Raw genomic sequence first — 55,316 nt, 5'->3', positions numbered from 1 at the left:
TCCTTATAACCTATATTTGAAAATATAATAGCACAATTAATATATTAACTCTATAGCCATTATTTTTAATATAATACAATTAATTCTTATACTCTTATATTAACTCTATAGCCGCTGTTTTCAATTTTTAATAAATGCATTTTCTCAAACGAGTGCTTCAAATTCATGGTGGGACGACGAAAGAAATACTAAAAAATTGAAACTCGCATAATAAAAATCCTAAAGAAACTGAAACATTAAACAGTTGTTTTTTTAAAATAAAAAATTAACATAGCTACAAATCTAACCATTTTAGAAGAAAATGGTTAAAATAATCTCACAACTCAATCTTAGATTATATTTTTGGTATTATTTTATCTCGGAAACCTCTCAATTGGAAGAAAAAAATCCCTAATTTAGACATACCATTTGTCATAATGAGGTGGTATGCCCAACAAATAATTATTGAATCTAATTATTGAATCTAATTGAAGAAATATATGCGTAAAATTATACATGCCTTTGTATTTTTATTTTCAAATTTCTTAAATTTGTTCATGCTGCAAAAAATTATATTAAAAATTGAAAATAATTAAAACAGTAATATGTTAATAAAATTTAATTAATATGTTAACAAAATTTAAAATTAATAGCCACACTTCATTATTATGTAGAATACACGTGATATTATATGCACAATCGTATATTCAACATAAACAATAAAGTTGGGCTATTAATATTAATTTTGTTGATATATTATTAACTATTTTAATTATTTTAAATACTTTTTTGATAGCATAAAAAAAATTAAGAAAAATTTAAAATAATAAAATAAAATAGCTAAGATATGTATAACTATACGAATATTTACTCCCATTAGATTGGAAGTATGTATATGACGTAACTTCAAAATATTTGCATTATTAGAAAAATAATTTAATTTAGAGTTGCATCCATTAATTTTCATGTATAAAAATAATTTTATTTAGAGTTGCCATTAATCTTCATGTATAGTTATGTATAATTGGAATATAACTTTTTAAGAGTTTCACTTGTCAAACAATTATGATAAATGGTACGTCTAGATTAAGGAATTTTTTCTCCCTCAATTGACGAATTTGCCGATGCGTTCAAAATCCGCATATTATTATTTATTTTATTTTATGATTTTTAGTGGATTGGATTTGATTTGATGTAGTATTCCGTTGTGCGGGATAGAATTATGTGTTTCCTTTCCTAAATCAATCTCAGATTTTTTTTAGAGGATTTGAATTGATGTACTCCTTTTGTAAGAATATACTATTAATCTGTATTAAATAGTAGTATGTCTTATAATAATAAATAAATTATTTCATCATATTAAGACGCCGTGGGATAGAAATCTAGAATTAGGTGTTACCTTTCCTTAATCAATCTCAGAATAAAATAAAATAAATTATATTTTTAGAGGATTTGTTTTGATGTGCTTGTTTGAGAATGGTGTGTAAGATATTTTGTATATTCATAATTATAAATATGTCAGATAATAATAAATTAATTATTTCATAATATTAAGACGCTGTGGGATAGAATTATGTGTTTCCTTTCCTAAATCAAACTCAGGAAAAAAATTAAATTAAATAAATTTTTAATGGATATGATTTGATTTGATGTATTTCTGGGAATATAAGAAATTCTGTATTTTCATAATTATAAATATGTCTGATAATAATAAATTAATTATTTCCTCATATGAAGACGACGTGAGATAGAATTATTAGAGCATCCGCAGTTTCATCTATAAATACCCCCACTTCCACACCAAAAAATTCACACCACACTACACTACACTACACAATTCTCATCTAAATTCTCTCATTTCCATTCTCAATTCTCAATCTTTCTTTCACTTTTACAACAAAACAATGTCCGGTCAAGGTGATCACCCCTCCGGCTCCCACGATAGGAACCCCGATTGGTTCGGTTCACAACCATTTTCTAGTCCGGAGACGGAATATTCGGCCCCTCCTCAAACCCAAGGTTTCGCAAGTTCCTAGAGTGGGAGGGAGCGGCCCCTCTCAAACTCCTCTTCCTACTCCCGGTGCCCGCACCCTGTACACTCCGAGGGAGATGGAGCAATTGTTCAAAGCGTTCTTGTCAATCTCCGAAGATCCGGAGGTTGGCACGAACCAATCCGGTGACCATTATTAGTGGTGCATCTGTTGCCGATACAATCAAAACCGGCCAGCTGGAACAATCGAGCGCAACGAGAGTATGGTGCGCAATGCCATATACAGAGCCAATGAATAAATCCAAAAGTTCCAGGGGTATTACCTCCAGGAAGAGCAGTCGGCGGAGAGCGGTCGGAGCGAGCTTGACACCATCAGTTCCGCCTTGGCGACCTACCAATCCATGAACTACAAGCCGTTCAAGTACCTCAACATTTGGCAGGAGATGCGGTCGCATCCGAAGTATAGGGGAGACGTAGCATCTTCCTCTAGCTCCTCCTCCAAACGGTCGAGTTCGGTATCTCTATCCTACGCCAGCTTTGAAGATGTGGCTAGCCAACTTGCCAGAGCTAACTTAGGTAGCCCCGACGCCGGCCCGAGCGGTTCCCAACGCCGGCCGCAAGGAAGGAAGAAGGCGGCGGCCAATCGCCGTCGCGCCGCGACTCCATCCGCCCCTGCTCCCTATGTGACACCTCAACCCCCACCAACTCGTTGTGGGGGATTTTGGCCCAACTCAATTTGGCCGATGGGTCAAATATGACCCCCGAGCAACTTCGATAGAATGTGGCCATGATACTGGGTCTCCAAAGAACATTGGGGGTAGAGCCGGATGAATAGTCATCCACGGGGGTAATTTTTATTTTTTAGGTGTTTAATTATGTAATTTTTAATTTTTAGGATTTTAATTATGTAATTTTTAATTTTTATTATTTTAATTATGTAATTTTTAATTTTTGTTGTAATTTGTAATATTATTCCGAATATTTTTAATGCATTTTAATTTTGTAGAAATGTTTTTATTTAAATTGAAATATAATTATGAGTCCTTGCCTAAGAGCAGAGAGTAAAAGTGGGATCGGTTCCATATCCGTGCTCGTTGGCAAGAGCAATCTCATAAAAAAAATAGAATAAATAGTACTCCGTATTAGAGTTTCTCAACGCAACCAAAAACCAAACACGTTGAAAACTTCAAACTCTGGTTGCTCGAGGCATTCCGCCTCAAGTCTACCTACTTTCAAATTCAGATCTCTTGTTTAACGGTGAGTTTCGCTGCATCAATTTCCACTTTCTCGCTTGTTGCGGGGCATCTGTAATTGGTCTTCAATTGATCTGTTTCGTTTTTGCACTTACCTCTTTTTGGTTTATCGGTACATTCTTTTTATAGGGTTTTTGAGTAGTGAGGTGAACTAATTGTTCCGGATTTTAGAGTTTTCGAACTTGAGATTAGTTGTTTATAGATCTAATCCGCGTGTGCCTGATTTATCGAAAGTCAAAAGGTATTCGCGATTATTAGGAACCTTATCGAGCAGAATTTTGTTGGTATTGGACAATTTTATTGTTTCGATTTTACTTGCTCATTATGCCAGTTTTGAATTACGTTTGTAGCTTGTGGTATAACGGTTTGGACTGAATTATATTGAAGAGGCACGGCTCATTTTTCCATGTTTGTAATGATGTCTCGCAGGCTTGCGAGTTTGTGTTCATCTCTGAAAGATGGGAGGAGGATTTAGGGTGTTGCATCTTGTGAAACCTTTCCTTTCGTTTCTGCCCGAAGTTCAAAGTGCGGACAGGAAGATCCCCTTCAGAGAGAAAGTTATATATACTGTGATTTCTCTTTTCATATTCTTGGTGTGCAGCCAACTTCCTCTGTATGGCATTCATTCCACTACTGGAGGTGACCCTTTCTACTGGATGCGTGCTATTCTGGCATCAAGCCGTGGAACTGTCATGGAGTTGGGTATCACTCCCATTGTCACATCTGGACTGGTGATGCAGCTCCTGGCTGGGTCTAAAATCATTGAAGTTGACAACAATGTCCGTGAGGACCGGGCACTATTGTAAGTTATTCATTTTGTGCTTTCTGCCAGTTATTCACACAGTGGTCATCCCTTCTTGTCCAATTGGTACATATATATTGGAGGCATCTGCTTTACTCAGTTTAATCTTGTTTTTGCCTCAGAAATGGTGCTCAGAAGCTTCTCGGTATCTTGATTGCTGTTGGCGAGGCTGTTGCTTATGTACTCTCTGGAATGTATGGAAGTGTTGGTCAGCTTGGAGTGGGGAATGCTATCTTGATTATTCTGCAACTGTGTTTTGCTGGTATAATTGTGATTTGCTTAGATGAGCTGCTTCAAAAGGGTTATGGTCTTGGTTCTGGGATTTCCTTGTTCATTGCTACCAATATCTGGTAAATAACTGAACTTTAATTACGTGTTTTACTTGGTTCAATTGATAGGAGTCTAGGAGTAATTGTCCAGCAATTTAGCTGTTGGTAACTAAATGCAATAAACTTTTATACTTTCAATTTGCAGTGAAAGTATTATCTGGAAAGCATTCAGCCCTACAACTATCAATAGTGGCCGAGGTGCTGAGTTTGAAGGGGCTGTCATTGCATTGTTCCATTTGCTTATAACTAGAACTGATAAAGTTCGTGCACTTCGAGAGGCATTTTACCGGCAGAACCTTCCAAATGTGACCAATCTTCTTGCTACCGTGCTGATCTTCCTCATCGTGATATATTTCCAAGGTTTTAGAGTGGTGTTGCCTGTGAGATCTAAAAATGCTCGTGGACAACAAGGCTCTTACCCAATTAAGCTTTTCTACACCTCCAACATGCCCATTATTCTTCAGTCTGCCCTTGTATCCAATCTTTACTTCATTTCTCAGGTAAGCCTGATTATAGTTACTGATTTTCTTAGTTTTATTATTGCCTCTCTTGAACTTCATTTCTTCACTTTATACTGCCATAATGCAGTTGTTATACAAGAAATATGGTGGAAATTTCTTGGTCAACTTATTGGGCACATGGAAGGAATCTGGATATTCTGGTCAATCGATTCCAGTTGGCGGCCTTGCTTACTATGTCACTGCTCCATCAAGGTAATCTTTTGAAGCTGTTGGTGGCTCAAACATGTCTCTTCAGTGTTATGTGTCAAGAATAACCTTTTCCAGTGTTCAAGTTTAGGGATCATTAGAAAGCCATAACCTCATGTAGTATGTGAGACCCATTTTACTGTTAAGTGCTTATTGATCTTTGTTTTCTCCACCATCTTTTTACAGCTTAGCAGATGTGGCAGCAAATCCTTTCCACGCACTTTTCTACATAGTATTCATGCTCTCTGCATGTGCCCTGTTCTCAAAGACCTGGATTGAAGTTTCTGGTTCCTCTGCCAGAGATGTCGCCAAGCAGCTCAAGGCAAGAATTTATAAACTATGAACTCATAAAAATACATACAACATATTGGGGGCCTACATAAAATGCCTATAATATGAATTTCAATTTGCTTAATGCTTTAATCCCACATTTCAATCAACTTTTTCTCTATGATCATGATTGTGCTTTATAAAATAAAATTCATTTTACTCATACCCTTTCCATTAATTCGACCTATTTTCTTAGCACCATGAATGCTGCTACGACATTCCGTAAATGCCTTACTGATATTATGCATTCCTGCTGATATTTGTGCAGGAGCAACAAATGGTTATGCCTGGCCACAGGGATTCAAATTTACAGAAGGAACTCAACCGCTATATCCCAACCGCTGCAGCTTTTGGAGGAATGTGCATTGGTGCATTGACTGTGTTGGCTGATTTCATGGGTGCCATCGGTTCAGGAACTGGAATTCTTCTTGCCGTGACAATCATCTATCAGTATTTCGAGACGTTTGAGAAGGAGAAAGCAAGCGAGCTTGGTTTCTTTGGCTTTTAAGCCATAGGCCACCACTTTCCGTATTCCTCAACCGCTATGGATAGGTTATACTGCACAAACTGGAGCTTCCAAAATTTTAAAGCAAAAAACCACTTTGTAATTGTAGTAGTAGTGGTAGTATTTATTTTTCCCTCAAGACAGATTTCAGAGCGAAGACGTCCCCAAGTTTTTCTATTTAGTCTTGTATTAGCTTGAAATTTTCGGATACTTTGGTATCTTTAATTTTAATACAGTATATTTTCTGGATTTTGGGTATCACTCCCATGGTTACATCTGGACTGGTGATGCAACTCCTGGCTGGGTCCAAACTCATTGAAGTTGATAACAATGTCCGAGAGGACCGTGCACTATTGTAAGTTACTTAATTTTGTGCTTTCTATTCAATTTCTTCACACAAATATCAAAACTATCTTGATTCAATTGGATTGTGTTTTTGGCCTCAGAAATTCAATTAGAAAATTCATTAGAAAATATAATTTCTGATAGTCGAAGGACTGATTTGCAATTTTTGAAACTCCTTAAAAAACTGTTAAATTCAGTTAAGAAATGGAAGAGACGCAATGCTTCGTGAAGAGACGCGATGTTTCGTTTCCGGCCGTATTTATAGAATTTTCGGAAAAAAAAGCAAATAATCGGGACGTCCGCGCGGACGTCCGTGGGGGTCAACGCAATGGCGGACGTCCCGGGAACGCCGCGGAACTCCGGTGTCCGCAGCGGACGTCTGTATCCGCGTCACCCTTGCACAATGGCGGACGTCCCGCGCAGAAGTCTGGCACGCCGGTCGAACGTCCGCCGGGACGGGTGTCATTGCGGATGATCTTATTGAAATTTGCGGCGTATCCTTTTGCAGTAACATATCTATATTTTTGAGTCAGAAGACGACAAATAATTGAATAAAATTTTGGCATTGTGTCGTTGTCGCGTAGTTGACAACAGACAACGCCACAACAACCTTTTTGCTTTTATTTTTTTACCTTCTTTGTTTATCTCTGAGTCTCTATTTAATTTATCTCTCCCTCTATTTTTGTTATAAATCAAAAATAAATTATACTAATACTTAAGTATTAGTAGGTTATAAAAATTAAATACTTATTAGATAATGAGACGTACTCCCTTCGTCCCACAATAAGAGTCACGCTTTGTCTTTTTGGTTCGTCTCACAATAAGAGTCACACTTCATTTTTATTATAAATGGTAAGTAGACCACATATTCCACTAAATCACTTCACTCACATTTTATTATAAAACCAATACAAAAACGTGGGTCTCATATTTTACTAACTTTTCCAACTTATTATTCTTTATATTTCTTAAAAACTGTGCCACAATCAGAATGATTCCTATTGTGAGATGACGGAGTAGATGACTAACGTTTGTAGGGTACATAATATGATTAAAAAAAAAAAATACTGTTAATCCTATGTTATCATATACTGCCATTTTGAAATTTGAGTTCTTACACTTTAATGTAGTTCGGCCCACAAAATTTTCGACTTTTCATTTAGAATCACATACCTTTAAATAAAACTCATTTATTATTCTTTTCCTTCGCTTATAATGCTAATTTAATACTTTTTTCATCTTTTAAAAATATAAACTTTTGAAATAAAATTTGTGCATCCTTGGATGCAATGGTGTGTCTATATTTTTTTAATTTGGAATACAATAAACAATTACTCCCTCCGTCCCCATTTAAGATGACACGTTTTCCTTTTAAGTTTGTCCCAAGTAAGATGATACATTTTTTTTGGAAACTTTCTCTCTTCAATTAATATACTCAACCACTTTTTCCCACTTCAATTAAAATATTCATCTCTCTTTCTTTCTCTATTTTAATAATTACACACACCTTTTCTCTCTTCAATTAAATACATTAGGGCATCCGCAATGGTGCGGATGTCCCGGCGCCCTTCCCCGCGGAATTCTCACTGCCACGTCATAAGGATTTCCCACTGCTCTGCCACATCATAAGGACTTCCCACTGCACAGTGTCGGAATTCCCCTGCGGAATTCCCGACGGAATTCCCACATTAAAAAAAATCACAAATTCACAAATTAACCAATTTCCGGAAGTAAACAAGTTACGGAATTAAAATTTCGACACAAATAGGGAAAAAATTCCATTAACAAAAGAAAAGAACATTTCACAAAATTAAAAAAAAATACATTTCAATAATTAAAAACTATATCAACGACGACCCCTACGCTGCCACACTTCTTCGATAATATCGTTCTGGAGTCGAACGTGAGCTTGTTTTTGGTGCATGTCGGCAAATGCACGAACTCGCTCGACGTCGTCATGAGGTATCCCCATGCGTACATTGCTCGTGGCCACGCCGTGGCTTGGACCCTCAGCGTCAACATCATCATTGGCCCAATCGGTCAGTGCTGGGCCTTCATCTTCGACGATCATGTTGTGCATGATAATACATGCGTATATGATGTCGGACCGTTCACTGCCGCCCATCGAGCTTGGAGCACACCAAATGCCCGCTCCACATCCTTGCGCGCTGCCTCCTGACGTTGCGCAAAGTATACCTTCTTCTCATCCGTTGGGCATCTGATTGTCTTCACAAAGACGGGCCACATCGGGTATATTCCATCCGCCAAATAATAGCCCATGTTGTGCTGGTTGCCGTTGGCGACGAAGTCGACGGCTGGACCGACACCCATGCATTGTTCGTTGAAAAGGGACGACGATTGGAGGACGTTGATGTCGTTGTTCGCCCCGGCTACTCCAAAATAGGCATGCCAAATCCACAACCGGTAGTCAGGTACCGCTTCAAGGATCATCGTAGGATTCTTAGCCTTGAAACCAGTAGTGTACAGCCCTTTCCAGGCAGCGGGGCAGTTCTTCCATTCCCAGTGCATACAATCTATGCTGCCCAGCATCCCCGGGAAGCCGTGCTGAGACCCGTGCATATCCAGCAGAGCCTGACAATCTTCGGGGGTAGGCTTCCGAAGATATCTATCCCCGAATATCTCCCTCACGCCCTGACAAAAATACTTCAAGCAATCGCGGGCTGTCGACTCGCCGATGTGGAGGTACTCGTCGAACATGTCCGCCGCACCTCCGTACGCCAACTGCCTGATTGCGGCAGTGCACTTCTGGATCGGCGTGTGGTCGGGTTTACCCGCTGCATCCTCCCGCACCTTGAAATACCCGTATCGACGCTGCAAAGCGCCAACGATACGCATAAACAGCGGTCGATGCATCCTAAACCGTCGTCGGAATAGGTTCTCCCCAAACCGTGGCTCCTGCGCAAAGTAGTCATCGTACAACCGACGGTTGGCCGCGAGATGGTCGCGGGATACTATAGTGTGACGATGGATGGGTTGAGGCACCACCGGCGCCAAGGCCGCTTGTTCCTCTCTCGCTGCGGCCTCCCGCACATGTGCCCAAATCCGAGCCATAGGGTCTTCGTGATGGCCACTACCACTACCAGCCATTACTATTATATAAAAGAAATTTAGAGAGAGAGAAACCTTGTTAAAACAAGTGGTGCGAATGAAGTGAAATTAAATGAGCAGTATATATAGACATTACAAAAATAAATAAATAAATAAATCGGAATTCCGCAAGAGTCGATGCAATGGTGGACGTCCCTGCGGAATTCCGTGCGGAATTCTGCGGAAGGCCGCGGACCTGCGACGTCCTCAGCTGAATTCTGTATCCGCGCCATTCGTGCCTAATGGCGGACGTCCGCCACAGAATTCCGGCAAATCCGTGGGAATTCCGCGGCCAAGTCCGCCATTGCGGATGCTCTTAGCCAACAACTCCTAAAATTCTGTGATGGCTAAGAAATATGTCATCTTAGCCGGGACGGAGGAAGTAAATAATATATTGACATCGTATTGTTATTGAATAAACACGAGATAATTAACAAATACATAATCTGATTAATAGTAGTATGTTATTAGTTTATGCTACTATTATGAAATTAGGATTATTGTTATTGAATAAACACGAGATAATTAACAAATACATAATCTGATTAATAGTAGTATGTTATTAGTATATGATAACCATTATGAAATTAGGATTTTCAATTCATGACATTCTTTTATTTTTAGTTCGACTAATAAGAATATGCACTTTTTATTTATAAATACTACCTATAAAATAAAACTCATTTATTACTTATTTCATTCACTCATAATATATTTTAATAGTATTAATTACTAATATTAGTACATTTTAAGGTAAGATTTATTCTCCAGTACCCATACCACTCCAATCATCTTTTATTAAAATTTGTGGCGCACACTTGAATGAAGTCGCATATCTATAATTTCGATTCAGAATACGACAAACAATTAAACAACACTTTGACATCGTGTTGTTGTCGAGTAATTGTCAGCAGACAGCTTCGCGACAAATTTTTACTTTTAATTTTACCTTCCCTCCATATCTCTCACTCTCTATTTAATTCCTATCCCCCTCTATTTTTGTTGTGGATTAAAAAAAATGGAATATACATAAATGTTAGTAGTAGATAATAAAATTTAGGGTACATGATATAATAAACAGTTAATAGAATTGTAAAATTAAAGATAATAATATGTAGAAAAAGTATAAAAATAAATAAATCTGAGTGTGTTAAAGTTTAAAAGAAGCGATTCCAAAAATGAAACCAGCAAAGAAATGAGAGAGTAGAGTAGAGATAAGTTCGACTGTTGTCGTCTTCTCCGAGCATCCGCATTACTTTCCCGCCATATACATCCCAATTCACCTACCCAAACTAATCCCCTTCTCTCTCCCCATTTACTACTCCCTATATCTATGTATTGTATCCCTCTTTTCCATTTCATCTTCCTCTCCTTTTCCATAAGCTTATTCCATCAATTCGATCCTGCAATGGAGCCACCATCCCGCCCCAAAAGCAGAATCGCCCAAACTCTCTCAAGACTCATCAGCTGCTCAAGAATCCGCTCCAAGAAGCCACAAGAAGACCTCCAACGCTGCGATTCCCATCACTCCGACGAGGAAGATGCCAACCAGGAGGAGGAGGAGTCCTGCGCCCGCGCCGCCATGGAGGCCTTCGTCGCGAAGCTATTCGCCTCCGTCTCCGCCGCCAAGGCGGCTTACGCCGAGCTCCAATTGGCTCAGATCCCGTACAACCGCGACGCGATTCGGTCCGCCGACCAAGCCGTCGTCGATCAGCTGAAGGCGCTCTCCGACCTCAAGCAGCGCTACGCGAATCAACAGATCGATTCGTCGCCGCCGCACGAGACGCTCATGCTGGGGAAGATTCAAGAGCATCAGTCGCTGGTGAAGACCTACGAGATCACCATGAAGCAAATGCAGGCCGAGATCGACGCCAAGGAGGCCCGAATCGCGTCTCTGCAGAACCACCTGCTGAAATCCGTCGAGATCGAGAGGAAGATGAATGCAAGCGGATCCATCTCGATTCTCGACGGAATCGGATTCTCCGACGTCAGCCATAACGATTTCGCACTTGTTTTGCACTACTTGTTGAAATCGGTGCGCGGATTCGTCAAGCTTCTGATTCGCGAAATGGAGTCGGCGAATTGGGATATCGACGCCGCCGCGGATGCGATCCACCACGACGTCGTTTTTAAAAAGAGCGATGATAGAGCCTTCGCGATTGAATCATTTGTCTGCAGAGAGATTTTCTCCGGTTTCACCTCTCCCGGATTCGGCGACGAGATACATGAACATGACCGCCGCCGTTTTTTCTTCGATCAATTTAGGGTTTTACGGTCGGTGAGTGCGATCAATTTCGCGAAACAAAGCCCTAATTCGTTGTTTGGGAAATTTTTGAAATCGAAATACCTTGAGGTGGTGCACCCGAAGATGGAGTCCTCGTTTTCCGGCAATCTGTACCAGAAAGAAATGGTGGATTCTGGCGAGTTTCCGGAAACGGATTTCTTCAAAGCGTTTGCTGAGATGGGGAGGAGGCTCTGGCTGCTGCATAGCTTGTCGTTGTCGTTTGAGTGCCATGTCAGCGTATTTCAAGTGAGGCGCAATTCAAAGTTCTCTCAAGTGTACATGGAAAGCGTGACGGATGAGCTGGTTTCTGGCGAGGTACTCAGGGTGGCGTTCACGGTGGTTCCTGGTTTTAAGGTCGGGCAGACGGTGGTGCAGAGCCAGGTGTATCTGAGCCGCCTGAATTGAGGAATACTACAATAAAGCGGCGCGGGCGAGAAGCGGTGGCGCGTCGATCAGAGGGGGGATGGCGGAGTCTAGTATTGGTGTTTGATGCACAAAAATTAGAGAATTGGGCCATTTGTATGGAATAATTAATGTGTTGCATATAATTTATTCAAAATATATACACAAGAACATTATTATATCTTTCCCTATTATTCTCTCTCTTTATTTGTGTGTATAACATTATTATCTTTTCCTATTATTCTTTCTTTTTATTTGTGTGTGCTGAGAGCATTTTAACAATTTATACTAAATTCAACTTATTTTAATGTAAATGTCTGATTATGATTTCACTCCAACCATTTACAATAAACTCAAACTTAAAAGTATTAAATTATATTATGCATTTTTTATTCACAAAATTTGAAAAAAAAATTATTTTAGTGAAAACCTAAAAATAGATATTTTTTACTCAAAAACCAAAAAATGAGATTGTTTTTGGAGTACCATTGGGCTAATTATCTATCCCATTTTAGGTTTTAGTGTGCCATTAGAGATAGTCTGAGATAGGTTCGATTATTTTTCCTTTTTGAAATATGCGCCTGTTCTTTGGAACGTACTCCTTAATTAATACTCCTACTTAATATGTAGTACTTCCTCCGTTCCTAATATTTTCTTGTTAGTTGATCCGACACAGATTTTAAGAAATGTAATAGAAAGTGCGTTGTAAAAGTTAGTGGAATTTGAGTCATACTTTTATATATTAGTTTTATGGTAAAATGTGAGTGGGAATGAATTAGTGGAATGCATCGTCCATTATAAAAGATGGTAGTAAAAGTGAAATGTGACAAATTTTTAGGACGGACGAAAATGAAAATAAGTAACAAATTTTCTGGGACGGAGAGAGTAGTAGTTAATATTCTAAATATTCTCGACTTTTTTTGGTAGTATTATTTATTTTATATTCTTTACAAAGGTAAGCATAGGATGGTTTTCTAGAAGAAAATTGAAATACACTTGGCCAGAGCTAATAGTGAATGGGGAAAGGAAAAAGACCGCAACGGAAAAGATTAATTTTAAAAACTGAGTAATAATAAAATCGATGCTTTTGCACATTTAAATAGTACTAGTACAAATCAAGAACCAACTTTCTAGCGTATAAAGATAAATATTCTCTTATTTAAGAAAAAACTCATAAAGCTGCAGTTGTGGATTGAATAATCTTTCTTGTACATCGGCAGTAATTTATAAGATTCGAATATATAACTCGCGATCTCGTATGACGACGATGACGTGCAATGTAATTGATAGTAGTAATATACTTATTTCATTGATAATGAATAGATCAACTTTGAATCTAAGGAGTGTGGCCGAGTGGCACGAGACTTGTTCATCCTTAACCAAAATATCAAATAGTCAACAAATTGATCTTTGCCTTTGCTTATAAAGTACTTCCTCCGTCCCGCACTACTTGCACTTATTTCCTTTCTGGGCGTCCCAAGTTATTTGCACTCTTTCCATTTTTAGTAACAATTTATACCTACAGCCGTAATTGTTGACTTTGTCTATCACTCATTCCTTAATCTTCGTGCCCAAAAGGAAAGGTGCGAGTAGTGCGGGACGGAGGGAGTAGCTTTAAATCCTTAAACCAGCTGTCCCACTCATTAAGGTGCAACAAATCAGTGCTAGAAATAGTCACTGATTCACGGTGTCTATTAATGAATATTCTTGGTAATTAAAATAAAAATCAAAATCAAAACTTAAATTTAAATTAGAAAGAAAGCATCCAACTAAAGGCCCAATTTCATCGCCCTTTTGAAAATAGGCCCAATTCTATCAGCACCTTTCTTACTCATTTTTACTTAACTGACAAAATATTACATTATTAATAATTTTAAGATTTTATAAATGTGCTGGTATTTACTCAATGAGAACTATTTCGCATATATTTTTATTATTATTATTTTTATGAGAAAAATTTAGTGTAATTCCTTTATTTTTTTCCCTTTTATTTTATTTGCCTCTGCTGATTTTGCGTGTATAATCATTAATTATTTCTAGTCATTCTTTGGTATATAATTAATTTCCCAAGTATGTTTGACTTTTTTTTTGGTTATTTTCACTTTTAAATTCATGTATTTATTTTCTCTTCTTTAAAACCAATAGCTAATAGTGAAAGTGGAAAAAAAGGGAACTATAAATAAATAACCGCATCCGTCCCATAAATAAATGGATTTTGGGGACGGCATAAGTTTTAGAATTCTTACCAAATTGTTAAAATATGAGAGAGATAGAAAGAAAAAGTGATTAGAGTATTGTTAATTGATGATGAAGCTCATCTCATAAAATATAAAAGTTTATCAAAGAAAAAAATTAACTATTTTTATGGACAAACCAAATTTAAAAAAAAAAACAAAAAACTATTTTCATAAAACAGAACTAACAATACACTCGATAGTTTTACACATTCAAATAGAAGAAGAACCAACTTCTAGCAAACAAAGATAAACATTCGTTTATGTATGTGAAACCGGCCCACAGGGCTTCAGTCTTTTATTGAATACTATTTCCCTGATTGATAAATTTTTAATATATATAATTTGGGTTTTGTGTGATGATGAAACACAATTTAATTAGTAAAATACTTTTTTTGGGATAATTACTAAGGATATCCATCGGTCGGGTCAATGACTATTCACCATACTGATTTGTAGACATTTCGATGGGTGGGACAGTTGACCCAAGGATTTAAGGTTGGTCCATATCCAAAGATAGAGATCGATACCCTAATCATTTGATTAAAGATAGACTAGTCTCATACCACTAGACCACACCCCTTAGATTTAATTTGTAAAATACTTCAATTCAACTAGTAATTTACTTCTATAATATTCTTAAGAAGTAGTGACCATGGACTTAAGAAAGAAAGCATCCAATTAGAGGCCCAAATTAACTTTTCCTGAAATATAGGCCCAATTTGTTAGTTTAGATACGGCAATGAAATGTTTTAAAAGTATTTTCACTATATCCATCTGTCGCTTCTTCACTTCTTATAATACCAAACGTTGATTTGAATTTTAAATAATTTATAAAATTAAAAACTTTAGTAATAATTTGTTTTAAAATAAAATATAGCACTAACATTGACTAAATAAAACTGGTTCTTTAATAACATTCACATAATCTATGATTTCATATCATGTCTATTGGCGTAGGACATTCACATATTTGTAGTTAGTTTACTGCAATTCCTTTTATCTAATTTAAAAAGTTTAATGAGTTTGTTTATTCCCTTTATTGAGTGGAAACAGGCGTGTCTTGTACTTTTAGAATGGAGTAGTAATTTTAAGCTAAACTGTTGCATTTTGCCATTTTTGTACGTTGCACAGAGTTATTTTGCTATTTTTGTAAGTTCTACAATAGTAGAGTCATTTGACTCATTTCTTTTTCTAGCAAAAGTCAACATATTTCTTTTCTCTTACTTTTTTTCTTATATTATTCTCTCTTCATCTATTACCTTTTTCGTTTCCTAATTTATTAACTTACTTAACATAATATTTTTTAAATCTTGTGCCCCATAAAAACATCTCCATTTGAAGAACGGAAAGAGTATAAAGATAAGAGTCAACGACAAAAATAATTTCTGAAAAATATGGTTTGCAGATATCAGAACAAGGAAAAATTACAAATTCGTACCTCGACAAACCATTTTGCTCCTGAAGCCATTAAGTGCTTATAAATTTTTTTTCTCATCTCACATGTTTTATCATTGTCTTTTTTTTTTTTTTTATGTTTTATCATTGTCTTTGTAGTCCACGTTTGGCAGATTTTTAAAGAGTAAATATTAGAACCGTTGATTATCGGCTCAAACCAAAAAAGCCTATTGGGCTGGTTCCAGTTTGATGTGAATCTAGATATTCAACTTCATAGATTACCATGACATCGCGGGTCATTGGTTGATTGGGGTCCGAGAAGAAGGTGGAGACATGGCAAGGAGCCAAGCCGGATTTGGAGGTCTGATTCAAACCAGATTTTGCCTATGAAGATAAAGTCCAAATGCTCTCCTCAGACCACCATTGTCTTCACTATCGAAAGAGCTTCACGTGAGTATCTTGCATGCCTCAATCGGATCCCGGATGATGAAGTTATGGTTGTTTTAAGAAAGCGCGTGGGCAGACGTTTTTCCTCAAGTAAAACGCCCGGTCGGGCATTTTAGTCGAGAGATTAGTTTTTGTCCAGAATCTACACGCGCGCGGGTGAAATAGCCGTGGAAAACACCAGGTCGGGTGTTTTTGTCCGAGATGTGACTTTTTGATCAAGAATTATTTCTTTTTTGCTCTTTTTTCACCCTTAGTATAAATAGACATGTTAGGATTTTTCCATGGCAGCTTTTGAATGATATGCTTGCTAGTTTTATCCAAATTTGAGGACCCCCTTCATCTTTGAAGGTTTATCCAAAATCATTTAATCTATTGCTGGGCTTAGATTATTTGTTAAGGTATGCTTGCTAGTTCTTGTGTTGCTAGTTGGTGGAGCCATTAGGTTTTTGTTTGTGAAAGAAGCCTTTGGGTTTTTCTTTCTTGAGCTTTAATCTAAATCATAACACATATCATCTTCTCCTTCTTTTCCATCTTTTTATTATCATATTTCTTGTTTGGGTTATTGGGTAGTTTTGCAAAAACAAATCCGGAAACATATATTTCTTGAATCAACAAGATTCATGTTACGGTTTCCCTTTCCGTTTTATCAAAATCATTGGTTTTCAACCTTGTTGGTTTCGGAACCACACAATAGTAGGCACTTGCATATATGAGACCACATGAAAATTCTAATAATCAAATCATTTGTAAACATAGCACTTCATGGGACTCTTGTATCAACGAAAGCCCAACGAAATATATATAGTCTTAAGTAATGACAAACTTAGTTTACTACTAGTACACCTACAAATCATAGTATGAATTTGACTAATTGTTTCACACTAATCAAATCCAAGATTTTGCTTATTCTTCGAGTAAATAAGGTTAGTTTGACTGCCAAGCAAATAACTTCAAAAAAGGCTACCTAACTTCTGACAATAACTTTGAATTCTGGTCGCGGATTGATCTTAGAAACTATTGTGATGCCCATGTTTCTAACAAAATCTCATTAAATGCATTTTATTCGTTTACAATAAATTGTCTTTTTCCTATTTTTCTATGAATTACAAAATTATTCTTGTTCTCATCACCATGTATGATGGCTATTAAGAGTCAAAGAAATCGGTGAAACCCGAATATTGTGTGACAAATGTGTAGATCAATTTTACTAGTTCATCCTAGATATTGAATTTTAGATATTAATTCCAATCCACGTTTCATGTAAATCAAATTCAACTATAATTAAGATACATTTGCACGTGATACAGATATCCATGTTTTCAACTTGTTGAAAAACTCTTTACACTTTCCCCATGTACATTATCATTCCTCTTTTTAATGCCTTTTTCATTTTTTAATCTTTGTCCTTTTACAATTAGTGACAAGTGAACTCGCAACTGATAAACAAAATTTAAATGTAAATTGTGATCTAGATTTTTATGTGAATTATTATAAACCCCAATGAAAAGACATATATTATTATTTAATTAAATTATTTAATTTGATGTCTCAAAAGTTAGTTTGGTGTGGAGCCTTAGTGTTGGTTTTATGAGGAGCAATAAAATGTTAGCTGCCTCAGCGAATTGCAAAATTTTATGTATTTTACGTTGATTAATTGGGCAATAATTGAATTTTGTTGATCATAATTGTGATTACTTTAACTTAACTTGACTCTTTTTTGGTCCAAAATCCAAATATGGAAAGCCGACATCCAGTGTCGTAAATTACAAGCATTACGAATTCAATTAATTCAACCATGTAGAATTTAGAAATGGGAGCCATCTGTGTCACCATATATATAGAAGCGTGGATTAGGAATTCCTCATTTAACCTGCACATAATTAATTCCGTGTGCATAAACTCAGTGTGATTAAGACAGCCTTGTGGACGGTCACGATTTGTTTATTTTACTTATATGATTCCAATATTATATTTTCTTGGTGAATTTTAATCGAGTTATCGTGAGCTAATATTAATATTAAAGAATGCATTTAACTTAATTTAATTTAGGATAACTGTAAAAAAAACTATAAATTTTGGCTAATTCTAGTATATTCTGCAAGGGTTGCGTTAGTGTGCTAACTAATTTACAGTAATAAGTAATAACTTTCAATTATGTGTATTAAAATTATCAACACAAAGATATAATTATATCAATACAAACATGTAAATTTAAATATCAATACAAAGACATAAGTTTATCAACACAAGAAGATTGATAAATTTATGTCTTTGTGTTGATATTTTTAACATACAAAATTGATATTTAGTTATTAGTTATTACTATAAAAAGTTAGTATTTGATCACACACTTATTCTTGCAAACTGTAAAAATCACTAGAACATGTGTATGAAGTTTAAAGTCATACATTTTCTAAAATGAAAACGTTATTCTGTCCATTTTATTTAAAAAAAACATTGCCTAAAATCTCGTATAGAAACTAATATACTTACATTATTATGAGGGCAAACAATTCCCATATTGGAGCATGAACAAGAGTTGCAAGCATATATAAGGGCTACCCCAACTCCATTAGTATGAGACCTTTTGAAGAGTACCCCGAGAGCAAAACCGTTAGGCTTTTCCCAAAGCGGACAATATCATACTATTATGAAGTTTGGGTATGCACCACCGATCTCCAACAATTATAGTATCATTTTAAATGGTTCTAAGAACTAGACAACTGAGCCCATTCCCAGTCGACCAAAAGCTTTCTATTTGAGTGGTCGGCGTATTTCTATTTAAGTGGTCGGCAGCTGCATAAGAATATGTAGGTTAAACGGATTCTGCGAAAAATATTGAATCCACCAAAAATGGAAGCAATCTTTGCCAAATAAGGCTTAATCTTGTGGTCATTTTTAATTATGTCAAAAAAATAAAGTGCAGACAGATCAAATTAATTAGTTAGTAAATCACTTTTTAGAACTCATTACTGTTTGATTGCTCTCTTTTTCTTTATCAAATACGCCTAAAGACTGTAATTAATCGTGCCGTAAAACCTAAAGACATTCACCAACTATATACGTGAAAAGTTAATATTAAGGTCACTAAACCGACATTATAACGACAGGAGGAAAAAAAGTCTTAAAAAACGCGTCGTCTTTTACCTTTTCATTTTTCATTTGTCATTCTTGCAATCTTCCTAGCTATATACATATGCTAATAAATAAATAAGGATGCATACCACACATACACGTTACATCTATGCATGTATATAGTATAAGGAAAACATTGAAACAAAATTAATTGCAACGAAATAGGATAGTAATTCAATAAATATTATTTGGCCATAATTGTTTCTGATTGCATACATAATTACTTGGCCCACCTATTCCGCAGCAAAATGCTTAAAAAGGGCTATCGACAGTTCTCCCTATAATGGGGAGTGCTGCAAATTAAATACTACTCCATATGACATGCGACAGACATATAACTAACAGTAAGAAAATTATGACTGAAATGTTCATTTAGATATTATATACAATTTCATTCCAATTAGCAAAATTGATAATATAACTCTTCGCGATATGAACAAAAGATCGTAGAGAAGAAACACGTCGATATAATTACAAGCATCGATAATTAATTAATTTGAATAAAACAGAAAAAAAAAAAACTGTATCGACCTAAATCAAATTCTATATATTGAATGTGTAATTATATTAGCGACGATGAGTGAGGCCTTTTGCCTCTCTACAAAAGAATTCAAAATTGTGAAAATAGATATATGTAAATAAAAAATTTAGTGGCCGACTCCGGGGCTGGGGACGGAGCGCAGAATCCTATCGAGGGCGGCGAGGTGGCGGGCGATGAGGTTATGGTCAAAGGTGGTGGCGTGACTTCTCTTGCTGGGGGTGGACGCCGGCACCTTCCCCTTTGGAAGCGACGCCAGATACAAGCTGCCATTATTGCTATTTTCCACCTTCATCAATAGCTTTCTTCCCTCAGCAGATGACACTACTAAGCTGCAAAATATCAGCATGCCAATAAAAAATACCACGCCTTTTGCACCCATTTTTTATCTGCCAATTATATATGGCAACAAACTTTTCTTTTCGAGAGAGAAAGAGAGAGAGAATTTTAGTGGAGTTTGTAGAGATTGGAGGATGTATGTATAGATTATTGAATGGCAGTGGAATATATATAGAAATTGGGAACAAAATGGAGTGTGGGGCACAAGGGGTTGGGCCAAGTCAAATTTGATCAAGTTTCCATATTTTATCAAAATTTATAGTGAGACTTTGAACTAGAGTACTACTAGTTTTCTTTTCATACTAGCTAGTACTAATTAAACAGGCACATAATAATTAAACAACGTACAAATATAATAGTATTATTTTGTACGTTTAATGCGTGTTGCGATAATATATGAGTAGATATTCTTTTTTAAAAATATGAGTTGGATAAAAATTGGAAGGGTACGTCATATAATAGGAAAATTCAAAGGTGTGAATGTTGGTAGAATTAAAAATGGAATTTGCGTGAGAATGACAAACTCATAGTTTAGGATTGTCTTAGGGGTGATTAATCCATGTTTTTGTTGAATTAAGGTGTTTATTATATATTTTCACTCATTTAGTTATCAATTAGATGAAATAATGAGTTTGTTGGAGTTTTGAAGTAAAAACAAGTTAAAACGGGAAAAACGGGGCGAACGGGGCTGATTCCAGAGAAGAAACCCTGCCGGGTGTTTTCCATTTCCCGAAAAACCCGGTCGGGTGTTTTGCAGCAGGTATCGGGCTCCAGAGAGAAGACCTGGCCGGGTGTTTCTCTATTTACAGATCACTCGGCCGGGTGTTTTGACTAATCACTCATTTAACCCTGATTTTCACTCCGGATATAAAAGGGGACTTCACACATTTGAGCTCTAACACACACACGGCGATTCTGAGTAAGAGAGCACAGTTTTAAAGATGATTTGAAGGCTTAGGAGCTTCTCCTCTCAAGAGATTGAAGGAGAAGACTCCCCACCATCATTTCTACCATAGGGAGTTCTAGTTTCCAATTTCTATCCATGTTTTCTTTCATTTGCTTTGTTTTTCCTTTTGTTTCATCTTTGAACATGAGTAGCTAGATTTCCTTAGGGATGTGGTGATGTTTGTATGGAATCCATGGGTTGATCCTTGATTTATGATATTTATCTCTTGTGTTGGTTTTTGTTGATTATTGAGCTCTTATTATCCAATTACCTAGCTAACAATTTGATATATCTTGTTCTAATTAATGACACTGAGAGATGCATGATTAGAATGGTTAGGGCACCCACAATGGGGCGCCCGATGGCGGCCATCGTCCTTGGGCGCGGACGATGCCTCCATTGTGGGTGCCCGCCATCGTCCGCGCCCGACGCCCACGCCCGATGCATCACCCGCAGAAGAAGCGCGGACTATGGCCTATTATCCGCTCCATCGGGTGCCCCATTGTGGGCTCGGCAGACGTGGGCGCGGACGATGACACGTGTTTTTGATTTTTTTTATAAATACCTCTACCCCACCTTCATTTGTAACATTTCATTTCACGATTCCACTCTCGAAACTCATATTTACTACGAAATGGATTCAAGTCCCAATAGTCCGATGTTTGGTGAGGCGAGTTGGCCGGGTACAGAACCCGACGAATATCGGTCGTTCGACGCCAACACGCAGTAGCCGAATATCTCCGGGGGTTGATCGATGAGCTACGCCGAAAGTTGAGAATTGTGTAGATTAGCCAACTTGAATCGTGTAACTTTTGTGTAATTAATGCAATCTTCGCCGGTTTTTAGTTACTCGTTCTGTTTTTTAATTAGTTTGCATTATATATTTGAAAACATTTAAATTAATTAACAAAACAATAGTAAAACATATAGGGCACGCCTTAGGGCGCCCCATTGAAGGTGGGGGGTAGGAGGATAAAACTGATGACGTGGTGCGCCATAGGGCGCGCCTTAGGGCACCCCATTGTGGATGGCCTTAGGTAATCAACAACTACGTGTGTACATATACTCGAGAGATGCATGAGCTAGAGAGAGGACTTAGGTCCGTTGTTCTAGGGAGTTAATCTTGAATTGCATGGAGGAGACTCCTACACTAGGGATTAATCCACGAGTTAGATGCACCCAAGAGGGGGTCTAACCAATTAACCCGACCTTCCTAGCCACACATGAGAACTAAGGGCATCCGCAATGGGGCGGACGATAGGCCGCCCAATGCCTCGGGCGCGCCATCGTCCGCCACTGTGGGTGTGCGGACGATGCCCGATGCATCGTCCGCGCCCTATAGATCGTCCGCGGACGATACGCGGACGATAGGGCATCGTCTGCCCACTGTGGGCGATGCGGACGATGCAACGCGTTTTCATTTTTTTTTTGAATTTTTATCTATTTAAACCTCGTTTCTCATTCTATTTTTCATACGAACATTTCTCTCATCTCTCACTTTCCATACGAATATTTCGATCATCTCTCACAAACAAAAATGAACCACGACGACTGGAGTACATCGCTCATGAACGACATGATTGAAGAAGTTTGGGACCGTAACCGCCGTCGTTGGGAATGCGTATTTTTTTAATTCGTAGTATAATGTATTAATTTTAAATGAAATGAAAGTTTTTTTTTTTCAATTTTTGTAGTTATTTAAATATTCAAATAAAGAAAATGCTTAGGGCGGCTTATAGGGTGCTCCACTGCAGGTGGAAGGGTAGGAGGATAAAATGATGATGTGGGGGTGCATAGGGCGCCCCATTGCTAATGCCCTAATAGATGAGCATGATCCCTAGGTGAAACCCTTGATCCATACTAACAGATCCATATTCCTATCTTTCCAAATTTGTATGAAAAACCATCATTTGTTTGTCTTGCTTAGTTATTTATCTTTACTTGATTAATTGTTGTTTGATCTTAGTTATAGAAACTAAAAACTCATTTTAGTAGTCTAAATAGTATTCAAAGTTGCATCGTAATACTCAACCGGCTTTAGGCTTCGAGGATCGATAATTTTAACTTGTCATATGCTACTTAGTCCGTATACTTGTGGGTGACCCTTTTTAATGCAAAATTAGCATGAGACTAAGAGGTCAAATAAAAGGTGGGATTTGTGTTGAATGAAGGACGCGTGGAAGCTTGAATTATGTGGGGTTTTGGGGATAAGCCGCCGGCCAATGTTTTCTTGGTGATTTCGTGCATTTATGATATCACCGTCAAACACAAACACTGCCTTCTCTGCTGCTTCCACTTCCAACACATGCCCTTCTTTCAATTTCACTGCAATTCTAATTTTGTGTAATTTGTTAGGCTAATTAAAAATTTAAATATAAACATTTTCCAATAATAAAATGAGATGGAGTACTATTTAATAGAAGACATGAATAGTACTCCCTTCATTCCATGTTAATAGAGACATTTCTTTTTGGCACATAGTTTAAGAATAGTGTGTTAAATAGATGGTGAAAAAAGTAAGAGAGATGAAGAGAGAATAAAGTAAAATAGAGAACTACTTTTAGCCAAAAATAGAAATAATTCAATTAACTTAAAACTTTCCAATATAGAAAAATGACTCTATTAACATGGAAAAGAAGGAGTATTACAAACATCAATATAATATTAGTAAATTAGCATTATTTCTTTTGGAGTAAGCATTTTCCATATAAATGGAAGTAGATCTTAAAATTTTGGGTATTAACTCAATTAGCCAAACACGGTCTTAATGTAAGCGTTTGTTTTTAGTAGGAGTACATTATACTCCCCCATCACATAATAGATTTATATTTGGATTTTGTGTATTAAATGAAAAAGAAAAATATCTTTTTATATATTAATATGAGAAAGAACTTTAAAAAAAAAGAAACTTTCACATCTTTTATCTCACAATTTTTATAAAAGTACCACAGATTATTAAGTAAATTACATTCATCAAAAAAATTAATTAATTGAACAAATAATTTGTGTTGGTGATCGTCGAAGTGGGATCCCCTACTGTGGGGTAATCCACAGCACACCATGCGGTGCTTTAAAACGCACGCATTTCTTCCTCAAACACATACAATTAGTTAAGTACAATTTCCTTTAATTCTTTTACTACACTCTTCTTATAATATTAATAATATTATACATTCAATTATTAAATGACTAAAGATGATTAACAAAACAGATACTGAAAATAAAACACATCGTACTTAATATTAATAATGACAGAATAAATCAATAGAAATATTAAATAATAATGTAAAATTATTACTAGTATAAAATATAACCAAAATAATGATAAAATTTTATTTTGTCATTATTAATACACCATCCGTTCCACAAAAATATTCACTTTCTAATTTTGAAAACTCTATTTTCTCATTAGGTGAGACCCATGCACCACTAACAATATTTTAATTACCTTTTCTCTCTGCCTCTTTATTGTTTTACCAATTTTGCATTAAAACCCGAGTCGAATCCAATATGCATATTCTTTTGTGACGGAGGGAGTATTAAGTAATACTCCATCCGTCGATGAATATATGTCTCATTTCTAACCGACTCGGATTTTAAGAAATTGTTTAACTTGTAAAAAAAGTGATAGAAAAAAGTTAATCAAATGTGAGTCATATTTTTTTATATTAGTAGAGTGAATTAGTAGAATGTGGAGTTTAATTACTGTAATAAAAATAAAATAGAATATTTATTGATGAACATACAAAAATTGAAAAATATGCCATTTAATGGTGGATCGTGGAAATACTATGTATTTTATTTTCGGTAGGAGTATCTGTTTTGTTAATCATCTTAAGTCATTTAATATATGTATTTTAGTTTCAGTAGGAGTATCTGTTTCGTTAATAATTTTACATTATTATTTAACATTTCTATTGATTTATTCTGTTATTATTAATATTAAGTACGATTTATTTTATTTTCCGTATCTATTTTGTTAATCATCTAGACTTTAATCATTTAATAATTGAATGTATAATATTATTAATATTATAAGAAGAGTGTAGTAAAGGAATTAAAGGAAATTGTACTTAACTAATTGTACGTCGTTTGAGGAAGAAATGCGTGCGTTTTAAAGCAAAAACGCACCGCATGGTGTGCTGTGGATTACCCCATAGCAGGGGATCCCACTCCGGTGATCGTCACACTCACACATACTCTGAATTACTCTAATTTGTTAACCATTTCCCCATTAATTGTAGATTAATAATTATAATTTCGAACTTTTCATCACGTATCAAAATTAATGACTTTTTCGTTTGAAAAATCGACCTCTAGCTGTTGACCATAATATATAGCCAGTGATAAATTGTAAAAAGAAAAGGGCTTTCTTTGTTAAGTGGGATATGTCCAAATGCTGCCGTCAACACTACCTTTTCGATCCATTCTTATCGCTATGAAACCAAAAAAAAAGATATCAATCTGCCAAATTTTTTTATTTTATGACTGCCAATCAACATATTCGATCGACACGCTTTGCTAGGCTAGAAACTTGTCTCCATTTGAAAGATATGTATATATTCTTCACACACAGTAATAGTGTGTTATATTGACGACTCCTTTTTAAATTGCTAACTACAATTAAATTATATATATTGGATTATTAAATCAAGGCACAATATCTTTCGTCTACGAATATCAATACGATGCACAAAAATATCAATGAAGGGTATTAATGTCAATTAACAAAAAATTAGTTATAACTCACTTTTAAAAAATATCTCAAAACTTTAAATGATTATAACTATCTCAATTTATATTATTTTTTACACAAAATATATCAAATTAAAGATAATTTTATAAGGATTCTAACGAAATCTCACTTGCATATATTCCGATGTCAAAATTTTATAATATTTTCATAAATTTTCATATATTTCATCAACAATATTATGTCAATATAACTAACAAAATATGTAAACTTAGTACATGTAAAATGTCAATATGAAACTGTGTTGACATATTCAAAGCATGGTGTTGATATGTTTAATTCACTGTGTTGATATTTTGATCTAAAATCCTAAATTTTTAGAATTTTTAGTATTAAAATATAAAAAACAAATTTACATATGACAATTTATAGACCATTAGATCTTTAAAATCTTATGGTGTTAAATTAGTTGTAGTTATCAATTAAGGGGTGAGTTAGCAATTGATCACACCCCACCCACACATATACTTATTATTTTTATTTCTTAGTAGCTATTTTTTGAAATTCTATTGATATATGTCTTTTACATTATTATTAATACAATAATCAATACTGTAGAAATTAATTTTAGCTGTAAAATTAAATTAATCTCCATACTGGTCTAAATCCACATCTTTTATGTCGCATTTAAATAAAAATTCCGTTGACTTGACAAAAAATTAATTAAGGAAGGCGCCATATGTATATTGCCGTATAAATGAATTTCCATGTGCATGCATATTTGTTTTAATTATTCTTCTTGTCAACCATCTTTGTTTTTAATTATTTATATCAGGTCATAATGTTCAGTATTATGTCTTGCTTTAGTATTTATAAAATGTCAACTCGGAAGAAGTCGTCTAATAAATCTTTGATTTTATTTTGATTATTTTGATCGCTTAATTCTTTTCTGCAGGCAAGATTTTGGTGAGTTGTTTACTAATCATAGGACCTTTAACTAACTACCTTGTTTAGCTTATGAATTATGGAGTACTAATTATGTGATGGATCATTTGTGCTACTATAATCGGGTCATCAACTAACACATTAGCTTTAATAAAATATTAAAGATATGACTTTTTTTAATTAAATACTGTTATGATGTGTTAGTTGATGCATTAGAAAATGTGTAGTTATGAATAAAAATGAAGCAAAGAAAAATACTCTAAATTATGCATGGCTCGTTTTGTTTTCTATTGGAGATGTAACTCGTGATCTGTCATTTATATTTTTAAGAATTCTAAATTCTTAGATTACGTTTTTATTAGAGATTAGCTAGTTATAAGATGATATAAATGAAGAAGATAATGATACAAATGATTTGTAAGGATTGCTTTTTATATTCATAAACTAATACTAGTACTAGTACTGTATATTGCGAATCATATAATTAATTGCGATGAAGGTGTATATAACATGCATGTATGTATGTGTAATTTATGTACGTATTAATAGTATGTATATAATATTAATATGAAGGTTAGTAGTGAAATTATGAAGAAACTAGTATTGAAAAATGTGTATAAATTGTCGGCAAAGAGTGTGAACAAAGAGTCCATGGCCCATCACTTCTTGTTGGCAGATAAGGTGTCTTCCTTGGACAAATTCCCCTTTTCATCGTTAATATTGTCTACGGCTTTATTGATATATTTGTGATATTTGAGGATTTATTTTATTACTTAATTAATTGATTAGGTTAATCTCGAATTTGATGAAAAGTACCCGAATGATCACTTTTCATACTTAATAATTAATAAAATGAATTTATCTAGGACCATGTAGTAACCAAGTAAAAGTAATTATCGTTTACAAATACTACTATTATTTAAACTAATTAATATATATATATGAAAAAGAAGACAAACGGTGAAAGTTGTTGATCCTGACTCCTGATTCCTGCACATATCACGATTAATGAGAGTTGGTTTACTACATACCACGTAACGTTGCTTTGAGAAATCGCCATTTGGATAAGATAATTAATAAACTGTCTTCACTTACCAAATTATAAGTTTTGGAGTCAAGTAATTAGTTTTTTAATTTATCAATTGGAACCTGTTCGTTGACTTCCGTGCTGCATGCATCATTTTGTAGTTTTCTTTTAGACCCCAACTGTAACAAGATGGAATAAATAAAATAACTTGCTTCCCATGCCAAAGGTTTTTAAATTGGGTCTTGGTTTTGGGTTGCTTGAAGTGGGGCCACATTAAGTTGGAACGCCACTGGCCCAAATTTTAGGCCCATTAACTACACAATATCTTAGTGATTTTAATGACAATCATCCATTCTGTCTTCTGATTAAAAAAATGATAAAAGTACTAATCGTATTAAATACGTATACACACATTAGTCTCTATATTCATCTATCTCTCTGTGTGTAAGGTTTATGGTGGCGAATATATAGTAATGCTAGTCTAATACATGCAGAATGGATAATATGGGGACTTCAATTGACTTCTTAAACCAATTAAGAATTACTCTCATCAATTATAAATCCCTATGGATGTAGAAAAAACATGAAAATCAACTACTATAAGTTGGTTTCCTATGAGTCCATTATCAATTTTTTTTCTTCACAAATCGAACCTAACAATTCATCACCTAAGTAAACCATCAAATAAACGAATCAATTGAACAATCTGTCTAATTTCATGCTAGGAGGAGCAACCTACAAGACCACAATCATAATGAAGTCAAAATTCAAGAACACCAAAAATACTAAGAACCAGGAAATTCATGGTGATTTTAGTGTTGAAGTGATGGCTCGTCTCTTGAGATTAGGGATATCAGTGTAGTCCGCAACCCATGGGCTAGCCCGAATAACCCGCTAAATTTACAGGGTTAGGGTCGGAAACTTCTAGCACGATAAAAGTAAAACCTGATAAGCCCGCACCCAATTAACCCGCAACCCGTTAGGGCCAAACCCGAAAACCCGATGGGTTGGCCTGAAAACCCGATAAAATTTCTATTATTCTATATTTTTACTCTTAATTTGACACTTCAATGACTAATTTTATGATATAGATAACTAAAAAAATAATTTTCAATTTTATATTAAATATACAAATTTTATATTGAATTTTTATTAATATTATAATTGTTAAATAAATTAAACTAACTAAAAAATATTTAAATTTCTATAACATGCATTAAAATTTCACGAAATATCTCAAATATTAGTATTTGATCATGTTTATGATTGAGTTTAAGCATATATCTCAAATTATCATAATTAGATATTTTATATTTTATAAATATAACTAATTTTCATCATGATTTATTGGATTGATCTCATCTTAATCTTATCGGTAGAAACCTGAGCTTTTAGGATTAGAGTTGAACTTTTATAACCCGAAAAAAATCACAACCTGGTTAGCCCGCACCCGATTGACCCGCAACACGAGTAGGGTTGACCCGAAACCCGATGGACCAGCCCGATTGACATCCCTACTTGAGATGTTATTCTCATGAAATTCTTCCTTCTTCCTTGCGTCTCTCATATTTCTCCCTCTTTTTCTGAGTGTCTTCTGGCAATTTTCGTAAGTGGAAGATTTCTAAAACAACTTCTCTTTCCCTCATTTAAATGACTTTAACGCAACTACGGTGTGTCATTCGCCTGGGCAATAATTTAGTTCTAATTAGTTCGGTTTTTAAAATTAGTTCGACATTGATCACAACTCTGTGTAATATTCTATATATTTATGAAAAATAGTCGCATTTACTATTTTGGTATATAATCTCAATTTTTTAAAATTAATCTTATTTTTACTTATGGAGACTTTAGGCCTACTTTTTCTACTATATTTATTTTTTCCATTTCTTGTTGTACCAATTACTAACATTCACTTTATGGAACCAGAAAAAAGAAAAAACGTTCGCGCGCTATTTTATAACATTACTCAACGAAATCGCTTCATCTGAATTGTGCGACTTGAGCTGTAATTGGAGATTATTGGATTTAAAGTACCGCAGAGGAATCTCCAAAGATTAAGGTGTCTTTTCATGCAAAGTATTCAATTATGTGGTGCGAAATGAATGCTCTAAACTCTTCTGTACCTGAAGCAATATTCATGGAGTGTCACTGCCTTTCTACAGTAGGTGTAGCTCACTGTTCAAGAATTCCGAGCTTTCAGGTAACTAAATCTAGCTCTGAACTCTCACAGTTTATGTTTTTCCGTATTGTTGAAGGATTGGAGGTTCTGCAATAATACAAAAAAACGGAAGGGGAAAATCTTAATCTTGTTCTAATTTCTTGAGCTATTATTCGTTTCAATGAATCCCTGAAATTAATCTCTTTCTTAGTGGGCAATTTTTATGAGATAAAATGTTTAGGAGATTAATTATCAGTGGAAGTGTTAGTTAATTGTATTATCCTCAATAAATTACTAATGATGAGAGACATTGAAGAAGTGTATATAGATTGCACTTAACTTTTGAGGACTATTTTTGGCAATGAAATTCTGAACCATTTTTATGTATTAAAATTTTCTGGTGTTAATTTTTGTTCTTGCAGTTTTCTTAGTGAAAAATGGATGTATCTTCAGCTGCTTGTTTTATGTCGCAGGGTGCCTCAACTGTTGGCTGCAATTTACCTTCATCGTCTCCATATTCCTTGCTGCTTCCATCTCCCCTTCCAAATTCTTTTCTCCAGCGTAGATTAGAACCAGTTGTTTACCAGAAAAAGTTATCATTCCAGCCCTTGAGAACCTTAAAAGGGAGTATTAGAGCTGAAAAGCAAGGCTGGGATGTAGGTCGGTTTTGGAAAACATTGTCTTTCTTTGACCAGCTTCCCTCTCCTGGAAAGGTTGAGCTTGTTTGCTTGATCACTTATCTATCTTTTGAAGCTGAAATTTTGGATTACTTGATCTGACAAGTTTCTTTTACACTTGAAGTTATTTGCATTTCTGATTGAGAAAATCACTGATCCGTCACCTAGCAAAGCAGTGAAACCGATGGATACTTCTGGGATAGTACTGGTGGCTGGAGCTACTGGTGGTGTTGGGAGAAGAGTGGTGGATATCTTACGGAAAAATGGGCAAACAGTTCGAGTTCTGGTACTCTACGTACATGAACCTCTTTTATGTATATTGATTAGTGATAATGAGGCCATAGGTGGAAGAATATTTGTAACTGAAAGATGTCTAAATAACATTTTCTTTGATTTTCTTTCATGATTTCATTGTGAGACCTAACAATCTTTTCAGGTCAGAAATGAAGAAAAAGCTAGGAAGATGCTTGGTGAAGATATAGACTTGGTAAGTTTTCTGTCTTCCATTTGTTTCCACAGTCTTTGGTGACAATATCTGACTTTTGTAATTATGTTTACTACGTATCCATGCTCACCAGCATCGCAGTGTTAGGATAGGTTTCTTGAATACCGACTATTACAGGCAACACTTTCTAGTGATCAGAATAGATACATTACTTTTTAAAACCTTGTTTATCTCTAATATGGAGAACATTTTGGGTTTTTAATAGAAATAAGTATAATAGTCCCCCAATATTAAAGGTTATTCCTCATTCCCGATATGGATATCAATGTTTGAGACTTTGAGTTAACACAACAATACTTGGTTATGTACACTTATGTTTTTCAAGGTAAAACATGATGGAAAGTCACACGTTATCCTAAGTGAGCTGATCCCCCCCATTTCCATAAGAAAGGATGTTCCTTGTAGACATTCAAATAGGAGCAACACTTGTAAACAGACTTCCACAGTGATATATCAGTTGAACATGCTGGATACGATAAACCAATTTCTTTTTTTGCTACTCTGATATCTTCAAAATATATAAATCAGATTGTTGGAGATATTACCAAAGCAAGCACATTGCTACCTGAGTACTTCAAAGGAGTAAAGTCGGTGATTAATGCTGTTTCCGTTATTGTTGGCCCAAAAGAAGGTGATACTCCAGATAGGGCCAAATATAGCCAGGTACTTACATTCAGGAGATTATTGTGTTTGTGCTTTCATTTATTGTTCTATTCTTCCTACAATGCTGACACCGTTTCTTTTGGCTTGAGTTCTGATCTTTATCCTTCTGTATATATGCAGGGAATCAAGTTCTTTGAACCAGAGGTTAGTAATTGTACCTGTTTTTCCCACATCAACGGCTCAAGCTCCATATTTTCCTTTTACCAGCTTTTCATGATGAGCAATGTCCCATATAGTTGACTGTGGCTGTTCATTGGATTGATGAATGCAGATTAAAGGTGATTCCCCGGAAACGGTTGAGTTCATTGGCATGAAAAATCTGATCAGTGCTGTTAAGGAATCAGTTGGACTTCGTAGTGGGAAACTAGTATTTGGATTTGAAGGTACGCCAGTAAGTTGAGCCTTGTCAGACGCCATAGCTCTGTGTGCTTTCAGTTTTTGCATTCTTTTTTTTGTTTTGCTTCCTTTTAGTTGACATGTATCCATTGCCTGCACAGATAATGTATCCAGAGAGCTTCCTTGGGGTGCACTGGATGATGTTGTCATGGGAGGAGTAAGTGCCAGCGGATTTGAGATAGATCCTTCTGGTGGTGAGAATGGTAGACCAGCTGGAGTTTTCCGAGGTTTGTTTCTCTCTCTCTTGCGAACAATATGAAAGACTTGAATATTTTAACTAGTTTCACAGCTAGTGATGTTTTTCACTCTTTTCTCTCAATTAAGCTACTTCCCTCTTCAGGATTCGTTTCTACTGCAAACAACGGAGGGTTTGCCAGTATCCGCACAAAGGTAATCTACGGTTTTATCCGTCTCTGTCCTCCCTTTCTCATTCCCCACAGATGCAAAATATGCTATATTTGTCCACAATGTTAGAGTGATGGGTTAGCACTCTTTATCTTTCTGCAGAATTTCTCCATACCAGAAGATCTCTCTGCGTATGATGGTCTTGAGTTGCGCATCAAAGGTGATGGTCGTAGATATAAATTCATGCTACGAACTAGCCGCGATTGGGACACCGTTGCATATACAATAGGTTTTGACACTGTTAAGGACCAATGGCAATCGGTGAGCTGTTACATGTGCTTTTCCATAATCTAAGACCAGTGGATCAGTAAGCATCTTTGAAACTCAATTACTCACTTTCAGGTTCGCTTGCCTTTCTCTTCTTTGAGACCTATATTTCGAGCGCGAACTGTGTCTGATGCCCAACCATTTAATCCTAGTGAAATCATATCATTTCAGGCATGTTTCCATGAATACTTTTCTGTGCTCATTCCATTTCATCCTGAAATAATAATATTTCAATAATGCTTGCAGCTCATGTTCAGCAAGTTTGAGTATGATGGGAAGTTGAACCCAACTTTTGTTGAAGGTCCATTCCAGCTTCCAATATCAACCATACGAGCTTACATAAAAGAGCCAATCACTCCCAGGTTTATTCACACATTAAATCCATTTCTTTTCCTCTCATTAATGAAATTACCCTTTCTTGTAATTTCGCTTCATTTTGTTATCTTCTAAAATCTCAGGTTTGTGCATGTGAGCTCGGCTGGAGTCACTAGACCCGATAGGCCAGGGCTTGATTTAACCAAACAGCCTCCAGCCGTCCGCATGAACAAGGAGTTGGGCTTTATTCTCACATACAAATTGAAGGTTCCCCCTCCATTTTGCTGTGGCAGTTTCAAGTATTCAAACATCGTTTATGAATCTCACCATTTTCCTCTGCATCTTATTGCTTAATATAGATACAATCAATTAGTTTATCTAGTTAACAGAGGCAATAGATATCAAGTTACAATAATACTTTCGTAATCAATATTGATGAGATCTAACATAGGCCGTGTATTTATTACTAGCAAATTCAACTTCTGCGTTCACATCAATCCCAACCATGTCATGTTTTCAGGGGGAAGATCTAATCAGGGAAAGTGGCATTCCATATACAATTGTCAGACCCTGTGCATTAACCGAGGAACCTGCCGGAGCTGATCTCATCTTTGATCAAGGAGACGATATAACAGTACGAACATGAATAACGAAGAAAAAAAACTGCTTTTGAATTTATAATGTCACAAGATACCTCAATGACCTTCAATTTGGTTTACAGGGGAAGATTTCCAGGGAGGAAGTTGCCAAGATATGTATTGCTGCACTGGGAAGCCCTTATGCATGTGACAAGACATTTGAGGTGATGACACTCTTTACTATGAAAACTTTTAATCTTGTTTTGAGAAATTATTTGTTCTTCAAGTATTATGTGTTTCTCCGTTGCTTTTTTTCAGGTCAAGAGCGTGATTCCATTCAGCGAACCGTATACCGTGGATCCAGAAAATCCTCCTCCAGAAAAGGACTACGATGTGTACTTCCAAACACTGAAAGATGGCATAACAGGGAAAGAAAGCTTAGAGCAAACACCTTTTTCCGTCTAAAATCTAAACTCGGTGAGTTGAATACCGGATATTATTTATGCTATTCTCTTGTAGTACATGTAGTGATCTCATATCATACATGTTCATGAAAGGGCTGAGTTAGCTGCCTTTGTAATTGGCTTGCTTGAGATACTTGTGATTGTAAAGCTTACAGTTGCTAAAGCAGAAAGAAAAAGTACAGGTACATGATTGTGATTTCTGATTATCTGATAGAGGTTGTTACTATCACTTTTACCACTGACAGTAGTAGAAATAACATTTGTTGTGGAAAAGCTCTGAGCTTTTTGCCATTGTGAAAAACTGCAGCATTACATCAGGCTAGGCCTGAGACCAGGAGGCCTAGAAAGGTCTATTTAATTACATACTCCATCTTGAATCTCTTATTATCAATCTTTCCCATCCATATTTTTCTTTCATTTTTGCAAAATTAATTTATCTTCCAAACCCAAAGGAATTACCTAGTATACTACATTTTCTAAAACATGTCCTAAACCCTAATACACCACTATACCACTCCTTTTCCCTCCTATTTTCTCTCATCCTCCTTTTCTCTACTTCTTATTTTAGTTTAAATAATTGTATTAACATAATTTGATGCAACTTCATTTAAATTTGACTTAAAATCATGGCTCAACATAAATAAATTTATTACTTATTTTTGGTCTAGAAATATACTAATTATAGTCACAATTTGTTTTTGAAGCATGTATTTTTCAATTTTAGTCATGGAAATAAATATTCTTGTTTAGTTCGATATACAAGGTAAAGACCATTATGGTCAAACTGTTATTATATAGATACGACAAAGATCCGACCGACATAATTAATAATTATTCGACCGACCACACAATTTGTCAAATTTAAAAAATAAAGAACCATTATTAATTATGTTGCCGGATCTTTATTGTATCGACACAATGACGATTTGACCATAATTGTCTTTATATTTTGTATCAAATTAAACACATTTTTTTTATGATTGAAAAATACATGCTCGCAAAAAATTAACATATGCCTTTAATTATATATTTTTAGATAAAAATAGTGAGTAATAAATATGTCGATGTTAAACCAGGATTTCAAGTTAAATTTAAGTAAAATTTCGCATAAATTATTACCAAGAATTCACTCAATTATTAAGACTGAAAAATATAGATTCGAGAAGATAGATGAGAGAAAATAGGAGATAGATCATAAAGGTGTTGGGAGTGGGTGTTCTTTTCCCAAAGAGGGATCCACTGGTCCACTTTATTTTGATGTATTAGGAAACATAGTAATTTTCTTTCCTTCTTTCTCCTGCATTTTTTATAAGAAAGTAAGTAATTTTACAGGTTGATTTTTGGAGAATAAATTCAGGTCTTATCCATATTTATTGCAAATATGAATTTCACCCTAGAATAAATTCAGGTCTTATCCATATTTATTGCAAATATGAGGGTTCGTTTGATACCCACGTCAAGGAAATAGCACAAGATAATTGACCAGAAATACATTGAAATTATTTTCTTGGTTGTATGTTTGTTACGCTAGTGATATTAACCCAGAAACATGATGTGTCAATAAGAATTACATTTTTACCCTTTTTGAAATTTTAATCTCATTACATGTAATGCCAAAAAAATGGTTAATTTCTTTGGAATGACCTTCCCACTGTCATCAATGGCAGCAAAAAAAATTTTATTCAGAAATCATCCTCAAATGAATCAATGGCCGCAAAAAAAACTTATCAACATATACTGTTACAACCAAAAGTTCTTCGCACTCCCATCAATAGCCCCTAAAGAATCAGAATCAAAATCCATGTGATTAAAAAAGAAATTTTTAGCTGCTTCACCTTCTTCAAATCTTAACAGCCGGGCTTTGCTATTCTACAAGAAGCTAATGAGTTTTTTGCCTGAAATAGTTGGCCGTATTTCCTTCTTCAAATCGCTATGGATTTTCACCAATTGCAGCTTCATCTTCAAGAATCTGCCTTAGATATTAAGTTATTTCCTTTTCTATGTCGATTTTCTCATTCACGAATCTGCCGGAAAATAATCACAATTCAGCTGACTACAACGCCGGTGACATTTTGGGTGTTTAGATTTGTCACGTGCAGACTCGACACCATGTTTTTTTGTCAAACAAATTCGAAATATTTCAATGTAACTTCATAGCCAAATAACCAGTGAAATCTCCCTACACAAAAACAATGGATTCATTGGAGAAAGCTGTGGTGATAAGAAATATGGAATGCAGAAGAAAATATTAGAGGGGCAAATGTTGGAAAGAATTTTTTTTCTTGACACAGCAGAAAAATATTGGAGGGGTAGGCTCCGAAAAGGTAACTGTGGTAAGTGGGAATAGATACATGGGCCTCGCTCATTTCACGTGCCCGACAGTAAATACTCATAGGTATCAAACATTTGAGTTTGACTAGAAACAAGCCGTTTTCTGGGCTATACATGGTATCAAACGAACCCTTAAATTAATTAATGCATTTCACTGCTTCTCACTGCAGATTCCGAATTAATTTATTTGAAGCCCTGTGATTGAATCTACATCTAAAAGCATGACCAATTGCATATTCGAAAATTCAAATCGTGACGTGAACACGAAAATAATATCAATATAGCTTAACATTCAAATAACCAGAATAACCAGAGCAATGGTTGTTGTCTCTCTACTGTTACATTAAGTATCACTACCATACTACTACTATATAAATATATGGATGTAGAGATTATGTTGAGTTGCAGAGTAGTTGTCTGATGTAGAAGAGAAGGCGCAATCTCCGAATCCGAGTAGTATTCAGCATCTCATGGGAGCACACAAGCATGTCTGCAAAAAAACATAGGATCTAACAATAAGGCATAATTTGTGTCTACATATAGTACTAACAATTAACATGAAAGATTGAAGGAACCGACGTTGAAAGAGAGGGCGGATGATCTTCTTCTAGCGTTGGCGTTTCTGAGGTCGTCTGGCGAGCTCAGAAACGCTCTTCGTTGGACCAGGGGAGACCAGAGGGCGCTCTGGGAGTAGTCGAAGTTGAATTCAGAGACATCGTAGTATTTGGAGAGCAGGCGGTCGGAGACAGAGCGAGACACCAACTGAATCCTGTGGGATTCGGGTGAGATTTCGGAGATGGACATTGTTTGGGAAATTAAAGATTGAAGAAGAAAGTAATAATTGGATGGGAGTGGATGCGATGCGATGCGATAGTGATTGGTTTTATGCTTTTATAAGGTGTCATGTCATGTGCTGTTGCTCATCTCACTTGAGTTCTTGTCTACCCAAATTCAGCTACCTGCATTTCGGTTTCAACGCTGCTCTTCTCCTATATTGCTTCTTCCTCCTCCAGGGAATACTATTTCCGACCCTTTTATTCACTTCACCGTCATTCAATCAAGATTAAAATTAGGCCAGAAAAATCGTGTCAGTTTTATTGTTATCGGGTCAATTTGATAACAACTTAATCCAAACTCGAACACGACCCCCCCTTACACGAGACAATAGCAAGATACATAATTTAGATTGACACGATAAGATAATGACACAAACTTGATTTACATGACTAAACTTAAATTCTTAAATCAGATTTATTCCATTTATTTATATGAGCATAAAAAATAAAAATAAAGTCTAACTTTTTTAAAGGAATAAATATAATTAAAATAATACTAAATTTTTTTTAATAGGTTAACAAAATCCAACCTGAAATTATGAGATTTCTTACAGATCGATATGATAAGGTCGTAAGCCCGATAGACTCTTAGACTCGACTCAAAACCCCATGATTCGTGGATAAAATCAAATGATTCAAAAAAGAATAAAGCTCAATTCATAATTGTGTAGTCAAACTAAAGTACAAAATATTGAAATTCGAGACACAATAGGACACCAAGGATGCCATATTTTGAACAACACGATGATATTGAGAAAGCATTGATTAATTTGTTGCCTACAAATTTATCTTCTCTTTTTAGGGAATTTCTACAATATGGGCCCCTACCGCTTCAGCCCATTTAATTCGTGGAGGACCAATAACATTGGCCCAATAAAATAATAGAATTTTTTTTAGGAAGGAAAAATACTTAAAAGAGAAGTTTTGAATGAAAAGGAGAAAAAAGGTGTTTGAGTGACTGTTGTAAAACAGGAAATCCGCACTATCTTACTGTTGTTATCTCCTCCATAATTAACTCTCCCAAATCCCACCCCATATTTTGCATACTTTACCTTTTTTGAAAAGAAGGTTGGTTTCCGTGAACTGGATCCGCCTACCCGGCCCTCCTACCATCCCAATCTGTCACAGCAATGGCGGGTTACCGGGCAGAAGACGACTATGATTACCTCTTTAAGGTTGTTTTGATTGGGGATTCCGGCGTCGGCAAATCCAACTTGCTTTCTAGGTTTACAAGGAATGAGTTCAGCCTCGAGTCCAAATCAACTATCGGCGTCGAGTTCGCCACCAGAAGTTTGACAGTCGACGGCAAAGTGATCAAGGCTCAGATTTGGGACACTGCGGGTCAGGAGAGGTGCGCATTTTTGTTCGTTGTTTGCTAATCTCTGATCTACTGTTCCTGCAATTTGTATTTCTAGTTATATTATTCGAGAATTGCTGAAATTGATCTGCTGTTCATTGTTTTGTAGATTTTCTAGTTATGTAGGGAGATGAAGGTTTGCTAGATAGATCTGTAGGCTGTGTGAAACCGTCATTAGGTTTGAGTTTGAGCTGAAAACGTTTACTGATCTAGGGTTAATAATGGGAGATAATGTTTGATTTTTAGAAGGCAGTTAGGCAGATTCTTCAAGTATATCATGTAGATCGAAGGAATATGCCATACTATACTATAGTATGCTTGTCTTAGTTTTTCCTATGCAATTACCGAATTGCGCCTGTTCCCCTACACATGGTCGGAACTGGGAAATGAGAATTGTGTAGCTGTTCGACTAGCAGTGCTGTGTGATCAAGGGATTTTATGAGTTGATTCAAATACATCCACAAGTGATACCTATGGAATCAGAAAATTTACAAGGATCTTTACTAGAAGTTACGTATTTGGTTTTATGCTCAAAGGCCTGCAAATGTGTTTGCAGGTTTTGTGCAATCTTATTCTAGATGATTTCTTGCTTGCAAGACCTTAAGAATCTCATAACCTAGTTGTACACTCCATTTGCAAAAATTCTTTGTTTCATAACAATTTATGCCTTATTTCAATATTGTAATAGTGGTGCGGACCGAGGAATGATTATTTTATCAATGATCATGGCATGGATGAAATTGCTGATCCATATAATATGCCTTAGGTTATTGACATGCCTGAACTCTAAAACTTGATGATTATCAAAGTTAAAATAATAAGCTTTTCTTATGCCCACAAATAATAGATGCTCATTCAAGTTAACTAGGAGTTATTGAAATCTAGACTGGCATAGTCTTGCCTATGTAAGTCCCACTTTTGGTACTTTTTAGATGTAGTTTAGACATCAGCATACATTGAGAAAATTTGTTTTTCTAAAGCTTTAGACTTCTTGCTTCCCTTTTTCTATTTTAATATTTTAAGCATTTTATTTCAATGAATTTTCTTCTGTCAGTTGGACAGTTTCCTTTCTTTGCAATTGTTGCTGAAATGATAGGAAAATGACATCTGTAGAGGTTATTTTCCATTCCTTGGGCAGTTAAGTTTCAGCTAAAAAGTTAATAATGATGGTGATATGGATCAGAATCAATTTTCTGTTACAAGTCAACTATAGTTTTAATCTTCAATGGGCTTAATGGTATATACCCTGTCTTGTCATGTTGGGCTGTTGCAAAATCCAATACTGTAAGATCAAATGTATAGTTGCTAGCTATCCTTGAGGTAACATATCCCAGTGTGAAGTAGCATCGTAATTTAGAGATTAAACTAACTAACAGACATACAGATGATAACAAGTCAAGGTTGATCAAGAGAATTACTATAGCCAAGTTACACTTCTGTAGTTAAATAGCTTGCCTTTTTATAGGACTAATCATTTCATTGTGCAGTCGCTTTCATCAGGAAAGATGAGACTTTCATGGTTTCCATCTCACATCACTTGCTTTCTTTTTATGCTCTGAGCATCATATGTTCTCCCTGTGGCCTCCAGGTACCGTGCAATCACCAGTGCATACTATCGCGGTGCTGTTGGTGCTTTGCTTGTGTATGATGTCACTAGGCACTCCACATTTGAAAGCGTCGAGAGGTGGTTAAGAGAGTTGAGGGATCACACTGATCCCAACATAGTCGTCATGCTTATTGGCAACAAATGTGACCTCCGGCATCTGGTGGCAGTCTCAACAGATGACGGGACCTCATTTGCTGAAAAGGAGTCACTTTACTTTATGGAAACTTCTGCCCTCGATGCTACCAATGTCGAGAATGCATTCACGGAAGTTCTCACGCAAATACACCGCATTGTGAGCAAGAAGAGCATAGAGGCAGGTGACGACGGGAATGCACAGAATGTCCCGTCGAAGGGCGAACAAATCGACGTGAGCAAAGGCGCATCAGGTGTGAAGCAAGGAGGTTGCTGCTCCTAGTAGATTTTGTTACCCTCGTGAGGTATGATGCCAGCTTCTTTGAGATTGTGGTGTAAACTTTTACCTCTGCAGATGTTCGATATGTTGTGATCGACATGCTATATTATTTATTGCTTTCATGGAATGCCAAATTCACATATGATATGTTTGAGAAACGAAATTCCAATTCAAATATCATACAAGTGTCATTTCAACAGAGAGGGAAAAAAATCAACTGTTTTTGTTGTTTTGGTTGTTTCTGTAATTTGTCAATGTTATTTTTCAATACTTTTCTCATAGTTTTCCTGGTTATAATTGAAACCGTAGTGTGGGCCTTGGGGTGTTTAAACTTTACAAAAAGTTCTGCTACTATTTATGAAAGGGAAAATAACATTCCTAACATATACCCCACGGTATATAATGAAGTATTTGAACAATCATTTTACTTCTGGACTTATACAATAGGACAAATCCGAAAATAAAATCAGCAACTAACCAAATATGTGAACACCAATTTTGTAAATTTGGATTTGTGCTGCCAATGTCGTTGGATAGGAGTGTATGTATTTTATTATTATTCGTGCGTTTGGTGAATTTTATTAAAAAATGTTATATGATGGGATTCAAAAGATATTTTCACTAAATTAATGTATTTAATCTCAATAATCACACCCATGCGTGAGCCATGACTTGTAACATTATACTCCATTAAGAACGGTTGACTTGCAATTAAGAAAATGCATTAAATCTCAATAACTATATTCATACCTGAGTCATGACTAGTAACATGTTATTAAGAATGGTTGACTTGCAATTAAGAAAAGACGAACACTTGTGTTCTAGCGGAGTGCATGTGCATCTTCTCTTGTACTATTCTCCCTCTTTCATCCTCCATCCCCTTCCACCACCGCGGCTCTCTCCTCCACCCTCTTGTACCGCCGTCGACGCCCCACCCTCCACTCGCCACCTCTCATGCACCATCGTCGTCTCCACCCACCGTCATTGCCCCGCCACCTCCCCCCCTTCACCATTATTGCTAGCTCTTAAAGTTTTTGCCAAAAATGAAAATGATGCAAGTAACTTCAGACTCCAAAATGGAATATAGTGCGAGTAGCTTGGGACAGAGGGAGTAATATTAAAATCTGTGAGAACACGCTTGCAAGAATGCATCACCAGCGGAAATATATTAAATCTCAAGGATTTATTATACTACTACTACCATTTTAGTACCAAGATTTGAAAAATGGTAGTATTGTAAACTAAAATGAGAATAAGTTATGGTATGATGTACTACAATATTTACCTCTTCCAAATTTGATATCCGGTGGTGATAAGTGATTTTCGAGATCTGCTGGGATTAATGAATACATCTTTATCGAGAAAAAAGTGGTCCCTTTGCATAATTAAAATGTGCCCAATGCTACAACGGATAAGAAAGAGGAGGATTAGAGTCGTTAATCAATAATTATGCATTGTCAATGACGTTATATAAAGGAATCGCACTCGACGTGATGATATGCACGTGTAACATGTGGGGACTCTTCTCTCACAGCCAATCACATACACAAACTAATCCAAATAAATATCTTATTTTTGGAGTTTAATTAATGATTGAAACACATCTGTGGTCCTTCAGTCCTCGAATAACTTGTCTTTTCCTATTATCTTTTTCCATAAAATATAACTCCAATTCTGTCCTTGAGTAAAAAGTTCATCATTAGACACAAAATCGATATTTATATAATTGCGATTTTGCTATTCACATATTTTACCGATTCTTACATTCATGTTCTGCACGTCACTACACAAATATCCAACTACTTTTATCCTTTAGAAATAATCACTATAGTAGGTGATCGGATATACTCGTAGATTTTATCTTTCAATTAATCATACCGATAAAAATTTAGGCGTGATCCTCTACAAAACATAACTATTACTACTATACATAATTCCATACTAATTCGAATGACAAATTAGTGTAGTAGTAATTTTTATCATATCATTGCATAATATCACATTAATAGAAAATAACTAGCTAGTTACTCCCTCCGTCCCTGATTAATTGTCACTATTTTCCATTTCGGTCTGTCCTTCAATAATTGTCACGCTTCATTTTTACCATAAATGGCAAGTAGGTCACACGTTCCACTAACTCACTTCACTCACATTTTATTATAGAACCAATATAAAAAAGTGGGTCATACGTTCCACTAACTTTTTCAACCAATTTTTCTTTACATTTCTTAATACTCGTGCCCGGTCAAAGAGTGACAATTAAACGGGGACGGGGAGTATTTCATTAGATCCAACCACCTACATTGAAAAGTCAATACTGTTTTGATGCTGACTTTTGAGTACATTTGCCGTATGCTATTAATTGAAGAAATAAAGTAAATGTCAAAATTGATTTTATATATATGGTCAAAATTTGAAGTTGGTAAAAAATATTTATTTTTTTTAAAATCGAGTCCTAAACAAATGAAATCAACGTCGGAGTGGTTCTTTTTTTTTACGGTTCCGGTAAAAACTAACTGTCAATGCCCGATTAGTGGACCGTTAGTTCCAAAATATATAATTCCAAAAAGGACCACTAATTCCAAAATATTTTATTTTATTTTTATATATTTTGGAATTAATTAAAATAAAATAATACTCCATATATATAATTCCAAAAATAAATAATTAAGAGATATGGGAGAGAAGAAAAAGAAAGTTTATTTTGAATTTTTTTAAAAAATTTCTTTAATTTAATTTTATTTTGACTAATTATGTATTAGTACACTAATTGGGTCAAAATATCACTAATTGGGCGTTGACAGTCAATTTTTAACGGAACAGTAAGAAAAAGACTGATCCGGCGATGGTTTCATTTGTTTAGGACTCAATTTTAAAAAAAAATGAATGTTTTAGACCTAACTTCATATTTTGCTCATATGTTTAAGATCAATTTTGAGCTTTACAAATATAATGTCAAAGATTTAAGTTTGATTGCTAATAATGATTGGCTATGCATGATTATTATAAACAACAATATATAACATCAATTCACCACACGTAAAATGCGCTTACAAGGGCTGATCTCAAGATTTATATTTTACATTTACTAATTCCTTGCAATTTGCTTTATATTTTTACTTTTACTTCATCAACTATATATCTAATGTGGTAAGTTTCAAAAGAACATTTGATATGCTTTCCTAGTATATTTCTTTGAACTCGATCCCCACTTGTATAATTTGTTGAAAGCGATAGCACTTAATAATTAGTGGTATCATGGTCTACCTGATTTAATTATTTGATTTATGCAATTATATAACAATCAAATTATGACAACCAACAGGAAATTTTTATTATATATACATATATATTAATAATAATAACAATAATCATTTAAAATAATTTTAAACTCTTTATGTGGACAATCATAATACTCCCTCTCTCTCAAGTTATTCCCAAGTTATTTGAGTGGTATTCCATTTTGAACTGTCCCAATCATTTTTCTTTATGGCTAAAAACAAAATATCTAATCTCACTTACTTGATTCACTCTTTTACTTTACTCTCACTTATTTTTCTTACTTTATTCTCTAATCTATTTTATTTAACTCACTAAACACAACTATCTTAAATCTTGTGTTAAAAAGTAATGTCTCAAGTAACATGGAACAAAGGAAGTACGATTGTTCATTGTTTAGTGTCACTCATTATAATGGATTAATATCCCTTTATTTTTTAAAACCCATAATAGTGCTGGTCGATCAATACATTATACACATGCGACAGATAGAGGCTCAATATTTCAATTAAATATGTATTAATATTTTCAATCATCAAGACCTAATATATAGTTGATCGATATTTTAAAAAGATAGTAGTGAGAGAAACAGACAAGCAATGGTGTTAATTACAAGGAGATTTAATTTATGACTTCAACCACCCAAACAAACAAATCATTTTCTAACCTCTACCCTGTTGACAAATAGTAGTAAAATAACATTAAAAAATTACAAAAGAACCTTCCCTCAACATTTCTTTTTTAATAATTAAAAATAAATAAAAATCTAAGTCACATCACCCGCCATCTCAGCCGGTGGTCGCCAATCCCGGCCGCCTCTGCTCCGCCTCTCTCTCCACCATCCCACGGCGGAACACGGTGGAGCACTCCGGCAACTCGCCGAGATCAGCGAAGAGCGACTCATCCTCCTCCCTCATCGTGAAAATCATCGCCATCTCGCTGTCGGCACTAATCCTGTCCTCCGCCAGCATCGGGCTCTCCAACATAGTGCAATTTGCCGATTCGAAATCAGCAAACCATCCGAATTCGCCGTTTTGGATGAACATCCCTTCGCCGCCGTTAATGCTACTGCTGAATTTGTTCTCCGCCGCCGTGAATTCGGATTCCTCGTGAGATTGATCGGAAAGATTAACCGTAGGCTTCTTCTCCACTTCTTCCTCCCCGCCTTCCTCTTCCTCTTCTTCATCCTCCTCCGAAATCGGAGTTTTGACGTTTCTGGCGGCGGTGGTTTTGTGGTGGCCGGCCTTGGAAACCGGCCAATTGTGGTTGTGGTCGCAATAATACGTCACCACCAACATTTTAGGGTCCAATCGACTCCTCTCCACTTGTTTTCTTGCTGGACATCCTTTTGAGCTACTGCACCTATAATATCCTCTGCAATAATACTGCACTAATTAGCCCCAAATTGAACCCTAATTGAGCATAGTTAGCGGCTAATTAAGTTAATTGCCTCGGATATGGGGAGCCTTTGATTGGCTTTTGGCCGTACTTCCTCCACGCCCAAGAATCGGACGGCGGAGATCCAATCTGATCACCTTTCTGCCTTAATCCCTCAACGTCCTTGATCGGCACTGACACAACTCTCTTCTGTGTAGCTCTCCTACTGCAGATTATAATTAAACCGATTAGTCTACTTAATTACTCTCTTAATTGTCTTCATATGCATGCACATGAGAGGATATTTACCTTCTCTTGGAGGAGGAAGTGGAAGCGATCTTGGAGCGCGGGGAATCTCCGCCGCTGTTGCTGGCGGAGTAATCGGAGTCGTCGAGGTCGTTGGCGAAGCGGTGGCGGGTGAATCCGGCGTTCATGGCGGCGGAGATGGTGGTGAGAGAGAGAGAGAGAGATTGATGAGAACAATAATATAGAGGGAGAGAGGATTATAATATGGGGCCGACAAATGCTGACAGATGGATTATTGTGTAGTTTAGAGAGAGAGAGAGAGGACGTGCAAGCAAATGTGGAAGTGATCCAAAGTTGATCATTTTTTTATTGCAATGTGAAAGGGACCATTAATGTAGAATTTATGGGTTGTGATTAATCTAATTGGCCCCCTCCGTCTCTCTTAATCACGGCTATTTTTATTGATTACTTTTAATTATCCGCACTTCCGAACCAGATTTCCCCTTGTTAATTGTTGAATATTATGACTGGATTTTGTATATTGTGCGACATCATTACAATATGTTACATTTATAGGTTCAATAAATTAAATGCCAAATTGAGACATTTCATAGTAATTTAGTGGATTTTAAATCTACAGTGGCATATTCAATGTAATCTTATCAACAACATTTGGTTGCAGATTGTGACATTTTGTTAATAAATCTTACCCTCGTTAACAAAATATACTCCCTCCATCTTATGACAGAGATACGAGTTTTAGTTCTTAATTGATAAAGTAAAAGAGGGGTAAAAAGAAAAAAATAATTAAAGTTATATTAGTAAAGAATGGATCATGTCCAATAAGAGAAAAAAGAGTGGATCATGTCCAATAAGAGAAAAAAGAGTATGAGACAGATAAAAAAGAAAATAATACATACTATTATTAGACTAGTGAACTATAACAAAAAAAAATCAAAGATATGGTGTTGGAAAAAAAGGAAAATAAAATTTTATCGTTACCTTTTAAGTTGAGCCTTATCGGCAATGATACATACTTTCTCCGTCTTACTCCGTATATCTCTTAGAAATAGGTGGGTTGACACACGTTTTAATGTGCAATTCATAAAGTAAAGAAAATTAGAAAAAATAGTTGAAATAATGTCGTAGATGGTGGGACCCATAAACAATAAAGTAAAAGAGAAGGGTAAAAATGTTTCATAAATGAATATGAATTAGTTCTATGGGACTGACGGAAAAATAAATATGATCTATTTCTATGGGATGGATGAAGTATTAGTAATTGGTAAAGTGTGAGAGACATACAATTGAAAAAGTAGTTGGAGTATTGTTAATGAAGAATGCGACCCACTTTATAGAAATACACAAATTTTAATAAATGGATGTGCACTATTTAGAGATATGGATGTGGACTAATTTTATGGAGTGGACAAAAATAAAAATAGTACTTCCCCCATCCCCTATTATGTGTCTCAATTTTCCATTTTAATCTCTGTCATATTAATTGTTCCACTTCACTTTTACTACTTTTGGTAATTGATCTCACTTTTCACTAGTTCAATTTCACTCATAAATTACTATAAAACTAATACTTCATCTATCTCATAATAGATGCCACACTTTCATTTTTAGTTTGCCCACAAAATATGTCACATTTAACTTTTCACTATTTTCTCTGTTCCATAATTCTGGGATTGTATTATTTCTACAATGTTTACTATGTATTGTGATATAAGGACATTGATAGTAATAGTTTGTGATAATATTTGTAATGATCCATGTCTATGATTCAAAATAACACGTTCTCCTAAAACAAATAAGCAAATAAAATGTGAGACGCTTATGAGTATTAGGTAATGGTTTCATATCAATATTTGAATATTTGCATTAAAAAATGAGGCCCTAAGCGAAATATAGATTTCGGATTCTAGTTAATCACACACTAAAAAAAGTTAAATCCAAAAAATCATGCCTTAATCAAAATTACCGACGAACTTCAGGCGGAAACTCTAAAAATAGATGCCGGGACAGGTTCATTGACGGATTACCAACGGACATCTATTGGTAAATACAGACAGTTTGAAATGAGAAATTCATAACAAAATACAATACAATACATTAATACAATAATTCATTTAAGCAATGTATGAGAAACCTACGAATATGATAGCTAGGGAACATTTAGATGAGCTCACATTATCGCATAATTGCTAGTACTATAAAAGAAATAACCAATTAAAACCGATTAATCTCTATATTTTTGAATGAGTCTAATTAAGTCTAATCATCTTACCTGGTGTAATTTCATCTGGTCGCTCTCACATATTGCTAAGATCTAATCCGACAAGTAAAATATGGAAAAGTCAATATATTTATATTTTGAAAAATATACTACACGGTTGTTTGGTTCATGGTTGCGGTGCCAACATTCATGATACCAGATATTTTACTTGTATCCAGTTTGATTTCTCCAATACACTATGAAGTGGTGTAGCTGCATTGCAGTAAGGCTTGAAGAAACTGAGCCCAGGCCCACATCAGATTACTCTCTCTGGCCCAGCTCAGCCCAACTCAAGAAGAAGCTCGGGTTAGATAGACGGTTTTACCCAAATGCTAGTTCTGGAAACTGTGTATATATGTTGTATAACAGAAAGAGAGAGAGGGCGAGAGATACACACAATACACACAACACATAGCTGATCCAAGAAGCAATTCACTCGAGCAAGATAGTTTCGATTGAGAGAGATTAGTTTAGAGAGTTCAGTTGTAATTGTATCTCTGATTCTTAGTTGGTGATTGAATAAGAACAACTCCATTTTCGTCCGTGGATGTAGATCTCGAAAGAGATTGAACCACGTAATCTCCTCGCGTCGTCTACCATCATTTGTTCATTCGATTTGCACAACAAATTGGCGCCGTCTGTGGGAAGGATTCGATGACGACGCCGAGGATCGAAGCGGAGAAGTTCACAGGCCGGAATGATTTTGGGCTTTGGCGGATAAAGATGAAGGCCTTATTGATTCAGCAAGGGCTAGCTGAGGCGATCAAGTCCAAGACGCCAGAGGTCGCCGATGGAGAGGATCCGAAGCAGACTCTCAAGAAAAAGGAGATGTTTGAGAAGGCACATAGTGCCATTGTTCTGTGCTTGGGCGATAAAGTGCTCAGGGAAGTGTCAAAGGAGACTACAGCTGCTGGAATTTGGGATAAACTCGAGCATCTCTACATGGTGAAGTCTCTTGCCAACCGCCTCTATATGAAACAAAGATTGTACTCCTATAAATTCCAAGAAGGGAAAGCTATAGAGGAGCAGCTCGATGAATTCAATAAAGCGATCGATGACCTTGAAAACATCGATGTAATTCTTGATGCTGAAGATAAGGCCATCCTGCTTCTCAATGCGCTACCAAGATCATTCGATCACCTCAAAGACGCCATGTTGTATGGGAGGGAGAAAACAATTACCCTCGAGGAAGTGCAATGTGCCTTGAAGGCTAGGGAGTTGCAGAAGGTATCAAGCTCAGCAGCAAGCACGAGCCGTGACAGTGCAGCTGAGGCTCTGAATATTAAGAAGTACAAGGGAAAGAAGCAATCCAAGGGCAAGGATGGAGCTGGCAAACCCAAGATGCAGGGGCAAAAATCTCTTGACAGTGACAAAGAAACCAGGAAATGTCATTGGTGTGGCAAGCCTGGTCATCTCAAGAAGAATTGCTACGCATTCAAAAGAAAGCAAGCTGAAGAGAATGGGAATTCTAGCACTGCTGATTGTGCGGAGGAAATGGAGCCAGCTCAAGCTTTGAACGTGGTTGGCAAAGAAATAGCAGAATCTTGGATAATGGATTCCGGCTGCTCGTTTCACATTTGCTCACATAGGGCATGGTTTGAGAATCTTAAGGAAGCTACTGGCACAGTCCTTTTGGGGAATAATCAGGTATGCAAGGTACATGGAATTGGTAATATTAGATTCAAGATTCATGATAGTTCGGTTAAGCTTTTGACTGGAGTTAGATACATCCCTGATATAAAGAGAAACTTAATCTCTTTGGGAACGTTGGAATTAAAGGGGTATTCATTTGAGTCATCACATGGCTGTATGAAAGTACTGAACGGGAAGGACATCATCATGAGAGCTATAAGAAAAAATAGCTTGTATTATTTGGATGCTGAGACCATCCAAGGAAGCGCACTCGTGTCAGAGAGCAGTGATTATGAAACTTGGCATAACCGGCTTGGTCATGTGGGACAGAGAGGGATGAAGGAGTTAGCTCGCAAGGGGCTAATCCAAGGAGTCGATCCTGAATACTCGAAGATGTGCGAATCATGCCAGCTTGGAAAAGGAAAGAAGCTCCCATACCAAACAGGTAAACACACCTCGAGTAAGCCTCTTGATTATTGCCACAGTGATCTGTGGGGGCCATGTTCAACCAACTCGATAGGAGGGGGGAGGTATTTCTTGAGCATTATTGATGATTTCAGTAGGAAAGTTTGGGTGTATATTCTCAAGGAAAAATCAGAGGCATTTGAAAAGTTTAGGAGTTGGCATGAAGCTGTGAAGGTGGAAAAGGGGCATGGTCTGAGGTGCCTTAGAACGGACAACGGCTTGGAATTTTTATCAAGAGAGTTTGAGAACTATTGCAAGAAATATGGGATTAAAAGGCACAGGACCGCACCTGGGAATCCGCAGCAAAATGGGACAGCGGAACGAATGAACAGAACCTTGTTGGAAAGGGTTAGGTGTATGTTGATCACATCTGGTGTTCCAAAGAGGTTCTGGGCAGAGGCAGTTTCAACGGCTGCAAAGATGATAAATAAATGTCCTAGTTCAGCTATCAGCCATGATACTCCCGACAACAGATGGTATGGCAGTCATGGCAGTTACAGAAACTTGAAAACCTTTGGGTGCAGGGCATATGCACATATTAGGCAAGGGAAGCTGGAGCCGAGGGCCTTAAAGTGCATTTTTCTGGGATATCAAACTGGAGTCAAGGCCTACAGATTATGGAGTACAGAAAGTGGGAACCAAAAGATTATTATCAGCCGAGATGTTGTTTTCAATGAATTGGAGATGCCGTACAAAGATGCAGCTTCAGTCACGGAGTCACAAGGTCAGAGTGTGAAGTCTGACATAAACCATGATCTTGGTGATAAAAGTGATCAGGATGATCTTGGTGATAAGAGTGATCAGGATACCGTGATAGGTGCTGATTATGAACACAACTCAGCAGATTCAAGTGATCATGGCAGTTCATCAGGCCCACAACCTGAGTATCCTCCACCCTCAGTTGGTAACCAAGGTAATGATGATGGTTACTTGCTAGCAAGAGATAGAACTAGAAGGGAGGTCAGACCACCTGCAAGGTTCAGAGATGCAGATTTTGTATATTATGCTCTTTGCATTGCAGAAGAGCTGGAGTTGAATGAACCGAGCAACTACAAAGAGGCTATTGGAAGCAGGGATAGACAGAAATGGATTACTGCAATGAATGAGGAAATAGAGTCACTGCTAAAAAATAAAACTTGGGTTTTGGTTTTGAGATCCATGATCCAACAGAGGCCCATTAGTTGCAAGTGGATATACAAGAGGAAGGTGGAGGCCTCACAGAATGACTCTATTAGGTTCAAAGCAAGGCTTGTGGCAAGAGGTTTCACGCAAGAGGAGGGGATTGACTACAATGAGGTATTTTCCCCGGTTGTAAAGCATAGCTCTATCCGAATATTGTTGGCAATAGTGGCCCATCGGAATTGGGAATTGCAACAGCTAGACGTAAAAACTGCCTTCTTGCATGGGGAATTAGAGGAAGTTATATATATGGAACAGCCACAAGGCTTTGTCAAACCCGGAGATGAAGATAAAGTTTGTCTTCTTAAAAGGAGCATCTATGGGCTGAAGCAAAGCAGCCGACAGTGGTACCTTAAATTCGATGAGCAGATGATGAAGATGGGATTTAGGAAGTCATCATTCGACAGTTGTGTATATATCAGATACAAGGAAAGTAAACCAATCGCATACCTGCTACTATATGTAGATGATATGCTTGTGGCAGGACCAAGCAAATCAGAGATTGCTCAAGTCAAGGTGGAGCTTGAGGCAGCTTTTGAAATGAAAGACTTGGGAAATGCGAAGAGGATACTTGGGATGGACATCATAAGAGATAGAGCAAAAGGAAGCTTATGGCTGATACAACACAGCTATGTCAGAAAGATGTTGAGTAAGTTTCAGATGACTGACTCTAAACAAGTCTCAACTCCATCAAGTCAGCAATACAAACTGAGCTCTGAACAAAGCCCAAAAACTGATGCAGAAAGAAAGAGGATGTCTAAAGTGCCTTATGCAAGCATAGTAGGCAGTATAATGTATACTATGGTTTGCACCCGTCCTGATTTGGCCTATGCTATAAGCTTGACTAGTAGGTATATGAGTGATCATGGAGAGACTCACTGGCAGGCATTGAAATGGACTTTAAGGTACTTACTAGGTACTCAGAGTCATGGCTTGTTATACTCTAAGCAAGACGATGTAGAGACTGATGAGTTGATTGGGTATTGTGATGCTGATTATGCAGCACATTTGGATAGCAGAAAATCACAATCAGCATATATATTCAAGATTTATGGGACAGCAGTTAGTTGGAAGTCGAGTTTGCAATCGGTGGTTGCACTCTCAACAACGGAAGCTGAGTACATTGCTTTGGCTGAGGCAGTGAAAGAGGCAATTTGGTTAAAGGGGATCCTTGAAGATTTTGGAGTCCATCAAGATACAGTGACTATCCTCTGCGACAATAATAGTGCTATAAGTCTGTCAAGACATCAAGTTTTCCATGAAAAGAGTAAGCATATTGATGTCAAACTTCATTTTGTAAGAGATGAAGTAAGAAAAGGGGTAGTGTGTGTAAAGAAGGTGCATACTACAGAGAATGCAGCTGACATGCTCACCAAATCTCTACCAAGTTCTAAGTTTGAACATTGCTTGGACTTGGTTGGGCTTGTTCCTCGGAGATGAAGGTGGTTGATGAGGATGGAGGTGTTCCAACAATTCAGCTAAGGTGGAGATTTGAAGTGGTGTAGCTGCATTGCAGTAAGGCTTGAAGAAACTGAGCCCAGGCCCACATCAGATTACTCTCTCTGGCCCAGCTCAGCCCAACTCAAGAAGAAGCTCGGGTTAGATAGACGGTTTTACCCAAATGCTAGTTCTGGAAACTGTGTATATATGTTGTATAACAGAAAGAGAGAGAGGGCGAGAGATACACACAATACACACAACACATAGCTGATCCAAGAAGCAATTCACTCGAGCAAGATAGTTTCGATTGAGAGAGATTAGTTTAGAGAGTTCAGTTGTAATTGTATCTCTGATTCTTAGTTGGTGATTGAATAAGAACAACTCCATTTTCGTCCGTGGATGTAGATCTCGAAAGAGATTGAACCACGTAATCTCCTCGCGTCGTCTACCATCATTTGTTCATTCGATTTGCACAATACACTAGCTCGAAGAAGTCAATTAGTTTTGTTATTTTAAAGCTTAAAATTATTTATTTTTTAATAATACCCCTAATTTGATGCTCATTCCAAATGCAATTAATAGGGTCTACTGAATTATTAAATATGACTGGATGGATATGTTTTAGTAAATGAGTAATTGAAGATTCTCCGATGTGAATATGAATATGAGTGCACATGAAAGTCAAAATTAAAGAAAAAAGAATTGTGGAATATCATAATATCTATAGAATTCACTATGTGCATTTGTCATGCACGTATAGTATGTAAATTATCAAAACCATAATAGTATGCAAATCAAATACTCCATAATGGATAAACCATATTCCAAAAATTAGATGTGACAAATTCAATCCATGCTTTACAGCGATTCAAATATGAGATATTTGGTTTTAGAAAACTCATTAATCATCAAGCCATCTTCCATTATCATTTATCACTTATCAGCATCATTGTTAGATTTACGACCGTGTGATTTTACGAGATTTCTAAGTGCACATCAATAATAGTAGTTGCGAGTTTCATACGTATAAAAATATGAAAAGGGAGTTTTGATATCAGTTAGCCCACAGTTGACAGTACCCTCATTTAATTTCAGATTAGAGTTTTGATTACTCGTCTAATCTCATTAACATTAAATTGCAGCACAAGTTACCTAATATTTTATTGTAGTTGGTGTAGCTTAGAACTCCAGTCGTATGAATGTGACGCTTCTTTAAATAGATTAATAGTTTTGGAAGTATGCCAATTAATAAATAGAAACATAATTGTATGCGATAAGTACTAAGATTTATAAAATTAAATGCTGGTATAATTAATAATTTGACAATAACTAAACCACCAAGGCATCAATTAAGAAAGTTCGATACCTTTCACACACACCTTTTTCTTGTTTATTTGCTGGCAAAGCTACTTGGGACAAGAATTATTCAGTGATTATAAGCCGCATATAAACGGTTTTCCTATAAGCTATTGAAGGTTTTACTATTTAAACGCTGGAATTATACATTGTTAGGGTTTTAACTTTTAACAATACACTCGCTCCGTTCCACAGTAATAGAAACATTTCATTTTGAGTGCTCATTTTGAAAAAATGATAATAAATAGCTAAAGTAGAGATAGAGTAAAAGTAAGATAGAGAATAGGGTAGAGAAAAATATTATCTACCATATTCTCTATCTTACTTTACTATTTCTCAATACTTTAACCATTTATTATCATTTTTCTAAAACGAGTGTTCAAAATGAAATGCCTCTATTACTGTGGAACGGAGTGAGTATAAAACTTAGATCAATGGAAGTAAAGTATAATTATTATATTATCAATATTTTTATTTTAGAAATAAATATCCCATTAAATCACAAATTATTGCGAATTATCTCATCTATGTATGTTAATTTATAATGGGCAGTTTAATTATAAAGTTATAAACTATTAAAATTAAAACCATTAGGGCATCAGCAGCGGCAGCTCGTTGCTGTCTCGTCTCGCCGAGGGTGCTCGGTCTCGTCGCTTAGCTTGGGGGGAGGGTGGGTCGGCGTGCCATCTCGCCACGCGCCAGCTCCACGTAGCGAGCTCTGGTGCGGGCGTGACGCCCACTCGCTGCCCCGGCCCGTACGTGGTTTATGGAGAATATGGTCGACATCAAGTATACGAGCATAGTCTTGCACAACATGATTGTCACCGACGAAGGACATAATGCGGGAAATTAGTTCGACCCTGAAACCGCGGGAAGCTCTTCCGCAAGTAATCCACCTCGCAGTGGAGTGCATCCTTCTTTGCAAGAGCGAATATCTGTTCGGGAAAGGACACGTGATTCTATGGCCCATCCCCAACTCCAAGAGGATCTAATGGAGCACATTTGAGAAAAATTTGGCAACCGTTAGACGATCACCGCATCACTTTCCTTGATTATGCGGATTTCAATAAATTGTAATATTAGTATTTCAATTATGTATTTTTCGTATTTTCGGATGTTGTAATTTCATGATTTTTAATGATTTTATGAATTATTAGTATTAATTTAATATTTCAATGAAATATTGATTGAATTTGTTGGAAATAAAAATAAATAATGAAATTGAATGAATAGTTAAGGGTTGAGATGGTTAAGAGATGGAGGGATGCATGTGTTGTCTCTTAGTTAAGAGATGTGGTAAAAAGTGCAATGGGGTCCATGAATAATGAAGGGATGAGACAGTTAAGAGATGGTAT

General features: G+C 36.1%; 6 protein-coding genes across 8 annotated transcripts; 4 read left to right on the top strand and 2 right to left on the bottom strand.

Moving 5' to 3' along the window:
• The first annotated feature begins 3,100 nt into the window (after window positions 1-3,100).
• On the top strand, window positions 3,101-6,144 carry LOC121744828 (protein transport protein Sec61 subunit alpha-like). Its single transcript, XM_042138488.1, has 7 exons — window positions 3,101-3,226; window positions 3,652-4,024; window positions 4,147-4,374; window positions 4,499-4,853; window positions 4,942-5,066; window positions 5,247-5,382; window positions 5,659-6,144. The coding sequence occupies exons 2-7, from the start codon at window positions 3,681-3,683 to the stop codon at window positions 5,896-5,898; spliced, it is 1,428 nt and encodes a 475-aa protein (XP_041994422.1). The 5' UTR covers window positions 3,101-3,226; window positions 3,652-3,680; the 3' UTR covers window positions 5,899-6,144.
• A 4,410-nt stretch (window positions 6,145-10,554) lies between these two features.
• On the top strand, window positions 10,555-12,175 carry LOC121743911 (protein GRAVITROPIC IN THE LIGHT 1-like). The gene has a single exon (XM_042137297.1). The coding sequence runs from the start codon at window positions 10,682-10,684 to the stop codon at window positions 12,035-12,037; it is 1,356 nt and encodes a 451-aa protein (XP_041993231.1). The 5' UTR covers window positions 10,555-10,681; the 3' UTR covers window positions 12,038-12,175.
• Window positions 12,176-29,779: 17,604 nt separating this feature from the next.
• Window positions 29,780-34,370, top strand: LOC121745004 (protein HIGH CHLOROPHYLL FLUORESCENCE PHENOTYPE 173, chloroplastic-like). Of its 2 annotated transcripts, none has more exons than XM_042138743.1 (16): window positions 29,780-29,936; window positions 30,368-30,607; window positions 30,696-30,857; window positions 31,008-31,058; window positions 31,605-31,739; window positions 31,860-31,883; window positions 32,011-32,122; window positions 32,237-32,362; window positions 32,476-32,525; window positions 32,643-32,801; window positions 32,883-32,978; window positions 33,054-33,169; window positions 33,266-33,389; window positions 33,643-33,756; window positions 33,844-33,924; window positions 34,019-34,370. In XM_042138743.1, the coding sequence occupies exons 1-16, from the start codon at window positions 29,823-29,825 to the stop codon at window positions 34,163-34,165; spliced, it is 1,851 nt and encodes a 616-aa protein (XP_041994677.1). In that variant the 5' UTR covers window positions 29,780-29,822; the 3' UTR covers window positions 34,166-34,370. The 2 variants fall into 2 exon arrangements, with proteins under 2 accessions (XP_041994677.1, XP_041994678.1); XM_042138744.1 differs by having other exon boundaries at window positions 29,826-29,936; window positions 30,317-30,607.
• Window positions 34,371-36,729: 2,359 nt separating this feature from the next.
• LOC121744271 lies at window positions 36,730-37,405 on the bottom strand. Of its 2 annotated transcripts, none has more exons than XR_006038535.1 (2): window positions 37,075-37,405; window positions 36,730-36,985 (listed from the first exon to the last, which is right to left on the bottom strand). XR_006038535.1 is itself a non-coding variant. In XM_042137750.1 (2 exons), the coding sequence occupies exons 1-2, from the start codon at window positions 37,297-37,299 to the stop codon at window positions 36,888-36,890; spliced, it is 327 nt and encodes a 108-aa protein (XP_041993684.1). In that variant the 5' UTR covers window positions 37,300-37,405; the 3' UTR covers window positions 36,730-36,887. The 2 variants fall into 2 exon arrangements, 1 of the variants encoding a protein (XP_041993684.1); XM_042137750.1 differs by having other exon boundaries at window positions 37,071-37,405.
• Window positions 37,406-38,292: 887 nt separating this feature from the next.
• On the top strand, window positions 38,293-40,864 carry LOC121744845 (ras-related protein RIC2-like). The gene is made up of 2 exons (XM_042138516.1): window positions 38,293-38,682; window positions 40,277-40,864. Exons 1-2 carry the CDS (start codon window positions 38,462-38,464, stop codon window positions 40,707-40,709), a joined length of 654 nt encoding a protein of 217 aa, XP_041994450.1. The 5' UTR covers window positions 38,293-38,461; the 3' UTR covers window positions 40,710-40,864.
• A 3,721-nt stretch (window positions 40,865-44,585) lies between these two features.
• On the bottom strand, window positions 44,586-45,958 carry LOC121744844 (probable WRKY transcription factor 65). The gene is made up of 3 exons (XM_042138515.1): window positions 45,672-45,958; window positions 45,436-45,588; window positions 44,586-45,359 (listed from the first exon to the last, which is right to left on the bottom strand). The coding sequence occupies exons 1-3, from the start codon at window positions 45,794-45,796 to the stop codon at window positions 44,774-44,776; spliced, it is 864 nt and encodes a 287-aa protein (XP_041994449.1). The 5' UTR covers window positions 45,797-45,958; the 3' UTR covers window positions 44,586-44,773.
• Window positions 45,959-55,316: the final 9,358 nt, after the last annotated feature.

The sequence above is a fragment of the Salvia splendens genome, chromosome 8, assembly GCF_004379255.2.
Source record: "Salvia splendens isolate huo1 chromosome 8, SspV2, whole genome shotgun sequence".
NCBI classification, from domain to species: Eukaryota; Viridiplantae; Streptophyta; class Magnoliopsida; order Lamiales; family Lamiaceae; genus Salvia; species Salvia splendens.
Note: the sequence above shows the minus strand (reverse complement) of the source record. Positions and strands in the feature narration are given on the sequence as shown.

What these genes read in the sequence shown, in the direction of transcription:
- LOC121745004 (XM_042138743.1), top strand. Translation starts at nt 29,823, where the DNA reads ATGTGGTGCGAAATGAATGCTCTAAACTCTTCTGTACCTGAAGCAATA. An exon ending in ATAGGGCCAAATATAGCCAG is followed by an intron (nt 31,740 to 31,859) that starts GTACTTACATTC and finishes GTATATATGCAG; the next exon opens with GGAATCAAGTTCTTTGAACC. An exon ending in TTCTCACATACAAATTGAAG is followed by an intron (nt 33,390 to 33,642) that starts GTTCCCCCTCCA and finishes TCATGTTTTCAG; the next exon opens with GGGGAAGATCTAATCAGGGA.
- LOC121744845 (XM_042138516.1), top strand. Translation starts at nt 38,462, where the DNA reads ATGGCGGGTTACCGGGCAGAAGACGACTATGATTACCTCTTTAAGGTT. An exon ending in GACACTGCGGGTCAGGAGAG is followed by an intron (nt 38,683 to 40,276) that starts GTGCGCATTTTT and finishes TGTGGCCTCCAG; the next exon opens with GTACCGTGCAATCACCAGTG.
- LOC121744828 (XM_042138488.1), top strand. Translation starts at nt 3,681, where the DNA reads ATGGGAGGAGGATTTAGGGTGTTGCATCTTGTGAAACCTTTCCTTTCG. An exon ending in TATGTCACTGCTCCATCAAG is followed by an intron (nt 5,067 to 5,246) that starts GTAATCTTTTGA and finishes ATCTTTTTACAG; the next exon opens with CTTAGCAGATGTGGCAGCAA. An exon ending in ATGTCGCCAAGCAGCTCAAG is followed by an intron (nt 5,383 to 5,658) that starts GCAAGAATTTAT and finishes ATATTTGTGCAG; the next exon opens with GAGCAACAAATGGTTATGCC.
- LOC121744271 (XM_042137750.1), bottom strand. Translation starts at nt 37,299, where the DNA reads ATGTCCATCTCCGAAATCTCACCCGAATCCCACAGGATTCAGTTGGTG. An exon ending in CGCCCTCTCTTTCAACGTCG is followed by an intron (nt 36,986 to 37,070) that starts GTTCCTTCAATC and finishes GTTTTTTTGCAG; the next exon opens with ACATGCTTGTGTGCTCCCAT.
- LOC121743911 (XM_042137297.1), top strand. Translation starts at nt 10,682, where the DNA reads ATGTATTGTATCCCTCTTTTCCATTTCATCTTCCTCTCCTTTTCCATA.
- LOC121744844 (XM_042138515.1), bottom strand. Translation starts at nt 45,796, where the DNA reads ATGAACGCCGGATTCACCCGCCACCGCTTCGCCAACGACCTCGACGAC. An exon ending in ACTTCCTCCTCCAAGAGAAG is followed by an intron (nt 45,589 to 45,671) that starts GTAAATATCCTC and finishes TATAATCTGCAG; the next exon opens with TAGGAGAGCTACACAGAAGA. An exon ending in AAAGGCTCCCCATATCCGAG is followed by an intron (nt 45,360 to 45,435) that starts GCAATTAACTTA and finishes GTATTATTGCAG; the next exon opens with AGGATATTATAGGTGCAGTA.